Raw genomic sequence first — 72,089 nt, 5'->3', positions numbered from 1 at the left:
TATATGAGAATTCTACCACGTTGTTGATTTAGGGAGGTTTAATTTCCATGGTTCGGAAACCATGACTCATTTCACTCATGCTTGTTGATGTATATGAAATTATGTTGAGACGGAGTTATGTGTGTGTGTACACATGTGTAGATACGGTTCACAAAGCAACTCATTCTAAAAAATGTAGTATTCCAGACTTCAAGTTAGCACTTAACAGTGAAACAAGTCCACAACAATTAAATTGTAAACACTAAATTTGAAGAGAATCAAGTTAATGTAGCGTGTTACGAAGTTATGATATATGTTTTCTGTTGGGTGAATTTATTTGGTTCAAATATTGTTGTTACAAAAGATAGACCAATCTAACAATTCTATATGTGTTATGAAATCACAGTAATTAGCAGACAATGGGCTGCGTAAATCATGAATGCGCCATTTATAGGCTTAAGGTGTCATTAGATTGTTTCCCAGAAAAAAAAATGTTCGCACATGCAATGCCTAACGTGTTTGATCTTGATCCTAAGTCGTAGTTTAATTACCTCTAGCGGTGCTGCTCTTGCGTTGTTGATTTTGGTATTGAATCAACACATATGGATCCATCTTACCTGCCAATAATAGTCACAATAACAGAAATTATCAACAATCACAAATTCAGTCATTTATCGTCAATAAGTATATGGTTAAGAGTTGTCGGGTGTCAACAGAGTTTGCCAGAACAATGTAATTTTTTGAGTTTTAATCTTTTTGGGTTAGTTGTTGGGTGCAACCTGCAGAGTTTGAGTTTGCCAGAACAATGTAAGTTTTTGAGTTTTAATCTTTTTGGGTTAGTTGTTGGGTGCAACCTGCAGAGTTTAATCTTGCTCACACAATCACACGGAGAACAACCTCCCCAATCTAATACACGTACTGATGATGGGGAGAGATGGAATACTGATCTGATCTTTAACCACCTTCCCCCTTACATTGGTAATCAAATTGTGGATATGGTAATCAGGCCAATATATGCAAAAGTAGATAAACTTATCTGAATGCACAACAAAAGTGGGAAGATTAGTGTAAAATCAGTTTACAATTTTCTGTGCCAAAAATCATGGAATGAACATGCCTCGAGTTTTGATATTAACACCATCAGAAAGCTATGGAGACTAAAACTCCCAGCAAACCTATAATTTTGTGGAAAACCTATAATTTTGGGCTGGCCACTGGAGATAGTCTTGAGAGGAAACACATGGTAGGGGACTTCTCTTGTCCCTACTGTGAAAAAGAAATGGAAGAGCCAATGCACCTCTTCTTTGAATGCAATTGGGCAAGAAGCCTATGGTTTGCTGGTTTGGGAATCAGGGTGGATAAGATGCCATGTAATGACATCAGATCTTGGTTGAAGGAGTTTATTACATGGGAAAGCAGTAAGAAGAAAGAAGAAGTTGAAAGGGGGACTCTAGCCTTAACTTTATTGCATGCTTTGTGGGAAGATAGGAATGACATCAAAATTTGAAGAGTCTACTATGAACAGGACAAGAGTTATAAGGAGATGTCATACCCTCGCTCTTAAATATAGCAATGTGTTTAAGGAGCTAGGAGATATAGCTTCTTCCTCAGTCCATAATCATACGGACAACTCAAATTTTGATAGGATGTTTCCTGTCAGTAATCCATTATCTACCCATGTTAAATTCAATGCTTCTTATGACAGGGAGATAGGAAAAGCTGGGGCGGGAGCAATTGCTTGGGATCACGACGGCTCAACATTAGGAGCAACAGAGAGGAGTTTCAAAGCTAGGAGCCCAGATGAAGCAGAGATGCTCCCTGCAGAGGTGGCAGTATAACTAACATTGAAATTGGGAGGAGCAGCTTATACTTTCGAAGGAGATTGTCAGAAAGTAATAAAAGCTCTTTCTGACATCAATGCTGAATGTCACTAGAACCTCCAGCAAGTTAGGGACTTAATCTGTAGGACTACTTTTCTGAAATTATCCTTTTGTAAGTTTAGATGGACTCGTAGGATCTTTAATGGGGAGGTCCATGACCTGGCTAGATGGGCTAACCACAGGCAAGAGATGGTCCTCTTCCAAAGTGTATGCAGAATCTCAACATTGTTCCATTTAAGTTCTAATGGAAAGGTGAGTATGGGTTTAGCGGGAAAAAAAATTATACACGTACTAGTGTAGGTCCTTAGGTCCTTTTGAGAGTAAAGCATTTGTGATATGTAGGCTGTAGCTACTTAAATAACTCATAATCGTTTTTTAACATGTTCGTAATTTAAGGCCGGTCTACAGTGGACCACATGGCATGAGCCACCCATGACTTGTTTGGGCGTTGACAGTTCCCTCAAACGTGCTAATAAAGTCAAAGTATTCAAAATAGACAGGCTGATGCTGTTTCGCGAAATTGCAACCACCTTTGGTCGGAGGTCGCCGAAAACAAAAGGTGGTCGTAAACTCGAAAGTTTATTAACTAACATGATAAAACATGTAAACATACGAACATCTTATAAATAAGAGAGATCACATGATAGTCTTAAAATTGTAACAATATTTGAAGAAGAATATGGAAAAGAAGATAGGAGAATTTGTTTGAAGAAGATTACCTAAGAAGTCCGTGTTTCCCAAGCGTTGCGCACTAATTAGCATCACCTCTAAGACACCTCTCACCATATTTTTTTTTCTCTCCTGTGTCCTCTCTCTGTTCCTGGGTCTTGTGGTGTAATGTTCTAGGAACGTGGTTTATATCGAAACAACTTATATAAGACGTTAAGGTATGGTATCTGACTCTAAACAACAGCCTGGATTCGGTGAATCTTTTATTGAGAAAAGTACTCGGTCACGGAATATTTTGTTTATTTCCTAAGAAAATGCTCGTATGCAACCGAATTCTATTTCTTTTAATGCTAAATTTGTATAAAAAAAGGAAAAATTAAGGTTCTTGTTTTTAAGTAAGAGTGATATTAGACACACCCATAAAAACACTCCCATAATATAAGATAATATGGCCATATTCTAATTTTAAAATAAATAAATAAATTTTTTTTTAGACACATTTATATTTCTAAATTACCCTTTATTTATTAGGCGTACCCAAGACAAGACGAAACAAGTCATTTATATATGATGAAAACTTTTTGATGCTTCAACGAATATAATCATAGTTACACCATACAGGGGTTTATTTCCACTAATCCATTTTAAAGAATAATATCATAAACTCATGAACTAGTTTAAGCTATGAACTTCAGAGTAAAAATAAACCCAAGTCATAATATGACATTGTTTCGAACCAGTTTCTATACCGTGTTGCATTTCTACATTGCGAGACTGGGCAGATGATAAAGCTAAAGGTTGTAGTCTAGTCTGTTTATTTGAAATATGAAATGGTATGAACCCAAACCCTCCATAAGAAGATTACCGAAAAAAACGTCGTGTGTTGTTGTTGTTGTGTGTGTGTTTTTGTTTTTTTAAGAAATATCCCAAATTATATTTGGGAGATATTATTGGATTGAGGCGGTTATTGGGGTATGTCAAAAAATTTAGTCAGTTATGGAGTATGGGAGTGTTTTTATGGGTGTGTCCAAGATCACCCTTAAATAATTCTAAGGGGGGTTTTTTTTTCCTTCTAGTGTGGGTCGTGTACGGTGATGTGGTTATTTATTTATTTTTAATTTTTTGCTAAGGTTAATTTGTATTAAACAAAAAAATCGATTACCCAAAGAAAAAAATCATTAAAATGTTAATACTGGAAGCACTACTATGCAAATCTCCTCGTTACATTTTTAAGTCATGAATTAATCTAAAGTATGACACAAATCAAATCAAGTACTTAAGAAAATGATAAAGCAACAATGAAAACACAATGGTTTATTACTCAATTAAAGGCTTGAAACCAGAAACAATATTATGTTGAAGTAAAAATAAAAGACTAAGTTACAGACTATTTATTTATAACTGCAGACTCTCTACTCCTAGCAGAACTTTCCCCTAAAGATACTCAACTACTAAGGTTCCTTAGCAACAATACGAAGACTGCGTCAAACTCCTGAAATAACTCTAGACAACCAACTAAGAGACTTATTCAACTTTAGGGGACACGACAGTAGTCTGCACTAATTTAATTTGTAACACTCCCCCTCGGTGCAGACGTACGATAAACAATACCAAAAGCACTGCGAAACTTATCAAACTTAGCTTGAGGAAACACTTTTGTAAACACAAAAACAATCTCTTGATTTAACATTTTTTTCTTGAACAAAATGACGATTAATAATCTCTATGTGCTTTGTACGAGCATGAAACACCGGGTTGCCAGCTAATTTGATATTGTTTTCATTGTCACAACTGATAGGAATTTAATAATCCAAAGTAATCCCAATATCTTGAAGTAGTCGCTTAAGCCATATGCATTCCTGAGTAGCCATAGTTGCTGCCACATATTTAGCTTTTGTGCTTGAAAGAGCTACAGTTTGATGCTTCTTACTACACCAAGAGACTACAACAGAACCGGTATTGAAGAAATAGCCAGTTGTCGAGCGATGATCTATGACATCTCCAGCCCAATCAGCATATGCCAAACCATGTAATGAAACAAAAGGCTTGTTAGTTATTAATGGTGGCTTCTAAAGGGCGATTTGCTTTTTAGGGGCATAACTGACACTACTACAGAATGACACTTATACTACTGTTTTTAAGTGAGGTATAAATATATTTACCACTGTTATGCAATCGTGACAATAGGTGGTGTGGTATATAATAATAGCAAAACTGTGGTGTATATGTTTAACGGATACCACGGTTTTTTAAAGAACCGTGGTTTGTATGCCCATTATATACCACGGTTGTCAACAGAACCGTGGCATATAAGCTATTGAAACCGTGGTTTATATTAGTGTATGTGTTATAATACCGTGGTATATAGTTATATATATATAATAATAATAATAATAATAATAATAATAATAATAATAATGCTAGTAACAGTTTTCCACTTAAAAACCGAACCTGCATAACAAAATTTACACAGCCTGCCTACATACAACATTTCCATCTTCCCAACAAATTCCAAAATATACAATAAACTATCAAACATTGCAAAAAAAGATAATAATAATAAAAAAAAATTCCATTAATTTTTTGAGTGCACTAAGAAAACAAACTTCAAATTCCTTTTCATAAATTAAAAAGTAAGACTCATAAATTAAACCGGAGGGTCCGAACATAGCTAAAACTCATCCTCATTTGCTTCCTTTGAAACACCCCATTTTCTGGATGAACTGAATAATATCGAGTCGAACACCGTCAAGTTCATCTTACGTGTATGTCTCCTTCAGTTCTAAATTTGTCATCTGGATGAGTCAAAGCATAACATGTGGAGTTACTATATAAGAATAAGGTGAAGTCTTTGAGCCAAATAAAGTGTTTGTCAAAACTTTCGAATACCTTATTTTCAAATGATCCAGTTGAACAAGCTTCTACTATTTCCCTCATAAACTTCATTGTATAATACCCACACTCTGTGCCACCTGGTTGATATGGGCCCTAGCATATAGACTCACAACATATGTAAACATATACTTTTCAAAGAAAAAGACAATAATGTGTAGGATTTGTTTACCTTGATCTTGTCCCACTTCAACGGAACTCGTTTCCCATCAACCCTTTGTAATGTGAGGACCGCACTTCACAATAAGATAAATGCAAAACATTTAATTCACAATCGCTAGTGGGAAGTCTAATTGGAGACGTCTTTAGTACTTCATTTAATTTAATCTTTTATGTACCTTCACTATGGTAGTACCTCAAAATGTTAAGATATGTCAAAAAATATAGCTACGCTCACCTCCTAAAATATATTGCTATATCTGAGCTTGGTTCACCATGCTTCGAATCCAACCAAATGAAAGACATACGTGATAGATCAATGACAATAAAAATCCAATGGCCGCTATGAAAGAAAAGAAGGGGAAAAAAAAAGAATGGAAAACAATCAGTATAATTGATAGTTTTATCAATTTAAACAATACACTGTGATAGGATCGTTTATGTCCTTACCCTGGATTGTAAGGAATGAGAACAATTTTCTTTCCACTTGCATTCCGCAATGTTTCTACAATAATTTCAGTTTTCGCAGTTCCATCTGCTCTTGTAAAGGATAAAGGATTAACAAATCCAACGATGTCACGGCAGCAACTCACAAATTCACTGTAAATTAAGGATTCTAAAAGGAAAAAAATCACTGTCATAAATAAATTTAAATAACTAATATTTGATTAAAATCACCAATAATAAAACCTTCAAGATATGCTTACCTCATGTATGCAATTAAACAAACAACTTCTAAGCTATCCATATTACACACATCCAACAAATCACATTTCTCTATAACAAATTTTTCTGTATCTTCTCCAAACAACTTTTTTCCAACTGGAAAAAATACCACACCATGGGTTCTGGGAAGCATGATATTGAGCAGTCCCTTGAAAGAATCAATTGGACCTTGATGACGACTAACACTATTTTTACTTGTCTCTTCCTAAATTAATGAAAATTCAAACCAACCAGGCGTTAAAATCATAGCGAATCGGAAATTAAAAAATTGCATATAAAAGGCTATTTTACCTCAATGTCGTCCTTAAAAAGAACAAGGTCTTTTGGCCATGGAACTTGTGTGCCAACTGCATCTTCCACATGCACGAACTCGTAATTCACTTGTACAGGAAGATAGTAACGACCAGCATCCTTAGAAACAAGTGACTTAACCGCCACACGAAAATTCCCAGATCCCAAAAGATGACCGTGAACTTTATCGTTTAGTCCACACTCCTTGTAGACCAATCCTTTAGCAACAATATTTGTTCTAGAATTCACAGCTAAACTACACTCTTGCTCCTATAACCGGCCAAGCAAATCCTATTGGAACCAAAGCAAATTATTTCTATATTGCAAAAAGTTAATTAAAATTTACCTTCCCTAGACTAGATTTGGGACCCAAAGAAAGTGATTGGCCTGTTCCTTTCTTATTTACTCTATTTACATGATCAGATTTCAGCTTTGATGACAGTTGTGTTGTTTTGGCCTTGTCTTTGGCCTACATGTTAAAAAAAACAAATTATTATGCATGGAAAAATGAATAATTGCATATAAAAGGCTCTCTCAATTTACCTTAATGTCGTCCTTAAGAAGAACAAAGTCTTTTGGCCACGGAACTTGTGTGCTAACTGCATCTTCCACATACATGATCTCATCATTCACTTGTATAGGAAGATGGTAACGACCAGCATCCTTAGAAACAAGTGACTTAACCGCCACACGAAAATTCCCAGATCCCAAAAGATGACCGTGAATTTTATCGTTTGGTCCACACTCCTCATAGACCAATCCTTTAGCAACAATATTTGTTCTAGAATTCACAGCTAAACTACACTCTTGCTCCTGTAACCAGCCAAGCAAATCATATTGGAACCAAAGCAAATTATTTCTATATTACAAAAATTTAATTAAAATTTACCTTCCCTAGACCAGATTTGGGACCCAAAGAAGGTGATTGACCTGTTCCTTTCTTATCTATTCTCTTTACATGACTAGGTTTCAGCTTTGATGACGGTTGGGTTGTTTTGGCCTTGTCTTTGGACTACATGTCAAAAAAACAAATTATTACGCATGGAACAAAAAAGAAAGCTATGGATCATGATAAAAAAAAATACTTACTTGCTGAAATTTTCTCACTACTTTATGCCCTTGATGTTCAAGAGAAGAAGAGCCGCACCATATGATCTCTCTTCGACACTAGTAACGCTTTGTTGAAGAGATCTTTTTCGAGCCTCCATTCTCCAACCTTTGGACTCTTTCTAACACCATCCTTAATTCTTTTTTGAAGTCCCGTGGTTCGGTTTTGTTCGAACAAATTTTGGGTCTGTAATTCTTGTATTCTTTGTTGGTCCTCTTGAATTGTTGACTCAAGGTTAGCGATGTGTTTCCGTGAGCCACGTTTCATGAGGCTGAAGTATGTGGTGGGTATAACCACCTTCCCTGCAGATCTCACACCACCGAAATGTTCGGTGTGCCTAATGCTAAAGTTAAGACGCGTCTTTGCTTCCTTGAGTAGATACCTTCCCCTCGTAACTTGCTTTTTTTCAGCACATCCTTAATATATATTTTTCAAATAAAAAGGAATTGGAATATATTAGAACACAAGCATTGATAAGGACCATAAAAAGTATTGACAAAAAGTTAATAGGATCTTATGATCTTTTCATCTACTTCTTTAGCAGCATCGTCTTTGTATGTTCCTTTTTTCGTTTGGTGCGATCTTTTCCATATTATAGTCCTATCAGATGGATCAAAAGTTGGTCCCAACTCTTTTTTCTATGGTTAAGCAATAATCATGCAAACAACTTAGTCAGAACATATTTGCATGGTGTATACGTGTCTATGGAATCTAGACAAATGTTAACAATGCACGTACTAAATTTTCGCCAAGATTAGCCAAACTCATCTTTCTCGTCTGGTGGTTATATTTTTTTGCTGCCCGCCGCTGTGAATTGAGCTTGCTAATTTCCTGCAAAACAATTCTACACTTATTATCTCATTTGGGTGAGGACAGAAGCCTGCTAAAACTGACAATACAATCCCCACACGCAACTAGACTCGAATCATCTATCAGCAGTATCATCTAGATGGAAAAAATAAAACAGTAGAATAAGAGTGCTGAAATTATGCTACTCTAATGTGCTGAAATTATGCTACTCTTATGCTACTCTTAGCACTCTTATGCTACTCTAATGTGCTAACTACACTAAAATTATGCTAACTCTAATGTGCTGAAAAACAAACATGGACGAAACATAAGAGTGCTGAATTGATGCCTGATGTCCAATTTTATACCTAAACTGCTAATTTTGCAGTGGATATATGGCACTAGAGTATGCAATGAGAGGCTACCTGACTGATAAAGCAGATGTCTACAGTTTTGGAGTTGTTGCCTTGGAAATTGTTAGTGGGAAAAGCAATACGAGTTACAGACCGAAAGAAGAATGTATATATCTTCTTGATTGGGTAATGCAAATTTTTGGATTATTTCATATGCTTTTGTTACTTGTATTACAATATACAAATGGGGTCATAGCCATTGCATGAAATGTATAAAAAAAAACTCTTTTTTTTGTCACCTTTCCATGTTTTTAGGCACTGGTTCTACAAGAAAAAGGAGAACTGATGGAGTTAGTTGATCCGAGGTTGGAATCCAACTATATAAAGGAAGAGGTTTTGGGGATGATTAATGTGGCTCTCCTATGCACTAATTCATCTCCAACACTTAGGCCTATGATGTCTTCAGTGGTGAGCATGCTTGAAGGTTAAACTGCTGTTCAGAAGGTTGCTTAAGGTTCCGGTATTTCCAGTGATGATATGAAGTTTAAGGCCATCTGGAACTAGTACCAACAGATCCTAGATCCGAGCATGAATGATAGCCAGACCCAAAGTATGTCTATGGAAGCACCATGGACTGAGTCTTCAACATCTGCTTCTGATCTCTACCCAATTAATCCAGATTCTCAGTATTGGAAAGACAGAGAGTAAATTAAGCAGCAGGTCCCGCGATGTTTTAAGTTCTCCTTATATCTTGGATGAACAGTCAAGAGTATGTCAACTCTGTTTTATTTTTTCTTTTCCTATATGCCTCTAATGTTTCTTCACCTGTATAAATGCTTAGTACACTTGTGTAAAAACTATTGAGCATGAAATTAACACTTATCTAAATAAAGAAACAGTTTTGTTGTTTCTAAGATTTTTGACCTATTTTTGTTTTCTTTTTTGGCAAAAAGAAAAGGGTTAAGTAGTTTTCTAAGTTTTCTATGCTATCGTGCACTGAACAAAGTGAGAGTGAAGAACAAGTATCCTATCCTTTTGGTGGTAGATCTCTTCGACCGATTGTCCTAAGCCTCTTTCTTCGCAAAGCTGGACCTTCGTTCGGGTTATTGGAAAGTTAGAATTGCAGAAGGAGACGAGCCTAAAACCACTTACTTCTGTTACCAGATATGGCTTTACGAGTTCCTTGTCATGCTGATAAGAGGCCAGTTGATGAGGCTCTTGAACAAGTTCCTGGCGAAGTTAGCCCTATAAGCTAACCGCCTGCCATGTCTACCCCAAAGGTATCTTTGGTGATGTTATTCCTAAAAGTCTCTTCTTTCACTTTGTTTCCACACTTTCCCTGCTTTGTTGTTTCAGAATTGAGAGGCACAAGATAGCCCCCAAAAAAAGGCGAAATCCACGAGAAGGCCTCTTTGACTAAAGAGAATCGCTTTTTTCCACCTCCCTAATGGTCTGAAAGCGGAGAGAGGAAGACCTCGATCGGGGAAAGCCCTTGCTATTTTCAAGTTCAAGGTTTGATCAAAGGATCAAGGTACGAGCAGACCAAGAAGCGAGGACTTACGAGATGCTTTAGTAACAACCTGAAAGCGCTAAAACTGGTCATAGTTGCGATGTAGAGGAGAACATTCTCTACCAAAACAATACCAGAGATAGAGGAAATGGCACTAATAGTAAGTAGTAAGCCAGCTTTCTACTAATAACAAGACAGGGAAGCGATCTCTTCATGTCGAAAGGAGGATGGCCTTCGTTTTCCTCGGGTCTCCGCTGGGAATACTACTATAAAGATTGATCAGCACACACAAACCACAAAAGTCATTTATTTTTCTGTTTCGGCAAGTAGACTAAAGCTAGCATATAGCTGAATAACAGATGGTAACAAATACATACGTAAACAACACATTACGAGCAAGACTCAGATTCAATGGCTGATGGAAGGCTAGTAGAGAACTTTCCCTCTTTGATGATTCGGTTTGTTTTTTTTTTTTTTTTTTGGAAGAGGTAAACAATCAATATAGATATTAGCTTTATAACAGTGATAATTACTATATAGGATGAGATATCTTACTAAGAAATAAAAACAACGGACAATAACAAGAAAAAACAAAGACACAATAACAAATTAAGCATCTCGAATGATAGCTTCCCAAAAAAATGCAAAATACCCGAAGGGTATCTCCTTGAACTCCTTCCACAGCTTGCCCCAAAGGAAAAGCAATCCTTTGATGTTAAGAATCAAATGTGCAACGTCAAGGCTTCTATCCTTGAAGTGTCTCTTCACATTACAAGACATGAATAGTTAACCTGATTAATTGTATTCAGCTATCAGCTCTAGTTATATTTCATCATGGGACACGGGAATGGGTAGTAGGAAATAGGTTCAGAAGGAGGCAGGACAAGGGGGCAATTGAGTTCGCAAGGGGGGAGGGATGGATTCTGATGGAACAGGGCCAAAGAAGTTTCCAGGCGTTTCATACTCATGCTAAACTACATGACAAGTAACCTCTAGAAGAGGTCCTCAAAAGCAAAAACCCACAGACCCATGATACGTAATCCATATAGCATATTCTATAATATATTACAACTTTATAAAGAGAACTATCCAAGGTAGTGTCATATGCTACATGATTCCTCCAAGGATAGTACTTAGTGGTCATTAGCCAGCCATAAGGCTAGCCAAACTAAAAAGTATACATGGTGAGCATTCTAAGAATATAGAAAAATCTTAACAAACAAATATAAACAATATCCTGTTATTAGTAATAAATTAGTTTACGATTTTATATGGACTTCGAATCACTAATTCCAAGTTGAATATGACAGTTCAATGGACCATTTCTATACGGCTCTTTCAAGTTTCAAGTGGCTTCTTCCTCTGGATGGTTTCACAAAGCCAAACCAATCATCTTCTGTTTCTGGGATTCAACATGCCTAAACAAAACCATTCACTTTTTAATAGCTAGGGACATAGGCTATAATTTAACGAAGGCATATCTTTGCCTCAATCCAAACTTATTGTATGTAGATCAGTGGCCACCAGGGCTCTAGATATAATAATTGGCACGCTTTTTACCCTAGCTATGATCCTATACCCTTAGTCAAGTAGAAGCCCGCTCCGCTCTCGTTTTTGTAGCAAGCCAGACTTTCTTTGCTTTAGGACCGTTCAGTCCCCTTACCTAAGGGTACTCTATTGTTCTTTCTCTATTATATCAATCTGGAGGTTTTGTTTTCTTTGAATTGAATCTTCTTTTCTTACGTCAATTTGACTTTCACTTTAAGGTTGGAGGTTTCTCTTAGCTGCAAGAAGATCAACTGCATTGCCAAGCTCCAACTCTGCTTTTAGCTTTAGTTGGCTGAGCAAATCTCCTCCTGGAGTTCGGAATCGGCAAGAGATAAGAGGGACGTACTTAACAGCAAGGAAGTGGAATCAAACCCATTTGCTACAGGATTCTTTCGATCTGGTAAACCTACTAGAAAAAGTAAAATCTCAGTTTGAAACCCCAATACTTCAGCAGAGGCATCTTCTTGGCTTAGAAAAGATCCGCTAGAGATTCCCTCTTACTCCTAGTCAAGATCTTCTCTTTCTCCAATCCTGGTAGACGGGCGAGCATCTCCTAACCTTAAGAAGTGAATTTTCAAGAGAAGGAGTACTGCTCTTCAACTCCGCTCCGTTCCAGTGATTTTTAGCCACAATAGATACGTAGCTCGGGGCCTTCTTGCAGGTCTTATCGTACCACTTGCTCTCAATCCCATAATGCCCTTGTTATAGAAGCCTAGCACATTTTAAGTGCGAGCTAGTCGGCTTTCAAGCCTTTTATTTTAGTACCCTAACAATAAGGTAAGACCAAACTAAACTGATGTGACCCACGACGCCTTCCCCTTTCTTCGCCTTTCATTAGAAAGAAAGCCTGTAAGGTAAAGGCCAGCTGAACGAAGCCAACTAAGGAATAAGAGCTGGGGAAGAGCAGGAGAGCAAGACCCTCTGAAAGAAAAATCCCAGAGAGAAGCAGGTGCTATAGCTAATTGTCCACCCTTCCAAGTTTTCTATGTTACTATGTTTTCTGGCACAACTACAGCTGTCAGGGAACATTGCAGATCTTCTATGGGAATGCTGACTACAGAAACTAAAAGACTACGACTATAAGCCAGCTGGAAGCAAGTCGCTTCTATTCTCGTTGGGGCTGATCCTGCCCCAGTTAGACTTCCTAAGTAATACGTTCTAAAGCGCTTGACATTCCTTCCAGTTCAAAAGCCGACACCCCGCCTAGATCAAAAGCAGATAAGCCCATCATTTCTCTTCTATGACTTAAATGAAACAACTCATCCTAGCTTGAAGCAGAGCATCATATATTCTTATGTAGTGACTCCAATTTCCACACTCATATACAACCAAATGGTATTCATGCAAGTAGAGAAAGAAAGAAAAAAAAAAAAAAAAAAAAAAAAACTATAAGTAGAAATTCAGTGTTAAAATAGTATACCTGAAATTCATCAGTCAATCTCGATTTAACAAACTTGTCCCAATCTTCTTGGCTGATATATTTTTCATATATTTTGGGAGGTTTTCTAAGCAATTCGAGTTGGTCTTTAAATGGTGTGATGTAGAACCTGGTCAGCCTACTCTTGAATTCTCTCCATTTCTCACCGATATCTTGCAAAGTACCTTTCATTTCATGGTCTTCCAAGTTGAATTTCCCCTTAAACACATACAAGAGATTTTGAAACTAGCAAAGAATTAAGACTATCTAATTAAGTAATTTTATTTTTGAACTTTTTACCTTTATAAATTTCCATAATTTGTCTCTCGCTTCTCCTTTGACATCATGCCAATTGTCATAAGTAGCAATGGAAACTCGAGAAGCAGCCAGCAAACCTGAGTAGCTAGCCAAATCTTTCCCACCTTCACCAATACGTTGACCATTTTGATTGAATACAACATCCACACGTTCATTCTCTTTCATCTTTGTAAGACGTGAGCATACAACTGCTCCTCTACCTTTTCTTTTCTCTCCAGTACGTTGTGTCACATTTTCTTCCATGTTTGAGTCAGGAGTCTCGTCAACTTTCGTGTTAGAATTGAAGTTTTCTTCTGGATCCATGTCTGAGTCAAGGGTCTCGTCAACTTCCGTGTTAGGATTGAAGTTTTCTTCTGGATCCATGTTAAATTCCTGTAGAGTGTAGACATGAATAAAAGCACATGAAGCCAAATAAGATAACAACTATAATTTCTAAAATGATCACACAATTTTACTTAAGTAGAAGATAACAAATCAAAATAAATTTTATTGAGGAAAAAAATTAACGAAACAAACCTTAGTGATAAACTAAAATGAAAAAAATATCCAGTACAAGATAAACCAACTCCTTTGGAAGGAAAGAAAATATGTTTTAGGTCGAATCGACCCATATCCCCTCACAATTTGCATGAGCATAAGAACCCAAAGAGTCAACTTCTGGCAAACTTTTACTGTTTGTATGGTCAATAGAGCAACCAACGTTGATCTCATGCTCATTCTCCTCCTCATGGTAGTCTCTTTCAGGAGCCCTCAATGTTATTGTCCATCTTGGGTCGAGCTGGTCGGGTACATAAAATACTTGCTTGGCTTGGGAGGCCATAACAAAAGAGTCTGATTTATGGCCTATTCTACCAAGATCAACAGATGTGAAACCCAATTCATCCACTTTGACGCCATTTCTGTTGTCAACCCAATCACACTTGAATACTGGGACCTTAAGCGTCATATAGTCAAGCAACCATATTTCTTGAATAACACATCTCCGAAATGACTGGGTTTTTATCCTTGGCACTAGCAATTTGCACTGTTGAAGCCACTAAGCTTACACCACTATTCTGGTTTACTAGTGATGCTTCATGAGCCTTTGTATGAAAGCGAAACCCGCCAATAACATAGCCAGAGCATTTTATAACGTCTCGACGAGGTCCTTGAGCTACAACTTTCAAGATGTCTGAGAGATCGTTATCAGGAATCATTTCCTCTTCCTCAACCTGCTTATGAAAGTTTTGGGAACTTGTTAGTCACATTTATAATATGGTATTAAATGTGATGCAAGTTCACTCAGTATACCGTTTTACTAAGCCAGTAAATAAAGGTGCGGTGGTGCTCATCTTGTAGCCATTTCGCTGACCTAAGGAGATTACTACGTCTTAGGTGCTCCATATGCTTCCGATAAAGACATAATTAGGAAAATACAGTAACCATCAAACTGTCCAAATTAAGCAAGAAACTTTCATAGTTTCTTGTAGACGACATTGTTAGGTATAATTAATGCCGACTTACTCAATATAAAGTTGTACGTCATCTGTGTTTTGCAAAACACACTGATGTGCTTGCTCCCAAGAGTATTGTTCCACTCCAACAACCTTCGTACCACCAAGAGGCTTCCCGTTGGATATTGAATCTTTTTTTTCTTTGTTGTTGGTATCCATGTTTCTTCCTAAAAGAACTCCCACGGCTTGCAAACCTGATAAGTACTCAGTAAGAAACTCTACAGCTTCCTCAACAAGATAATTTTCTGCAATGCATCTTTCTGGACGATTTCGATTTCGAACGTATCCTTTCAATATCTTCATGAATCTAAAATTTAATATATATAAGAGTTAGAGAAAAAGGAGAGAGAGAGAGAGAGAGAGAGAGAGAGAGAGAGAGAGAGAGAGAGAGAGAGAGAGAGAGAGAGAGAGAGAGATACTTCCAATAAATGATGCTTCGTTGAATTATTGAAAAATATAAGAAATTAGCTTGTACTTGCCTCTCAAATGGATACATCCACCGGAAGAATACTTGACCACAAAGCTCGACCTCATGTACAAGATGAATTGTGAGATGCACCATAATGTCAAAAAATGACGGTGGAAAGTACATTTCCAGTAAACACAATGTAACCGCCAAATTGTCTTGGATTTCCTGCAACTTAGACACATCCACCACTTTGGCACAAAGAGAACTGAAGAAGAAACACAGCCTAATGATGGCATATCTCACATGCTTTGGCAACACTGATCATATAGCCACTGGAAGAAGCTGTTGCATCAATGTATGACAGTCATGAGACTTGAGACCGTACAATTTCAAATCTTGCACTGGCACGCGATGCCTGAAATTCGAACAATATCCATCTGGCACTTTCAGCTCAAGCAAAGTATTGCAGACTTTTGCTTTCTCCTCTCTAGTTAATGTATGGCATGCTGGTGGAAGGTAAGTTCGATTTCCTCTTGTTTCTGGTGCCAGTTCCTTCCTAATATTCATCTCAACAAGGTCAAGATGACTTTTAAGGTCATCCTTCGATTTATATTTCATGTTGAGGAGTGTGCCAATAATACTATCACAAACATTCTTCGCAATATGCATAACATCCAAATTGTACCGTACAAGCAGAAATTTCCAATATTCGAGCTCAAAAAATATGGACTTCTTCTTCCAACAAGTTCTACTTTCGCTTTCATTAGTCGGGGCAAGCCGCTTCCTCTTTCGTGTATCTGACTTTTCATTGGATGCCTTCGACTTCCTTTTTGATGCTTTTGGCTTCGGAATCACCAATTTTTTTTTTCCCCATTTGACTTGGATCCCCTTGACCTTTCCCAAAATCTTCTTCCCAGTTAGCAGCTCTGGACTTGATCGACATTCTTGCTGTCCATTAAACCCCTTTCTTTGCTTCCTAAACCGATGGTTTTTTGGAAGCCACTTTCGATGTGCTTGATATATGTTTTTATTCGAATGTTTCAATCTAATGGAATCTGTTTCTTCACTGCAAACTGGACAAGCAAAATACCCCTTGACGCTACAATCAGCTAAATTTCCTAATGCGGGAAAATCATTAATTGTCCACATTAGTACAACCCTCAATGTAAAAGATTGCTGCTTGTAGGCACCAAAAACCTCAACACCAGGACCTCACAGAGTCTGTAAATCTTCAATCAAAGGTCTGAGGTAAATGTCAATATCATTATCCGGCTGTCGTGGACCTGATATCAACATTGTCAACATCAAAAAAATTCTCTTCATACACAACCATGGTGGAAGATTGTAAGTGACCAACATAACGGGCCAACAACTATGCCTACTATTAAGGTTACTATATGGATTGATTCCATCTGTCGAAAGAGCTAGTCGTAGATTCCTTGGATCTGAAGCAAAAGTTGGCCATAACTTATCGATCTTTTTCCACGCAGGAGAATCAATAGGATGACGCATTTGACCATCAATTACTTTTCTCTCATTTGCATGCCATACCAAATCTTTTGCTGTCCGAGCCGATTGAAACATCTTTACAAATCTTGGGATAGGTGAAAAGTACCACAATACTTTTGCAGGTGCTTTACCCTTGTTTTCTTGGTATCTTGACGCTCCACAAGTCGGACAAGTAGTTCTAGACTTGTACTCCTTACCTCTATAAAGTATACAATCATTGGGACATGCATGTATTTTCTCAGATCGCATTCCAAACGTAGACAAAATATCTCTAGCGTTGGACATGGATTTTGGCAACTCATTAATTTCCGGAAGGGCTTTTCCGAACAACTTCAATAAAAGGCTAAAACTCTTGTCTGACCACCCGCTTCTTGCTTTCAAATTGAACATTTTGACAAGGAATGACAACTTTGTAAATGTTGTGCAACCTTTGTACAGAGGCTTCTCCGCATCTTTAAGCAACTTACAAAGCTTTTCAAGATCCCCAGTGAAATGATCATATGCATCCTCAACCATTCTAGTTGTGTCTGCAAAATTATCAGGGGTCTCAAAATCTTGAGAAAGAGGTTGACATGTACTACCACTTCGCGGCTGATCACTAGGAGAATCTTCCCCATGCAATATCCATGTTGTATAGGTTTCTTCAAAACCGTTTTCATATAGATGATTTTTTATCTCCACCAAAGTCTGGTGCCGATTATTCCCACAAACGAGCATGGGCATCTTATCCAATGAAGCATCTTCGGCCTACACTTTTTCAAAGACATTTAAGAAAGTACAAGACCCCTACTTGATTCATTCGTTACTCTATCCATAGTCATCCAGACCTATCCATTCTTATTCCTATTGCAAGTAAACAAAACCAAAACCCCATAAAGATAAGTCATTTTAAACACCGTAACCACAAAATAAAAACAAGCATGTAGCATACTACATGGAGCTACAAAAAAGTACAAAGAAAAGTTCAGAGAACTGAATGCAGAAAACAATACCTAGCAAGAATACTGGTTTCCACTCAAGTCCTTACACGTACTATTCTCAAGAACTCCAAAGCTTTCCCAAGAATCTGCAAGACAAAGGAAGAATGTTTACAATAACTCTCAAGTTACTTACTGCAATTACTACTTTGGCAATCTCAAATCAAGCTTATGACTTAAAGTGGTCTAACAGTAGAGTTCAGCTGCTTATAAGGTTCTCAAACGTCAAACCTAACCTGTATCCATGCCTTTCAACCTACTGTGATGACTAGTACCAGCTGAAAGTAGCCTTCATGCCAATCACTAGTTTCGCAGCATTAATTGCTTTGTTGTTGAAGGCATGGTCGAACACAAACAACAAACACACTAGCAAAAGGAAGTAGTTTCCATATGATCCTTCTGTAGGTTGAAGTGTTCCAAGTGGCCACACCAAGGACCAATCTTGCATCTTGAACCACCGCTCTTGTAGGTGGATAAAAAACTTCTATTAAACTCGTATTTTATCCTTATGTCAAATGGAACAATTAAATCGTCAGGAGTCAGCTGGTTCTATGAGTTTAGGTAGTTCAAGCTGCATAAGCTCCCAGTCTATTTTCTTAATTTTCTACTTGTTTGAAGTCCACATTTTCTTGATCCTTTTTAAGTCTGTTGGAAGTAGTAGGCAATGGATATCCATGGTGACTTCACATACAAATTAACACGTATTATATCTATCTGTGCATCACTCTAGACCATTCAGTTTTAGGAAGCATCTAGCTTATAGCTAAAATCCAAACGTCATTTATCAGTAGTGTTCTTGATCAAGCAACAGAGTGCAATACATTTTAGTTGTATTATTAACTTTTAAAACAATTTTAAAGAAGGGATCATTGCATAGAGGTGCAGAATATATTCTCTTGAATTACCCACAACGAACCAACAAGACAACTCAAGTCTCTGTCAAGCCCTACCACCCAATTGCCAGAGAACTAAATTTATTTCATTGCTCCGCAAATTGAACTCATGATTTCACAAATGTTATAAAGGAACACAACATGCTCCAAGAAGAAAGCAATAATATTCCCGAAGTTTCAAAATTCTGAATTTTAATCTGAAGCACCGGATAAGTTTGTTGTCTACCTCAACAAGAACAAAGACATTGATCAGTAGACACATTGATTCCGGCTCGAGTTAATTACTCAGTAGAATTAAAGGCATTTTAGGTTGGAGATCTAGACATTTCTTTTAGTTCGTATTAATTTATAATGTGTCTTTCCCTCTTGTATTCTTCATGTGCTCTTTTATTCATCAATAGAATAGTAACTTGTACTGTCGACCAAAAAAAACAAGAAAAGAAAAAGACGAAGACAAAGACAAAGAAGAATAGAGTGACTCCTACTGGGAAACTAGTGTCGTTACTATAGTGAATATAGCTTGTCTGAACTAGAGGGTATACAATCACATCTCATCGCAAAAAACAAATATATACATAAAAAAAAAATACCTGAAATAGAGACTGCCGGAATCCTTCGAACTTGGTTAGTTGGTCACCTTCAACAAAAACAAATGTGAAGAAGAAGATGTTAAAAGAAGCAAGTGAAGAAGACATGGTTAAAATCAGCAAAAAAAAAGTTACTATTTTTATGAGAATGGTTACCTCGAGTGATTGAATAGTGAGGACGATGACAAGTTGATGTAAAGAAGACGAGTTGAGTTGTAGTTTTATAGGCACGTAACAACCCCCACAACTAACTTTGAAATAATTCTCCCAAAATCTAATTCCCGTTTCTCACGAGATAAGGTGAGACTTCGAAGTCCCGTTGAGTGTGGGAGTCCAAGTCTGATGGCAATTCTAATTCTAGCAGTTTTTTTATCCAAATGGGCTGTGAGAATGGTAAAACCCACCAATTTCAGTTACGGTGGGTTTTCTCACTGTTGCGGGAATCCTAAGAGTCGTAGAACTGTAAAAGTTGTGGGGAGAGACCGAGAGAATAGCGGGAATCCAATTGAATGAGTTTCGTACGTGTATTTTTTTTTCCGTGTATTTGACTATTTGGCATAAACCACGATAGAAAGTGGAAAATTTATATACCACTATTTATGTTTAAGGTAGTGGGGATGTGGAGTACTCTCATGCTGGAAAAAAAACTAACCATGGTATATGGCCCAACTTATCCCACGGTTTTCATGTAACTGTGGCATATACTAGTAAACCAATGACCAAAGAAGTTTCCGCCGTGGTATATAAGTATTTCCTACAGTTTTTGGAAGAACCGTGGTATAAACGTTCTTATTGACCGTGGTATATGTGTCATTCTGTAGTAGTGTGACTTTTCACATAAAATTAGAAAAAGATGGAAAAAATACAATCGGTAGCTAGGGTTTTGAGTGAAGAGAAAGGAGGTACAACAATGAAGGAGGGTAATCTTAGTACACCTACTAGTGATTATGACGTGGATGAGTTAGAGGCTATGGTTATCAACAAGTATGGTGAAGGTTCTATTGAGAAACTTATGAGGAAAAGAATGTTGTGGATTCATGTGGAATTACAACAAGGTGAGTCAGGAGATGAGGTTATTAGTAATGCTAGCGATAAGCAAGCAGTACCAAGGCCATCAAAACCTCAGGTAGAGGAAAAAGCCAAAGACGGGTATGAGGAAAATAAAAAACCTAGATCCGAAAATTTAGGGAATCAAGGAAACCCTAAAAAATCATCGTGGGCTGACATTCTTGGCCGCAACTCAGTGGGAAAAAAGGACCTGAAATATATACCACCAACTATGGTGGATGGAAGGGCTGTGGTTCATGTGAAATCTAATCAGTTTGTGCATGCAAAAAAGAAGTACAAGAAGCTCATAGTCTGTAGTTTCGTGGGGAAGAAATCTGGTTTCATGTATGTAAAAGACATAGTAACTAGGGCATGGAGGTTGAAAAACAAATTCATCATGAAAACGTATGGAGATAACATGTTCACTGTTGAATTTGAATCTGAGGAAGATAGACTTGCTGTGTTAGATATAGGGAGCTTTCACATAGTGAGTCAGTTGTTTGTGGTGAGGCCTTGGAAGTTGTTCGTGGAAGTAGATTCGAGGGAGTTAACAACTATACCTATTTGGATAATAATGAAGAATTTTCCATTGGAGATGTGGGGGTCTGAGGGTTTCAGTCAGGTGGCAAGTGCGGTTGGGATGCCTATGTTTACCGATAAACCTACAAAGGATATGACAAGGACTACATACACGCAAATGTGTGTTGAAATTGATGTGGACTATAAATATCAAAGTAAGGTTCCAGTGGTGATAGATCTGGTGAGAGCAATCAAGATTCCTATTGAATATAACTGGAAGCCACCCCTTTGTTCGAGTTGCAAGGTATTTGGGCATAGCGATGCCAAGTGCCCAAAGGCAGTCAAGGAAAGTAAGGAGATAAGTCCGCAAGTGTGGCTGCGAAAGAAACAAGAGAAACAAAGCATTGAGAAGCCATTACAAGAGTAGAACTTGGAAGTCCAAGAAGTTGTGGTAGTTGATGCTTCATAAAAAGAAAATGAATGATGGGAACCACTGACCAGGAAGCATTCAATGAGAGCAAGACCTGAACATCGAATGGTGAGTTCATCACATCAAACTGAGGAAGAAGGTCATCAAATGGAGGTAAAAGTTTGAAATTGAATGGGTCTGACCTAAGTGTTAGTAAGGAACCCCTAACTAACAAGAATAAGCATATCGAAAACCCGAGAACTCAAGGTACTGGAGTGAAGGAGGGGATGAATAGTGGGACTCGTGGAGCAAATAAAAAAACCAAATTTCTGAACACTAGTTATGCATCTAAAAATAGTAATAAAGACCAATCAAGGTACAACACCTTAACTTCTCATAAACATAAATGATGAATACAACTTGTTGGAATATGAGAGGTTTGAATATGGAGTTTAAACAGTGTGAAGTGAAGGATATGATTAGAAAATTAGACATAAGCTTGTTTGGTCTTATAGAAACAAAGGTGAAACAGGAGAACATGGAGGCTATTATCAATAACATATGCCTAGGCTGGACGGCTATTCATAATTACAATATCTGTGATATGGAAAGGATTTGGGTTTACGTGGATCCTACAGTGTGTACAGTTATGAGGGTGCAAAAGGAGTTATAGTACATTAGTTTGGATTTGGCTATGCAAAATGGGAAAACACTTGTTGTAACAGTTATCTATGCAAGCACAAACTATAGAACAACAAGGCTTTGTGGAATAAACTTATTAATATGTCGAATGTTATATAGGTCCCTTGGCTTGTACTTGGTGACTTCAATTCAATAATGAATCCACAAGAGAAGAAGGGGGGAAGGCCTGTGAAACCTCATCATTTTGCGGATCTGTTAGAATGTACTTCTCTTGCAGGACTGGTAGATCTCAAATACAGAGATAACTATCTGACATGGAATAACAAGCAGGATGTCAGAGTTTGGTCTAAGTTAGATAGGGTAATGGTAAACGCTGAGTGGATAGATGAATGCAATGACTATGAGGCAGAGTTTCTCAATCTAGGGGCAGTATCTGATCACTTGGCAATGGTGGTGTATTCACTGGCATAGAAGCATAAAAGGAAAAAGTCATTTCAATACTTTAACTTCTGGGCAAAGGAAGATGGCTATATGGATAGAGTACAAAAGGCATGGTCTACTCCGGTGGTAGGTAACCCTATGTATAGGTTTATGAAGAGATTGAAGTATGTTAAGATAACTTTAATTGAATGGAATCGAGAAACAGTTGGTAATGTAACAATGAGACTTGAAAGAGAAAAAATGAGAATGAATTATGTACATAACCAATTGCAGCAGTAGCCATTAAATGGGTCTTGATTATAGAAGAAAGGAAGGCTATTTAGGAGTTTGTCAAAACAACATTGCATGAAGAATCCATGAGTAAACAGAAATCAAGAGACAAGGTGATAACACTCGGAGATGATAACACAACATATTTTTTCAAATCCATGCAAACAAGAAGGATGATGAACAAGATCACATGTTTGAGAGATGGGGCTAATACTATCATAGAGGAGTCAGATGACATTGGACGAGAATGTGTGGAATTTTATAAGAACTTGTATAGCCCTATGAACCTTAATACATTAGATTTCTCTATTTTCACAGATGTACATCCGAGGTATCAGTTGACTGATGGCATGAAAGAGAAGCTAGAAAGGGAGGTATCGAGAGATGAGATCATTGAAGCTCTGTCCTGTATTTGATAGTGACAAGGCCCCTGGTGGTGATGGCTTCAGCTCACATTTCTTTAAATCTACATGGAGAATTATTGGTGATGATTTTGTGAGAGCAATCCAGAATTTCTTTACTTCAGGTATGTTACTGAGGGAAGTGAACTCTACTTGTGTGACACTAGTACCTAAAACTCTAAGCCCAACTCCCCTTAATGATTATAGACCTATCTCATGCTGCGGTGTGGTTTATAAATGTATAACCAAGATCATGACCATTCGAATGAAAGAAATTATGCCCCTCATTGTACCCCCATACCAATCAGCCTTCATTTCGGGGAGGAGCATACAAGACAATATTTTATTATCACATGAGTTGTTGCATAATTACCATAGAGATGATTACCCTCCGAGAATGGCTGCAAAGATAGATTTGAAAAAAGCATATGATTCAGTGAGGTGGGAAACTGTTGAATTTGTTCTTAAAAGGGTGGGTTTTCCTATCTACTCCATTATGATCAATGGTTCACCATATGGATATTTTAAGGGGAAGAGGGGGATAAGACAAGGGGATCCCATGTCACCTTACCTATTTGTATTAGTCATGGAACTCTTCATTGATATTACGTTGCATAATGTTACAGAGGGGGATTATAAGCTTCATTATAGATGTCATGATTCAGTAATTACTCATCTTTCATTTGCCGATGATCTTATAGCTTTTATGCATGGGGATTTGGCTACAGTCAAGACTTTAAGGGCAAATTTGAATGGATTCAGGGAGTGCTCTGGGCTTGAGGTAAATGTGCAGAAGAGCCAGTTGTTTTTTTTTAGGGATGAATGAAAGGTTGTGTGATGAAGCAAGATAGTGTATTCAATTCTCTCAAGGATCATTGCCAGTTAAGTATTTGGGAATGCCTCTCATTACTACTAGACTGTCACACTCAAATTGTCTACCCTTACTTACTAAGGTAGCTAACATAATCCAGAGTTGGAGGGGTAAATTTCTTTCTTATGCAGGGAGACTACAACTACTCAAGTCAGTGCTTAACAACTTGAGTGTATATTGGCTATCTATATTCATAATTCCACAGAGGACCATTGATGAGATCAACAGACTCTGTAGGAACTTTCTATGGATGGACGAACAAGAAGGAGGGACCTCTCATGCGCTCATCAGCTGGGAAGATGTATGTGTACCTTTTGAGGAGGGAGTGCTTGGTATAAGAAATTAAGAAACAATGAACCATGCGGCCAATATGAGACATATATGGAACATCATTAACAACAATAACACAATATGGGTACAATGGATACAGAAAACCTTGATAAAAGGAAGGAATTTTTGGGATCTTGATATTCCGCAAAATTGCTCCTGGAGCTAGAGACAAATATTGAAAGATAGAAAAGAGGGAAAAGGTATCGCAATGCATCAAATTGGGGATGTCCAGAATACTAGCTTATGGTATGACCCATGGCACCCAACTGGAATACTTAAAGACAAATTCCCACCGGAATTGTTATATAGATCAAGCTGTGGCAGAAGTGCAAAGGTTGCGAGCTTGATAGAAGATGGGAAATGGCAGCTTCCGAACCAGTTTCGAAGGCATTGTCCTGAATTGGTAGCTGGCATAGAAGAGGAAGTGAAACTGTATTCAGGTGAGGATGAAGTTATATGGACATCTACCTTGTGTGGAGAATTTGAACTCAAAGAAACATATGAGTGCATGAGACCGATAAAGCAGAAAGTGAACTGGAAGAACTTGGTGTGGTTTTCTAATCGAATAATACGATTCTCTTTCATCAGCTGGTTATGCTTGAGAGATGGATTGAAGACATTGCAGAGGATGGAACAGTGGAAAAAAGTTGAGGATGACACGTGTATTTTATGCAATGGATGAGTAGAAACAGGAGAACACATGTTCTTTCAGTGTGCATTTGGCCAAAATATATGGAGAGAATTACTGAAGGCAGCGGTTATAATACAGCTCGAGATCAGACATGGCAACAAGAGGTGAAATGGATACAAGACAGATGCGAAGGAAAGGGTGGGTACCAAGATGCGTTGCGACTTCTCTTTACATGATTCATTTATTGGACATGGAGAGAGAGCGGAATACAAGGATTTTCAAACACAAACATTCGACAGCAACCCAAGTGAAAGAACTGTGAGACGGTTAGGTGGTGCTGTTTTGGTGGCGCTTGGTTGATGTGGTGTGGTGTTGCTGCGTGTGGCGGTACTAATATGTTAACGGTTCTTGATGATGCCTCTGTTTCTGTGTTGCTGTAGTGGAACAGTTTGCACTTCAAGACTTTTGTTGTCACGAATTTTGTTTTTGTGTTGCTCATGGAGATGGATATGGCGTGATATACGAACTGATGATTGGCAGTGGAGGCAAGCAGATCTGGTGTGTTTGTGTTTAAAAGCCCCTACTACTACTGTCTCGCTTCTGGTGTATTGTTGATTGCACTGGATTAGTGACTGCGCTCTGATAGTGTAGTTGTGCAAAAGCTGACAACGGTCCTACTTTCTGAGAGGGTTTACTGGAATTTAAAGTAGTGATGTCGGTTCCTTTTACTGCTTGATTGATATGATAGAGTGGTAACTGTGAGCTACTGCTTTCTGACTTGTGAGTGTTGTGTGAGTGTCGTGTTGAATACGTGATTAAAAGTCGGTGTAGGTAGTTGTTGACTTATAGTGAGTATTGACTCTGTGTTTAGTGAGATTGATGTGCCTCCCACCTAACCTAAGCAATTACTCTAACTGTAAGATTGTCGAATGTAATGAGTTGAGTCATGTTTGTGTGCACGCTGCCCGAGAGATGTGCGCACATACCACTATAAAAAAAATAAAATAAAAAAAGTAATACGTAAATAATAACTAAATAATAATTTTGTGTGTGTGCGTTTAGGACTTACACCTAACAATCGAAAGGATTTTGGACTAAATGATTTGGGGACTGCTCCTAATGCCTACTCCCACGCTTAATTGTGCCGAAAGCACAAGGATTGTTGCACGTTTGTCATGATTATTTGTAAAATTCGTTATCAATATCAATAAAATTTCTACTTAAAAAAATAAAAAATAATAATAATCTTAATTAATAAGTTAATAAATTAAGTGTTAAATATTTAGTTAGATTTTTTTTTTTTCTTATGTAAGTATTTTTATATTTGTGTAATCAATCAAAGCCTAAGAAGGCCCAAATTGTAACAGATTGGCCTTGTGCCCCATTTCGGCCTGGTTTGTGGGTTTTTATATGTATGCAATAATTTTCTGAATAACAAGTGAGTGGCATTGACCCCGAACTGTCAACAGGTCAATGACCCACTCAAGTCATCTTCGACCCCAAGTGTGTGTAAGCACAATTTGGGAAGGTACGTTTTCTTTTATCTCTCCCTTGAATCTCCTGTCAAAGGATTATATGCAATTTCCAAACATGATTGGGCTACTTAAACGAAAAATCAATCTTAGCCTTTTTGAAATGATATGATAGCATGTTTAGAATCGTGGTTTAACGTTAATGCATGTTTAGAACGTATGATTAGAATTCAAATTTTATGAATGCTTAATATTTTTGCAAATATGTTCAACTTTAAACATATGTTTTTATATCGGGTACTTGAAACATAATTTTAGGGAATCTACTACTACTACTACTAAAAAACAAAAAAAAAAAAAAAAAAAAAAACCATCATGATAAATAAATCAAAATGTAAACCAACTTAAGAGTAACGAACCTTTACCCTTTTACCCTGCATACAAGAGATAATTCAATCATTCCCGTAGTTGAGAACAATCTTTCAAGTGAACATCTTACAAATGCTAGTTGTCCTATTTTACATATCTAAGCCTCATGAAGGAAAACTTCTTATGCATTTTCATCTCGACATGAGTGTGTAAAAATACCATTTTTTGAGGGGTACTCGCTAAATCCCCCAAATCTTTCAACTATTACCTTATAGTTGATCGAGAAACATGCCACCTTGGTTTCATCCTGTTTGGGGGTGTGCATAGTCTAGGAGAATCTGACATAAAAAGACCTCGCGAACCTAGTCTCGGGAATCTGACTTAAAATGACCCAACATAAAGTCTTGAGTATCTGACTTTAAACGACTCATTTTTCATTGCATTCAAGTAATACCACAATAAGGTAACTGCGCCCTTCTATTTGGAGAGATAGTTGTAAGCGTCGGTTCCTTCGTCCAAATAACTCGTGTATTCCAATTTAGTACCTAATGGGTGGTAAAATAATATTTATCAAAGACGGGAGTTTATTTGTTCAACATATTAGCGAATAATCTGTATTTGCTAAATCATTCCACCATCTGGGTATGAATGCCAATGGTTTCTACAAACCCTTATGCTTGATAAAAGTCTTAGGAATCTAACTATAAACGACCTAAATTATTATGTCTATATATCTGTGTATTTTGGTTATTTTCTTTGATTGGTTTCATATTTTCAATTTTCTTGTTGCATGTTGTAATTTTTTCAGCCGAATTTTTGCTCACGTTTCTCAGGTAATTTCTTTCCCTATCTCTCTTGATACTGTAAAGCCCGTATTTAAAATATGTATTTATTAATTAATTAATTTAATTATTTATTTAAAATTTGCTGGATTTGGATTTGGGATATGTGGGCCTGATTTCTGGGCCCGAAGTTCAGGTTTTGGGCTTGGGTTTCAAACCCAAGTATATATTCATATTGTTATGGAGAATAGGGTTCTTAGATAATAAAATATAATAAAAATGGAGGCAGAGATAGAAGCTGGATTGCTAGAGTGTTAGAGCGCGACGATTCGAACTATGATGAATTTGTAGGAGCTGTTAATACAGGTGAGTAGTTAGTTTTTCTACTTCACCGTGATATCTGTAAAACAGCTTTTATTGGCCCAATGTTTTCACTCAATTTTTACTGTTCATTATTCGGCGTCCTGTCTGTCGTGTTGTTAAAACTCTGTTGAAATTTGTTGTGTTGTTAAAACTCGAAACTCTGAAATTTGAGATTGGAACTGTCGAACCTGGTTTGGGCCAGTTAATGGCGTCCCGAGCCCAAGATAAAGAAAACAACCTGCCGTTTGGTTTGACCTAATCTTTTGTTGTGGTTTTGAATGAGTTGTTTGAGGTTGGGGGTTATATGTTTGATGTTGGTTATTGGTGTTTGGGTGGGTGCTGTTGCAGGTGGAAGAAGGCGTTAATGGCGCCGATGGAGAGTTTTGGGGAAACTTGGTTGGGCTGTTTTTGGTTTAATTTGAGTTGTGGGGCTTGCATCTAGACTAAAATCAATGGGTTTATAGTTGATTGTAGGTGATGGGGTAGCTAGGGTATTATGTGTGGGGCTGTCGAATGGGGGTTGACAAAGCTCAGAGAGGTTGTTAATGGCGGTCGAGATCTTGATTGGGGAGAGATCTCGACAGTCGTTGAAAGGGGGTGGTGGGTTACTTAAAGTGGTTTGGTTTTTCAAAAGGAGTCAAACCGATGTGATGAAGTTGGAGGAGGAGGAGCTCATGGTGGCTAGTGATGGAAATAGATGCACTGGTGAGGAAGACAACCGAGAGCATGATCCGGTGCTCCCGGATGTATTTTAGATACACTAGATCGGTTTCAGTTATGGGCTTTGGGCCAATTTCTTTGGTTTGTTGGTTGGGTCGGACCACATTAGTTATTTTGGGCCAGTTCTATTTGTTTTGTTTGGGCCAGTTTGGTTTAAAGTTTTTGGGCCGGTTTCAGTTCAAATTTTTTGGGCCGGTTTAGTTTAAGTTGTTTGGGCCAAAACTAATTAGTTTTCTTTGGGCCGGTTTCTAATTTTATGCGGGTTGGTCCTTATGTCCCCAATTGGGTCAGGTTGAATAATAAGTTGGTTTAGACTTTTGGGTCGGGTTCTAAGGTTTGGGCTTGGCTAGTTGGGTCCGAACCATTACCTTAGTCATGAGCCCATGAGTCATGCACCTTTGACCTTAGCCATGAACCATGGCTATGACCATGAACTTGTTGAATATGGAAATGACGTGTTGACTTTTACTTTGACCGTTGACCATTGACTGTTGATCGTTGACTGTGGAATGTTGATTTTTCCAGTTTTTCACATATTTGAGAATATGGACAAATGTAGTAATAAAATATTGTCAGAAATTGTATAACTTTGTTTGTCATTATCTAATTAAGATTTCACGTAAGTAGTGTATAAAGCATATAAATATTGACACGTAACAAACGGGGAATTCTTATAAGACTTAGATATATACATTTTTATGAGAATTAAATTATATACAGACTTAGATTCATGGACTTTAGTATTGGGCTTTGATGGTGACTTGAGTTCACATAAATATATTGAACGAATACGTTACATGATTGATTACTATTATGAGTTGCTACTTAAATGAATTATAGTATTTATGAAGGCTTGATACCTTCCATACGGTGTAGTGCAATATATGATTGGCACGTGAAATAATAAGTTTTGAGATTTGATATAGAGATGCTTGGATATCGTGCAATGAATAGTATTGGCACGTGATAATGTGGATTGTATTATAACGAGAAACGTTGAGCTTCAGTACAATTAAGTATACTGGCATGGGATAGAATAAAAATTATTTTGAGATATATATGTCTGACACATGAATAAATTACGTAACGAAAATCCTAGAACCTAGCTACCACAACTCATGGGATTCGCATTGGTGATAGGCGTATGTGATATGATTGGCCCTTCGGGTGGTCAGTGAATCTGAATGGCCCTTCTGGCGTAAGTAATGTGATTGGCCCTTCTGGCATTTCAGTGAAGCTGAATGGCCCTTCTGGCATAGCTGAATGGTGGATTGATTATTCCGTTCGCAAAATTAGAACGAGATGCGTGATATTTTATGCCGAATAGTGGCAGTACTTACATAATGGCTTTCGTGTGAGGGTTACCTGGTGTGCGGCATCCCGCTCAGGGTAGTTACGCACGGAGTGGTTCATTATGTGAGGGGAGGCATGTGGATGTACATGTTTGGCGTTGGGAAGCGATTGTGGTAGCTAGGTGATAAACGAAAAAATACTAGTTTTACTAATTAATAAAGCGATGAAACTCTAAACGTAAGTAAAACTAAACGATATTACACGCCTAATTTATCAAAGATTTCTACTCTCAATCCTATTGAGATATAGTGGAGTAGATGATTCGTTCCACCCCTAGTTCTTTCGCAAAGTAATGTTCTCTACGTATAAATAATCTTAACTAAAGTCTAATGAGAGATTTACGAATTATAAGCTAGACTACGATGCAACTACCCACAAGATGCAACTAGTCAACTAAATAAACAGCTATGAAAATACTACGTCGATTCTATGATAAGGAATTAGGGGGATTGATTCCACCTTAAACTCAACTTAACTTAACTTACTAACGAATTTAATCGTCAGAATCCGAATTGAATCGCTACGCTAACAATTGGTTCTTCCTAATCCCTAATTACACATGACATTTCTACCAATTCATAACTAGCATGTGAACGATTAAACCCATTCTCATGGTGAACTAATCATTTCTAGAGTGGAATAGAAATTACGACTATCCTACGCTAACACAAATCAAGCTTTCATCAAGGCTTCTCAACCCCTCTAATGGAGGTTTAGCCGAGAATCATTACGCAATCATTTCCGATTAAATTAAAACTAAACATACTATAAAGAATTGAAATTTACTAATCTAAATTAAACAATAATAAAAATCTAATTAATAATTAAGAAATGATATCAACAAGAATTTAAACTAGATATATAAATGTAATGACAGAAAAACGAATTGAATAAGAATCTACTAATTTATTTATCTAATCAATGAAGATCAATGATTTAAGAGTTTAATCTAAAACAAGAATTGGATTAAAACTAAACTTAATTAAAAACAATTAAATCTAGATCTAGAAGCTATTCTAATGGCTACTTTATATTCTAAGCTACTTTTATTTTCTAACCTAACTATCCATCCACTACAAAGAGTCAAGCTTTTGTTTTTATACTTACAGATCCAAAAATCGTGCAGGGGCTTAAAGCCATGTTTTGAGCCGGAAAATCGGGCCCAAAACCCAATTCTTTCAGTCCGGAAAGGGCTCTTCAGCTAGATTTGGTTTCAATAGACTTTTCATCCACTTCTGCTCCTCTGATTGGGTCAAGGCTTGGACCATTGGAAAGCTCTTTCCGAGCCGGTCGTTTTGACATAAGGTAGGCCCAATTCCGAGGTCTGAGTCCAAAGATATGGTCTTCGGAAATTCTCACGACTTGTGCAATCAAGCTTTACCTGTGTTGACTTTTCAGCTTTTGACCGGCTTTACAAAGGCTTTGTCTCCTTGAATCTTGGCCTTTATTCACAGAACTCCTTAGCAACCGACCTTTTCTCCTTTATCTCGCTAAAGTGACACATTTCTGTACATAATGGACTTTGAAGCCTGAAATACATAAAAACACACGAATCGGATAACTCTTACTTATTATTCACATAATTGGTCTAAAAGTACGATTGTTAAGGGGTTAAAACTACAGTTTTAGGCTCTTATCAAACCACCCCCAAACAGCATTTTGCTTGTCTTCAAGCAAATATGAGAAATTAGAATAAGTGACAAAAAATGGAGTTCTAACTACTCTCGTTTCGCTGAGTGCGATTGCATTTACCATATGCAATAAGGCCTTAAACCACTAGGAATTCCCTAGTGGACGAGTTATAGCCTCGTGGGAGTTTTCTAGTGAAGGTACTCACAAACTTCATCTATACTACAACGACTAAGAAATAAAACTATTGTTTCCTTATTCATGCTCTAAATTAACTATACATCTCACTAGCAAATGAATAAGAATAACCAAGTAAAAAACCTAAGCTAATATATGCATAATAATCAATCATTTACAATAAACATATATACAATGAGTAATACTATGAAATGCAGTAATAGGTTCGTTTCTGAAAACTCGGAATAGCGACCTTAAGTAGGTTCTCACATATAAGTCAAGATACAAACACTCTGATTTTCCCTCTCAAGTTTCGTACTCCAGTGTGCAGTGGGCACACTTTACCTTACAATCTCAATGACACACAAGGAAGCCGGAGTCGATCAAACACATCTGCCACTTACTATCACACTAACCTATTCCTAATTGAGCTAGAGGTCTTTATTAGGTGTTGCGGGGATTAGGAGATGGTTTAAGAAGGAAGGAAATGGATATTCAAAAAGGACAAGTTTGAGATAATATAGTCTTCATATTATGTAACTAGAGAAAACCTTGTTATTTACTTTTGATTCTACACTTTGTTTCCATCCTTAGCCATATTTTTTTTTTTTTCTTTTTTTTTTGACTTTTTATTATATATATTTTATATATTATATTATATATATATATATATATTTTTTTTTTTTTTTTTTTTTTTTTATTTTATTTCTATTTCTATTTTTCTTTTCTTTTCTTTGGATGGAAACTTCTTTTCTTATTTTCTGAAGCAACTAACTAATTTTTGTTTACACAGGTTTTTCTCTTCTTCTTTCTTCCTCATTCTATTCTCAGACTTATTCTAAATTGGGTAAGTTGAATTTTTTATTTTGTTTTGTTTTTTTAACAGGGTAAATGAATTGTGGTTTATGGAAGGCTAAAGAAAGGCTCAGAGGGGCGACTAGCGGAAAATAATTCATAGGTTTGAATTTTTGGCTATATCGATCCAAAGAGGATCTAAATTCTCGCTTAGGATATGTCATAGTGATCAAGCAAGTGGATGTGTGATTTCTCTATCCGGATTTTACTTCTCCCTTGTGTCATTTCTCAAATGTTTCGCTTATATAAGGCTTTAGGCTATATTCTCACAGGATTTATAGAATAAGTACTCTAGCCTAGATTTCAGAAACTTACTGCTAACAATCAGAGATACTCGTGTAATATATTTATAGATAGATGCAAAGATTATTACCTACATATTAACCTAAGTTTCTAAAAATTATTCTAATGCAAAAGCTACGTGAGACTTCTAGATTATTAAGAGCATAGAAGGAAAACAATACCAATATTCCTAAGTGTATAGCATGAACTTATTTATTCATATTTTTGAATTTTTAAAATTTTAACTAGAAAACAAATGCATATTATACATATCTATATCCTAACAGATGCCTTAATTACACGTGTTTCTATGCCCCCCAAACAAGAAGCATGCTTTGTCCTCAAAGCATTTAAATAAAGAGGGTAGAAAAATACCATGAAAACGCGTGAAATTCTGGAACATATGTAAAACAAGGTTAGAACATAGTAATATAGAAAATAATAACTGATGCAACTTTGTAAGAGTTCTACCCATTATGGGGTTAACAAGAATAAAATTGCTTGGGACATAAGCAGACACTAACTGGAATTAAAAAACTGACCTTATCTCCCGCTTTTATTCTTCACCCTCCTCATCCTCTTCTTCTATAAAAAAGTGAGGTTCCTTCGCGTCCTGCCATGCCATGATAATTTGCCAGGCTTCCCACCATTTATCATCTATTATTGCTAACCTATTAAGCGCCACTTGGTCTGACGGGGTGTAGGGTGCAACCTGATGAGGTTGTATCCTCCACCCTTGTCATTGCACGGAAAGATCGAATAATACTATTGGTCGGTCGCACAATGTCGACCGTAATCCAATCCGTGAAACGTGTACAAAAAACAGGAAAGAAACATAGCATAATACGGGAAATTAGAACAGGCATAAGAAGGTACTTATGCCTCATGCTATGGACTCGAGCTAAACTAGACATCAAGGTTCTGGGAAGGTCATGGCACATACGTCCCGTGGCTAAAGCAAGGAAGATGCTGCAAGTGGCATCATTCACAGAAGAAAAATGCCATTCCCCTAAAATGTTTAGCATGATCCAAAACATAACAGTTCCTATGTTCATGGACAGGCTACAAAAGACGACGTTATATTCCTCTTGGTCCTCAATACGGAAAATGCCCGCACCATACGACTCATGCAAAAACTCGTAAGTGTAGACATACATATTATCGACCCAATAGCACCATGGGTCTTGTATTTCAGCGGGCATAGCCAGTCCAAGAACAAATGCTAGCAAGAACCTGGTAATTTCCATTGGTTCATTATCAATGTTGATGGAGAACACTTGTTCTCCATCTGGTCTTTCAAAGAAAATGCAGTTATCGTAAAAATAAGATGCTAGTGTTGGAGAATAAAGTGCATCAGGTCTTACCATAAGCGGCTCCCAACCAACGTATGTGATCGCCTTGCGAAACCAAGCACCATAAGTAGTGCTTTGGAACAAATCTTCGAAAGATCTGTTTCGTATCAATGTTGGAGATGTCATCTCAAACTTACGCTCTGGAATAGCTGCGAATGATCCGGATACTTCCCGCAGAAAACTGGAAATTTTTCTGTTCACGGAAATCGGGCGCGTGAGTGCGCTTTGAAGAAATTGAAATTTCCAGTGTTTGAGCCGGTCGCTGCCTTAGCTTTGCGGCGCCTCGACTCGAAAAAACTCAGAGAAAAAAAAAATATCAGAAGCGAAGTCGCTTCGAGTTGCCTTGAAACTTCGGAAAATGAGCCGAAACGTGGGAATCGTGGGAGTGAAAGGTGAGTGATGGAGCTTAGGTGTAGTGTGAGTTGTGAGTGTAGATTGTATGAAGTTTATATAGGTTTTAAGTTGCTAAAATGGATCGGAAGTTGCCAAAACTAATTCGGCAGTTCGCGAAAATCCTAAAATTTCCAAACCCAAAACGGAAACAACTCATTTCCTTGATTCTAATTCAAACCCAAAGATCTTTTAGGTTGATTTTATGATAGAATGTACCTATTTAATCTAGATTTCATCCTACCATGATACTTATTCATATATATGCCTAAAACAGCCCATATTTTCACCTTGACTCATCAATAAATTCTAACACGAGGGTTATATAAAACTCATGCTGGAATAGATAAAACCACCCCCAAACAAGTTGGGAAGGTGGGGTCAATATTAAACAACCACGCATAATGAAAATAACCCATTATATTAAAAATAATTCATTCGGAGTACATTTCACTACAAAATTCAAATTACGGAAATAAACTTACATAAAAATAAATGACAAGTAATGAAACTACAAATAAAACATAAAACATCAAACTATACTATCCCTAGCTACTCTGGGAACTGGGTAAGAGGGCACGGTCCGGAGATCGCTCTCCCGAGCTCCCGATGGACCAAAGACCATTCATCTTTCGGCGACGGCGCTCGTGTCTCGAGGGTGTATCCTCAGAAGGAGAATCCCCGTGAGGTGGGAATCGTGTTAGCATCTGTTCTCGAAACTGGCGCTGAGCTTCTAGCTCGGCCCTCATTTGTTCCCACCTCTCGTACTCTCTCTGGGTACGGACCTCGAAGTTATGATGAATCGTTGCCTGTCGAGTCCGGAGGTCTTCACAGATAGTGTTGAGTGAACGCATGCCACGATGAATCCGCGCCATGCGTTCTCATCGATCCCCAAACACCTCTCCAAGGCATCCGCGTCAAAACACGTCAAATCCTCCTCATCCTCCTCCGAGGCATTCTCCGATTTCCCCCAGCCTCCTCGGCATTCTCCTCTCCACCACCCTCTTCTTCTTCTTCTCTATCCTCAGCCAACCTCCAAACCCGTTGGACACACTCCTTATAGATCACGAGGGTTACGGTGGAGGGTGATGTATGTCCGATCGATCGCTGAGCTGCTCAACTTCAAAGATGATCTTTGTTATCAACACGGGAGAAGGGCAATGACTTCCTACTCCCCTAATCATGCTAAGCGAAAACTCCAAGATACGAACTTCGTGACTTCTGCTCCCGGAGTATCCATAAGATATGGAGGCGTTCAGGCCGATGTCGCCGACCTTCTCCTTCCCGGGGCGCCCACCAATCCACCGAAATTGCGGCCGGTGGTTGGTCCTAAAGGAAGCCCCCCTCGAACACAATCGCGATCTCGCGTTGTAGTCGCCTCCAATAACTATCTCGTGCATCAATGGCTCTACCCCATTATGTTGGGACTCTGCAGGGGTGACATCGGATGGATTCTAGGCGGGATGCCTAGAATCTCACCACCAACCCGTCGTCACTTCCTTCCACCTCTTCGCCACAACAACAAAAATCCTAGTCCCTTCCAACTCCCTCGTATCGTAGAACCGTCATACTAAGTCCTCGTGGTAATAGGCTTCAGTCGAGTACCACAAGCTATTCCAGTCGATCGATCATTTTAATCACCGTAAAAAAAGTCGCGAAGTGGTCGGCAGTAAAAGCTTGCTCCGGCAAAATTCGGCGTTGTTGAGCCATTGGAAGTTTGGAATGTAGTGGGGGTTTAAATGTGATGTGGTGGTGGGATCTTAATCAACCGACTGAAGCAACAGTGGTGGTGGTGGAGTGGTGGTGCGGCAGCACCAAAATTTGGAGTTTTCGGTGGTTTTTGGTGATGTAAATCGGTGGAGGTTGTGGTGGGAAGCTTTTATAGTCGATTTGGGTTGGGTTTTGATTGTGGGCGTGGGTTAATTTAGGTTTCCTTTTATTATTATTATTTTTTAGGTTTTGTTTTAAGCTTGTTAATGGCGGTTTGTAAAAAGAAAAACGATGAAGGGATGGTGAAGGTAAGGGCGCGGTCGCGCTGTCGGTGGGCGCGGGTTGGGCCCTAGCCCAAAATCGAAATTTGTGATTTTTTTTTTTTTTTTTTTTTTTTTCGCGAAACTTCAAATCAAAATTGCCGCTTCGTTATTGGTTCAATTTTTGCGAATAAGATATGGAAATGATCAGGAGGGAATTTCCAATCCAATGAACCAGAAAACACTCTATTCCGACCGTGGATGACATATAAGATAGTGGAAAATACCTCAAAGTGCGTGCATGACGTACGTTATGCGAACAATTGAACTCTAAATTCATGGATTATGTCAACCCGAATCGTAATACAATAAAACGGCCTAAGCAACTCTAATGAGACATAAAATATTTTAGTACGGAAACACGAACACCCCACCCCCAAACAAATTTTTACGACGAAGCTTAGAAAATTTGTTTTTAGCAGTGGGTCTTTTAAAGTCAGATTCCCGAGACTTCCTATATTACTATGTTTATTCTTTAATATATATATATATATATATATATATATATATATATATATTTTTTTTTTTTAATTTTAATTTTTTTTTTTTATTGTTTTTTAAAAAGAAAAACAATAGACAAGAAAGACATAATTCACCCCATAGAGAAACATGACTCAAAAATCCGAGAAAAACATGCAAGAGTGGAAAACGTGAATTATGTTTAAACGTGGACTCAGGATCCGGTACTTACAGCCACACACTCCATAGGGAGGGCCCGGTTACCTTAATGGTGCACTTACCAATATATGGAAATGAAAGGAAATGCACCAAACACAAAAGTTGAGTCGTTTATAGTCAGATACTCGAGACTTTATCTAAACATATGTATGAACATGCAGTTTATCATATATCAACAACCGAAATAATTGTGGATCATTCCATAAATAAATATCACAGAAAACATATCCAAACACAATCAAGCACCAAGATTTCCTATGACGCACCCTAGTGAAATGAAAGCGAAGTCGGATAACCCTATTACGTAACCTAGAGTGCACCTTCTTTTTCATTTTTGAATGAGTGGGTGTTCTAGTAAATAAGTGTGGTAAAGTGAATGGTTGTGGAGAATATGGTGGATATGGATAAGTTGTAGAAAGACAGCCTGTAAACAATGAGGATGTGATTTTAGCACAAAACTCATTCATTGTGTGTGTAGGGACTGTCTCAAGTCTGAAAATGAAGGTGTCCAATGGGTTGTCCTTCTGAAGTATTTGTTTACTAGGTGGATTTAAAAAATTATGGAGCACAGGAGAAACAAAGGATCGAAAGCAAACTTCGAGATTCCTTTCAAAGGGTGGAAGGAGGGAAGATAAGGGTGGATGTTGTGGAAAGTAGTTCTTGATAGGGTGAATTATCACTTGCTTTAAGAAACTCATCGTGGTTGCTCATCTAGATTGGTCATATCCTCGTTACTATGATAGTCCTCTACATCTTTGAAAAATCATCTATCTCATCCTCATCCGTAATATGTGCATCGACTAGTGTAGGGATGGAAATGTTGGAGTCCTAACTTCCAAAGGAAAGAAATTTGGGCATATGATTATCCGAACGTGTTGTTGAAATAATCTCGAGCAAAGCTCTCGATCATACTAACCTCTCCATCCATGATCCGGACGGGTAAATCGGTGTCTTTGTTTTAAAAACATTGACTTCAACAAAGATGGCCAAAGGACATGGACATTGAACCATCGCTGCAATTAATGAGCGCGTTGGCGGTTGCCGGGAAAGGGCGCCTAAAGATGATCGGACAGAGTCGTTAATCGACTTCTGTGTCGAGGATGACAAAATCAGCCGGATAGTAAAATCCTGAATTTTTACCGCAACATTTTCGACGACACCCCTTATGATACTTAATAGACCGATCGCCTAATTGCAACGCCATTTTAGTGGGTTGCATATCGTCTAGACCTATTTGTCTATACAAATAAAACGGGAGTAAGTTAACGCTTAGCCCCCAAGTCTAATAACGCGGCCGTCAGATAGAATCTTCTAAGGTGCATTGTGCGATGGGGCGACCGGTCCTTGTACTTAACAATTCCATTATGTTCAGATAAAGTTGGGAATTGTTCTGTTAAAAAGGCGTCTTTTGGTATATTGGTCTTACGCCTAGTAGTACACAATTCCTTAAGAAACTTAGCATGGTGTGGTAGCTTTTTAATAGCTTCGAGGAAGGGAAGGTTTATAGTTAGATTCTTGAAAACATCCCTAATTTCCTCATAATTTGTAGCCCTAGTTAACATGGCTAATTTTTGTGGAAACGGCGGTTTCTGTTTATATTTAGCAATGGTATCACCTGGATGTTTAACCGTGGCTTCCTGTTTCTTAGGTTGTGTTGTGGCGGGTACCTCTACGGTGGTAGGCTCTTCCGTTTCTATTTCGGTATCTAGTAAAATAGCGGTGTAGGGGACTCTTGGTGGGGTAACTATAGGCATAGTTACTTTGTTATTAACCACTTTGCCGCGAATCGGAGTGGTGATGGCCTTTAGCTCACCTACATTTTCATATTCATTACTAGTATTATTGGTTACCTCAAAGGCTGTATTTGTTGTTTTAGGATTAGGTATTTCGTGACTTGGAAACACACCTTTGGGTTGGGCTTTATTTTGAGCCAACCGTTGGGTTAAATTATTAACGGATTGTAGAAGCCGTTGGTTAGATTGAGCCATGGTTTGGAAAAGTTTTGGCTCACTTGTATGAAGGTGTCAAGACGATCCGGTTGTGTGGGTGTAGTAGTCACGGTGGTGTGGATCGAACTATTTCACGTGAATTATTTATGGGTGGATTTTGATAGTTATTATTTACCTAACGAACGATACCTCTATTAGCATTATAATTATTATAACTACCTTGACTTTGTGCTTGACCTTGTCGAGGTGGCGCTTGGTTGTTATAATTATTAAAATTCTCCGACCTATCCTTGTCGTAGTAGTGGGGCTTGGTTAAAGCCGCGTGCGTGAGCCTAACATATTGATTATTGTACCGCTTGAGGTGTGACGTTTTGGTTATTTCTCCAACCGAAGTTGGGATTTTGTCTCCAAGGGGCTTAGGTTCACTATTAATAGAACAAGCCTGTTCATAGGCAATAGGGACGATGTGTGAGTCGGGATGCTCGGGCTCCAAATGAAACTACATGGATTTGAATTTACATTCATGACGGAATTGGCTTTTGTTGTACGTAAATGGCCTCTACCTTTTTGTGAGGGATTTAATTAGAGTTTTAAGCTCAGGATCTGATTTAACCTCAAACATACTGGTAGCCTTAACTGTTGAAGAAGAACTAGCGGAGCGGGAGTAATCGTCACTACCCCCCCAATTATTATTACGCTTAGTCTGATCTTCAAAAAATTTATATGCCTCTGAGGCTCCTTTACTTAAGAAACTACCCCCATTCATTATGTCTAGGACTTCTTTATGGTGGTGTAGAAGTCCTTTGAAAAAGGCACGAACTAACGTGTCTTTCTCTAAATTATGATGTGGACACTCTATAAGGAGATCGGTGAAACGATTCCAAGCCTCTGAAAATGATTCATGAGGATTTTGTCGAAAGAAATGAATCTTGGAAAGCATCTCATCCGTCTTTAGGGGTGGGTAAAAATGTTCCATAAAAAGCTGAACAAGTTTAGCCCACGAGTCCACAGAATTAGGTGCTTGGGCAGTTAACCAAGACGCCGCCTTATCGGCCAAGGTAAAAGGGAATACCCTTAATTTAATTTGTTCCGTACCAACCGTAGGATGGTGGAATGTTGTTAAGACTTGTTCAATCCTACGCATGTGCTGATAGGGTTTTTCATGGTCTAATCCATGAAAACGGGTAACAAATTAAAAATTTTGGGGATTCGAAATCCCCAATCGGTCCGCTAGAACGATGCAAGATTTGGGGCTATCGCTCAAGGCTTTGTAGAAGTCAGAGAGAGGAGTCTCTCTTTCTTCAGCCATTATATCAGGTAGTGTGTGTGGAATAGTAGCTAGAGGTGTAGTGGTTGGTATACTAGATAGACTTGATTGTTGATGTTGTTGTGTATTTACGTTCGGTGTTTTTGTTCGGCCAGACCTTAACCTCATACAAGGCTAAGACCAAACTTAGCTAAACACGTCAACACTCCAAACAATTCTGATATACTAGTATAAACCTTTAACAGAGATGCGAGGTGTGGAAGAAAGGAATACCTGATTGCGCCCTTGCTTTCGCTTATGAATAGCGTCTTGTTTACGCGTGTTCGGTGTATATAAACAGTTAGAACACTGAAAAATATGAAAAATCAAAGTTCGAATAAAACCGCCGAAATTCGAAAAATTAACAAAGGGCTGCGCTCGGATAGGATAGCGCTGTCGCTCCCGGGTAATTTTCAAATTACACGTGTTTTTAGAGGCCGGTCGGCTCTTGCTCCAGTTATAGAGGCGAAGCGCTTACTAGGGCGCCGGTCGGCGCTCGTAATTTTTCCAGGAATTTTCCAACGTTGAATCGGATAACCACAATATGAATCAAACACGGGTGGGTGGGTGAAATGGGACTTTAAGAAAAGTACTAACACTACGAAAACAATGCGAAAGTGAAACTAAAATGGCAGCGGCGCCATTTGATAAACGTAAAAAGAATAGTTTTACTAATGAATAAAGCGATGAAACTCTAAACGTAAGTAAAACTAAACGATAGTTTACGTGCCTAATTTATCAAAGATTTCTACTCTCAATCCTATGAGATATAGTGGAGTAGAGTGATTCGTTCCACTCCTAGTCCTTCCGTATGTTAATGTTCTCTAAGTATAAGTATTCAACTCTTAAAGTCTAATGAGAGATTTACGAAAGGCAACTAGACTACGATGCAACTACCCACAAGATGCACTAGTCGACTATTAGAACAACTATGTGAATGCTACGTTGATTCTATGATAAGGAGTTAGAGGGGGATTGATTCCACCTCAACTCGACTTAATCATATTAACGACGAATCGTCGTAATTCGAATTGAACTGCTTCGCAGAACAATTGGTTCTTCCTAATCCCTAATTACACATGGCATTCCTACCAATTCATAACTAGCATGTGAACGATTAAACCCATTCTCATGGTGAACTAATCGTTTCTAGAGTGGAAAGGAAATTACGACGATTCTACGATAGTCTGAATCAAGCTTTCATCAAGGCTTCTCAACCCCCTCTAATGGAGGTTTAGCCGAGAATCATTACGCAATCATTTCCGATTAAATTTAAACTAAACATGATATAAATAATTGAAATTTACTAATATAAATTAAACAATAATTAAAATCTAATTAATAACTAAGAATGGAATAACAAGTAATAAATGAAATTAGATCTAACACAAATGTAAATGACAAGAATCGAAATTGACAAACTAGCTATTTTATTTATCAAACTAATTAAGAACAATGATTCTAAGAATTTAATCTAAAACAAGAGTTGGATTTGAAATTAAACTTAATTAAAAACAATTAAATAAAAACTAGATCTAGAAGCTACTTTAATGGCTACTTTTTACTCTAACCTATCTACCATTAACTATCTACTATATTCTCCCAAAAAATCCACCATTAACAAAGAGCTAAGCTTTGGTTTTTATACTTTCAGATCCAAAAATCGTGCATGGGCTTGGAGCCATGTTTTGGGCCAGAGAATCAGGCCCAAAACCCAATTCTTTCAGTCCAAAAAGGCCTCTTCAGCTGCAGTTGGCTTCAACAGACTTTTCGTCCACTTCTGCTCCTCTGATTGGATAGAGGCTTAGACCATTGGAAAGCTCTTTCCGAGCCGGTCGTTTTGACATAAGGTAGGCCCCATTCTGAGGTCTGAGTCCAAAGATACGGCTTTTAAGTTCTCAGCGACTTTGATTGTCTTTGTTTTACGCCCAGCGTCGACTTTTCAGCTTTTGACTGGGCTTTAGAAAGGCTTTGTTTTCTTGAATCTTGGCCTTGAATCACGGAACTCCTTAGTAACCGACTTTTGCTCCTTTATCTCACTAAAGTGGCACATTTCTACACATAATGGACTTTGAAGCCTGAAATGCATAAAGACACGTGATCAGTGTTAACTCTTAATTATTACTCACATAATTGGTCTAAAAGTATGACTGTTAAAGGGTTAAAACTACAGTTTTGGGCTCTTATCAGGCGCAGGTGCGCTCCGTGCACTACTAAAAGAAGGGCTTTTTGTGTCACTTATTTTTTTTGTCTTGTGTCACTTACTAGAAAAAAGTGAGACACAGAGTTTTGATGTGTCACTTTTTTATAGAACGAGGGCTGATGTGTTACTTCTAGGAAAAGTGACACAAGTAATTTTATTTTTTGTGTCCCATTATTTGAAAGTGACACTAGTGGTTTGCCTTGATGTGTCACTTCTGGGTGTAAAAATATCGAAAACAAACGAAAACAAAAATTAACAAATTATCAAAATAAATAAGCGACACGAGTACGAATACGAATACGAATAATTACTTCGTATGCCATGAAACTCAAAGTTTTGATTTTGGACGCGCGGCTATATTTTTAACTTCCCTCCCAAAATCAACTAAACCTAAAAGGAAAAGGAATAGAAAGGGAATAGAAATAGAAACTGAAGGTCGTTTAAATCCCTTCATACTCATCACTTAGGTTAAAAAAGAAAAATACCAAAAAAAAAAAAACAGAAAAGAAAAACTCGCGTCTCAAATAACCTTTTCTTCCTCCCAACTTCTCACCGGGCGCTTTATTGCACCATCGCGCCTCTCCTCACCCATCTCTCGCCTGGTGTCGTTCTCCTGTTTAACTTTCCAACTCTCTCTCTCTCTCTCTCTCGCCATGAAAGCAAGAAAATAAAAGGTAATATTTTTTTTCATTTTTATTTAATTGTCTATGTTTTGGATGCTATTGAAAATTAATCTGATCAAAGTTTTGTTTTTGAGTCTATTATAGCACTCTGTATTTGTTGTTGTCGAATCTTTGAGTCTATACAGGAAACAAAACGTAAATTTTGATAAAAAACGAAATCGTAAACTTTGATAAATAAATTTGAGATTGAATGAAAGGGAATTGGTCAAGAAACTGATTTAAGTACCATTATAAGTTTATAACCATAGCTTGCATTCAATCTGAACACTAGATAATATTGTTGTCAGGTTCTGCTACACAGTGTAATTTAGAGTATCTGGATTTTATAATTAAATTTTAATTTCTGATACGCGGGGGACACGCCGGGGACACGCCAAAATAGTAATTTCCGATACACTGGGGATAGCCCCTCCTCACACGTAATTGGCGGCTCGTTGTTCGACGCCAGGTCGTTTCCTATGGACCGCCCATCGGCGTCTGGCTCGATATATAGGTTTGATATGTTTACCAATGACTGGGTGTGTTTATCGCCTATGTTATCGGCTCGGGGGAGTTTTGCGTGTGCGGCGGTCAATGGGGGGATTATTGTGGCTGGTGGGGGTCTAGACATGCTATGTTTGGGGCAGCTGGAAGTAGGATGAGTTCATTGGAGAGATATGATGTGGAGAAAAAAATGAGTGGGTGGAGATGGATGGGTTACCGAGGTTTTTAATGGGTGTGTTGGGTTTTAGTTGGGAATGGTGAGGAGATGGAGTTTTGGGTTATGGGTTGGTATGGTGAGTCGAGGGGCAGTTTTGGGGTTTTTCCAAAGGGATGAGTATTATAGAGATGGTGTGGTTTTGGAGTTGAAGAGTGGTGGGAAGTGGAGAGAGATTGAGAATATGTGGGAAGAAGGAGAGAGGAGGAGATTGAGTAATGTAGTTGTTCTTGATGGGGAAGACGCGGTGAGGAGCCCGAATTTTTATGCTTCATGGTGCCGATATTTTCGTGTAACTCCTTGAAAATTGTGCTTGTTAAATGTCACAAATGATCTAATAACCGTGGTCGCTTTGAAATCCCTCTCGCTGTCATTTGTTTAGTTATTTGGTTTTCCTATGAATGCTAGTTACATTATGGATTGATTTATTTGACGGAAGTAATTATACTTTGCTAAATGTCAAAGTTTATTGGATACTTGTTTTGTTTTTAGAGATTAATTAGATGTCGTGATTGCTTTGAGATTTCTATCTTTGGTTATGTTTATGATGCATATATGTCTATACCAAAGTTGTCAAACTTGATGAACTTTTTGAAAAATTATTTTGTTTATCAATCTCATATGTTTTATAGCCCAATTTATGCTAGTTAAGTCAAGGACTAATCCATTTGACTTTAAGCATAGAACAGAAAATTCTAAGTTGTTTATATAGCAGCTGCTCCATTGTACTGCTTGGTCTGCATGAGAAAAAGTTGCACACCTTTTGTCACCTTTGTTGAACAGCTTAGTCATCTTATGGGCCATCTATTCTTACATTTGACTTATGGATGTCTCTATACGGTTTTAGCTATAAAACTCAAACACATATCATTCATTTCTTTTCAGTTTACAATTATATTGTATTATTTTAGGAAGGAATCTTATAGTTCTCACTTCATAGTTGGTTGACATAGTTTATAGTTATATAGTTATACGACATACTCTATCTTATAAACTTGGTAAAACAGGAATTTCATAGATACTGGTTAAAACTGTCTTACTGCATTCCCCAATGTTCAAAGGAGTTCAAGCTGAAACCAGAGTTTCATAAGTCCTAATACACCATGAGGTCCTTGAAGCGAAGGGACTCAATGCATGATACTTAGGTTTATACTTAGTATATCGTGATCCACCCTCAATTACTGATCTTTAAAGATTTGGTGATCCTTGAGTCGAGTTCATATAATAGTTATAAGACGCCATTATCTATTTGCCTTTGCTTAATGGTGATTTTGTTTGTACTGTATCGATCTTTAAAGATGTGCTGATCTTTATTGAGTCCGCTTATTATAACAATTTTATGATGCCAAATCATCTATATATCGTTGCTTAGTAGTGACTTTGTTTGGACTGTGTGCTTTTGCATTAATGTGTGGTAGCTAATGTCTTGATAAGATAAAGTTTAAGGAAATAGTAATCAATTTATCCATCTGGTTTAGTTTTATAATGTCACATGATAGGTTTTTTCCCTGGATGGACGGGCTTGCACCTCTGCCTCCGTGAGGCATACGCCTCGCTTCGTTTTATAGTAAACCGTCGCTAAATAGAACTTTTAGATAATGGCTTTGATGAACATATGCATGTTAGGTATTAAACATTTTTAAAATTATGGACCTTTTCCTTTTGTTGTTGGGTTAATATATATATATATATATATATATATATATATATTATTCAAACGTGTCCAAGACGAATCCGTTTCCTATATTTTTGAAAAATGCCGTGTCCGCGTATCTGTGTCATGTCGTATCCGTGTCGCGTGTCGGTATCCGTGCTTCTTAGCTTCTATTTGGTTATTGAGAGTAGCCTAAATTGGTTACTTAGATTTCCACTGTAATTTGATTTTGCATAATACAATTATCATATCATCTTAGACTTACTTAATGTTTTTCCTACTAATGTGTCATGTGTTGATATCATCTTGCCATGATACTTTATTTTTGAATGTGTGGTCTTTGTACTTGATTTTTTTTTTTTTGACTCTGTTTTTTTCTTTAAGAGATTGGTTTGTTGCATTTTGCTACGATATGGATAAGTCTTGGATGTCCAAGGACCGGTTAACAAGCGAATATATTCAAGGAGTTGAAAGGTTAATTAGTGTTGGAAAGGAAGAAGGAAGTTTCATACGTTGTCCATGTAGAGATTGTTCAAATATCAACGAGTTAACTAAGACTGAGGTCAGAAATCATCTTTTCGAACGTGGTATTAGCCAAGGTTACACTATTTGGCGGTTTCATGGCTTAAAGCTCTCTATTTTCGAGACCCGACTAGTTTTACAGAACAAGACACTTTTGGACATTATGATGAGGTTGAGACTTCTGAAGATGTTAGACATTATGATGAGACTGAGACTCCTGAAGATGTTGGATATTATGATGAGATTGAGACTCCTGAAGATGTTGAACGGATGAGAGAAATGGCGAAGGCTGCAGAGGACCATTATACGACTGATCCCGAGAAATTTAAGGAATTGCTTGAAGATGCCGAAACGCCTTTGTACGAGGGTTGCTTAAAATTCACAAAGCTATCAATAGTTATCATTTTATTTAATCTGAAAGCAAATAGTGGGTGGTCTGACACAAGTTTTTCGAAGTTATTGAAGCTATTGGGACAGATGCTGTAACGCCCGTATTTAAAATACATATTTATTTTATTTATTTATTAATTAATTAAATTATTTATTTAAAAATCGGTTGGATTGGATTTGGATATGTGGGCCTGGTTTCTGGGCCCGAGTCTGTGTTGGGCTTGGGTTTCAGACCCAAATATATAAACACATTGTTCTAGAGAATAGGGTTCTTGGAGAATAAAAATATTAAAAATGGAGGCAGAGCTAGAAACTTGTTTGCTAGAGCGTTGGAGTCGCGACGACTCGGACTCGGAGGATTCGTCGAGCTGTTCATACAGGTGAGTAGCTATTTTGCTATTTCACCGGAATACAGAAACCGTTTTATTGTCCTATGTTTTCACTAAATTTTACTGTTCATTACTCGGCGTACTGTCGTGTTGTTAAAACTCGAACTCCGAAAATTTAGATTTAACTGTCCAAGCTTGATGGGCGTTAAGGGCAGTTAAAGTTCAATAGAGAAATCGTCATTTTTCCTTGTTTTCTCTGTTTGCACTTTTTGATTTACTGTGGTTTGGGTTTGGTGATTGAACTGTCGAGGTATTGGTGATGGTTGAAATCGTTGGATTTAATCCCGGATTGGGGTGGACTGTCGAAGTTATGAACAGGCGTTCATGGAGGCACAGCCCATGAAACGCACTGCCCTTTGATTAGGTTGTTTTGTTTTTTTGTGGGTTCGGTTGTGGGTTTAGTGCGATTGCCATTGGTGGTGATTGGAGGTCGTCATGGGCGCTGGTGAAGCTTGGAAGGGAGGCGCGAGCCCCCATCCCTCCTCCCCTGAGGAAAAACTGCCATTACTAGGCTACTGAAGGTTTTGATATTTGTGTTTATTTGTTTGGGTTTGAACTGTGTTTTTGTATGGTGGTGGCCGGCGTTTTGGTGCCTGGTGGAGGAAAATTGGAGAAGATGAACAGTAACCCATTTCGGGCTTGGGCTTGGTTCTTTGGGTCCGGTTTTAGTTGTGATTAGTTGGGCCTTATTTGGTTTGTTTTGGGCCGAATTTAACCTTTTGTTTTGGGCCCGATTATGTTCTAAATTGTTGGACCAGTTCTAATATTAGTCTATGGGCCAGTTCATTTGTTGTTGGGCCCGATTCTATTTTAGTTTTGGTTGGGGCCTAGCTTGTTTAGTTGGTTGGGCCGAAATCCAATTTTCTGTTTTGGGCCGATATTAATCTTTTGAGTTGGGCCGGTTCTATTTCTTGTTGGGGGCCAGTTTTAATTGCTTTTCTTTGGACTAGTTCCAAGTTAGTTTTGGGGCCGGTCCATATAATTTAAAATAGATTTAATTGGGTCTTTAAATGTTTAGACTTTCGGGTTCTAAGGTTTGGGCTCGGCTAGTTGGGTCCGAACCGTTTCCGTAGTCATGAGCCTATGAGCCATGCACATTGACCTTAGCCATGAACCATGGCTATGACTCTAAACTTGTCGAACATGGAAATGCCAGTTTGACTTTGACCATGACGTGTAGACTTTGACTTTGACCGTTGACTTTGACCTTTGACCTTTGACTTTGGAATGTTGACTTTTTCCCGTTTTTCACATATTTAAGAATATGGACAAATATAATAATAAAATATTATCGAACATCATATAACGTTGTTTGTCATTATCGAATTAAGATTTGACGTGAGTAGTGTGTAAAGCTTATATATATTGGGCTTTGATTGTGGATCGGATCGCTTTAATTGTCTTTGCATTATATGTTGTAAATTGTATGGACAAATCAAATGCTAAAATGCTGTGGAAGCTTGTATAAATTTGGTGGTCATTATCTAATTAAGATTTGACGTTGATATTGTGACATTATATAATATGTTGGGATATATATATAATGCAATATGTTTGGGAGAAATAAATGTATAAACACTCCATTATTATATATGTGAGATGCTACTATGAGGTAGTATATGATTGGTGAATATTTGCCTACGGGATTGTGGCTTAGTGCAATAATATATTGGCACGTGAAAGAATGAAAATGGTTATGAGATATATTCGAGACATTTCTAAATATTGTGGCTTAGTGCAATAATGTATTTGACATGCACGTGATATAGTGAAATGTTTATGAGTCATAAATGTATGACACCTGAATAAATTACGTAACGAAAATCCTAGAACCTGACTACCACAACTCATGTGATTGGCCCTTCTGGCGTTTCAGTGAATCTGAATGGCCTTCGGGCGTATGTGATATGATTGGCCCTTCTGGCGTTTCAGTGAAAGCTGAATGGCCTTCGGGCGTAAGTAATGTGATTGGCCCTTCTGGCGTTTCAGTAAAGCTGAATGGCCCTTCTGGCGTAGCCGAATAGTGGCTTGATTTTTCCGTTCGCAAAATAGAACGAGATGTGCAATATTTTATGCCGAATAGTGACATTACTTACATAATGGCTTCCGTGTGAGGATTTACCTGGTGTGCGGCATCCTGCTCAGGGTAGTTACGCACGGAGTGGTACATTATGTAAGGGGAGGCATGTGGATGTACATGTTCAGCGTTGGGTAGCGATTGTGGTAGCCAGGGAAACTAGGTAAGACATAGATACGACGTGAATTTTAGGGACACACAAAGAAAGTCTGAAATTATCGTAATATGTTGGTAAATGATATATCTCTAGATAGATGATTGTATATGTTTGGCTGGTTAGTAGTTTAGTTAGAACCTAAGGCGCCTCATGGAGGAACTAAATGCCTTTTTATTATGCGTATGGTATGTTGTATTAGTTGTTGGAAGTTAAAGGCCTCGATTGGAGGAACTACCCGCCTAGATTATTGTACTTAAGGATGTTGTATTAGTTGTTGAAAGTTACGGCGCCTCGGTGGAGGAACTAACTGCCGTATGGTTTGTGTATATATTGGTATAAGTATATGTTGTATTTTAGAGCTACTCACACCAGCATTTTTATAATGCTGACCCGATTTGCATGTTTGCTTATCGGGTGTGTTCATTAAATGAACACAGTTGATAAGTTTTGACAGGTTTAGTGTGGAAGAAGATTGGTTGCTGCTCGTGGTTTGCGTTAGCGTCGCATTTCAAGATAGGCTTTGTTTTCCTTTGAGGTGATATAGTTTTTCAGTTGAGACAAAGTTATTTGTATTTTCATTTGTTAATTTTATAATGAAGATGACTTTTGTTTAAGTTAAAAATTTTATTGGTTTTTATTTATCCGCATATTTAAACTGTTTATGAGTTTTTGGGAGTTGAGAGTGCGTCACACCTCGGAGATCGAAGAGTCGGGAACAAATAATGTTTTTCCGAATTCTGTCGAAATTCGGGGTGTGACAGATGCTTCCTCAACCAAATCTCTTGCCGAAATCCTTGAATGGAGTCAAGAAGACATTATCTGTTTATGGGATGAAGTACGAGAAAATACATGCATGTCCAAATGATTGTATACTCTATAGGGGTGATAAATACAAAGATGAAACTATGTGCCCTATTTGTGGAGTCTCAAGATATAAAGAGAACAAGAGAGTGACCAACAAATCAGGTGGAGTACCAGCAAAAGTTTTGTGGTATTTTCCACCAATTCCAAGATTCAAGAAGATGTTTCAATCTGCCCAAACATCAAAGTCAATGACATGGCATGCCGATGAAAGGGTGGTTGATGGTAAGATGCGCCACCCAGCAGACTCTCCAGCATATATGGAAGTTGGTTGACGAAAAATATCCAGAATTTGCAGCAGAATCCAGAAATCTTCGCCTAGCACTTTCAGCCGATGGAGTCAATCCACACCGTACTCTTAGTACTAAGTATAGTTTATGGCCTGTTATGCTGGTCACATACAACCTCCCACCGTGGCTATGCATGAAAAGAAAGTATATGATGCTTACGATGTTGATATCAGGTCCAAATCAACCTGGAAACAATATCGACGTCTACTTGGCACCCTTGGTTGACGACTTACATGTTTTGTGGGAGATAGGGGTGGAGGCTTATGATGTGTACCGTCATGAATCATTTATACTTAAAGTTGTTTTGTTATGGACAATCAATGATCTTCCTACGTATAGCAATCTTTCTGGGTGCACTGTGAAAGGTTATTTTGCTTGTCCTATTTATGGGCGAGGGCACGCCCTCAACCAGGCTTAAGCACTCGGGGAAGAACGTTATACACGACCAATAGAAGATTTCTTCCACGCTATCATCCATATCGAAGACAAAAAAAAGCCTTCAATGGTAAAACAGAGCTGCGGGAGGCACCTGAACCCTTAATTGGTTTGAAAGTACTAGAAGAAGTTGAAAGGATCAAAGTCATATGGGGAACAAAGGGAACCATTACGGGTGCTACCAATTGTTTTAAGAAGAAATCAGTTTTTTTAGCTTCCATAATCGAGATATCTAGAACTCGACATAATGTGGATTTTATGCACACGGAGAAAAAATGTATGTGACAAAGATTGTTAGGACCCTACTTAACATTCCACGTAAAAATAAAGACACCATTAAATCTCGTCTTGACCTCCAAGAAATGGGTCTAAGGACAGACGAATTGGCTCCAACAATTGGGGAAAAGCGATCGTTCTTGCCTCCGGCTTGTCACACACTATCTAGAGATGAGAAAAAAAGACTATGCAAAACTTTGCATGAGTTAAAAGTCCCAAGTGGATACTCTTCGAATTTTAGGCCTCTTGTCTCGATGCAAGATCTAAAACTGCAAAATATGAAGTCGCACGACTGTCATGTTTTGATGCAGCAACTTCTTCCGGTTGCAATAAGAACAATTTTGCCAAAGAATGTGAGATGTGCAATTATTAGGTTATGTTCTTTTTTAAGGCTATTTGCTCGAAAGTAATAGATAAGGAAAAATTGCCTCAAATTCAGGAAGACATTGTGCTCACAGTATGTTTGCTAGAAAAGTATTTTCCGCCATCATTTTTCAACGTTATGATTCATCTAACAGTGCACCTTGTCAGAGAAGTTGATCTTTGTGGTCCTGTATTCTACCGATGGATGTATGCATTTGAGAGGTACAATGAATTATATATTACCCTTCAATATTTCTTAATGCGCTTTTCTTTATAAACATTACTATTGTTCAATCTCTTAGGTACATGACCGTGTTAAAGGGCTTTATACGCAATCGAAATCGACCGGAAGCTTGTATTGCTGAGAATTACATTGCAGAGGAAGCAATTGAATTTTGTAGCGAATTCTTACCTGACTTAGATGCAATTGGGATTCCTCTCCGTAAAGATAACACTACCACAGATTTGATATCATCTGGAAATCTTCTCCGAGGAAGTACCCATAGTCAAGTAGATAGAAAAACATTGGACCAGGCACATCTCTATGTGTTGCAAAACACAAGAGATGTTCAAATTTTAATCGGGTAAGGGTTCCTTTAGTTGTTCACTTTAAAAGTCTATTTTAGTTCCTTGGTTTCGGATTTCGATAGCTAACTAGTTTATTTTGTGGCCTAACATGATAGAGAACATATGAACTATCTGAAGGAACAACAACTTCGTAAATAAAAAACCCACATGGTTGCATCTTTGAACACAATCGCTCATTTAGTGATTGGCTTAGAGACAAGGTATATTATAAATTGGTCTTTTTTTTTTTTGTTATTTTTGTATGTTAATTTAACTTAGATTAGGACTAAAATGTTTACACAACAATGCAATGTGTTTTGCTTTCGAGGGGAAATCGACAACAAGGTGTCAAACACCTTGAAGTGGGTATCGAAGGGCCATTGGCACATGTTTACAAATATTCTACCTATGTCACTAATGGTTATCGTTTTGCCAATGCGAACGGCAAGACGCTTTATGAGTAAATCAAAATAGTGGCGTGAGTTTGACAGCAACAACACCACAGGTTTCAAGCGCAAAGGATCAAAACCCAATTTTTTCGAACATGTCTTTCTACGGTGTTATTGTTGAAATATGGTTGCTTGATTATACAAATTTCAAGATTCCAATGTTCAAGTGTGACTGGGTTGATAGCAAGAATGCAATTAGGAAGGATGACATGGGTTTCACTTTAGTGGATCTTGGTAGAGTTGGCTATAAATCTGATTCCTTCATCCTAGCTTCTCAGGCCGAGCAAGTTTTCTATGTACCTGATCAACTTGACCCAACGTGGTCAGTTGTTGTAGAATCTTCTCAAAGATGCTTTCACGAATACGACGACGATAACGATGATGAGCTCGTTGATGCTCATGTAAGAGATGACAATTTTGTTGAATTGCCAAATGTTGACTCATTGGATGTTAATGACGAATCTCAGTCAGTTTATGTCCGTGAAGATTACGAGGGCACTTGGGTTGATCATAAAGAAACTTCTTGATTTATTAGTTTTCATTGTTTTTTGTGGTGGAATCGATATTTGGTTTGTTAATAAGAGATTGTGACCAACTTTTGTCATTTATGTATTGTCCTTAAGATTATTTTGGTTCTGTTCAAATTATGATATCAAGTTTTTGCCATAGACATGCTTATTGCTACTGATCATGTCATCTTCTAATGATTTTCCTATTCTATAGTTTTTTTGTAAGGTTTAGTTAGATATGGATCCAAAACAAGTGCCAAATCATCTCGAGAAAAAAGGAAGCATCCAATCGAGGAAGGTGACAATATTATAAGTGTTAGTGGTCAAGCTAAAAAAAGCTTTCACTCACTAAGCATTTTAAAGGTAAGCTTGTGGTGGAGTTTAATCTGAAAGGAAAAGATCAAAGGTGCATTTATTGAGCGAGTTTAGTTTAGTATTGGGTTGGCACACTAGTTAAAAATATGGTTCCACTAGCTGAGTACCCAAACTAAACAAAAGTTGACAAGCAAATAAAAGATGATGTATGGGATTCAGTGCTGGTAAGTGGTTTTTTTTCCTATTATACTGATTTTGAATTATTATTGTTGTCTTTATAGAAGTGTAGACTCATCTCTGCCTTGGTTATTTGTAGGAAAAATTTGAGGCAGATCCTAAGTTTAAGAAAAAAAGGATTGCAAAGAATGTGGTAAGATATGGCGAAATTTAAGAATTATTGCACAAAATATTTTGTCATACCTTACATAGATGACCCCGATCTAATGAATCCACCAAAAATCTATCCGAATGTTAAGAAGCAAGATTGGGAGAAATTTGTAAAAATAAGGTTATCGGAAGAGTTCCAGGTATATATCTGTCATTTCCTTTGAATTTTCATTTTTAATAAATTTATAATTTTGTTAAGGTGTGATAAACTAATATACTATTTTCATTTGGGCTGTTAGGAACTAAGCAAGATTCAATTGGAAAGAAGAAACTTGAACAAGTATAACCATCGACTAAGCAAATTAGGTTATGATGGCCTTGTCGATAAGATGGTAAGTAGATATTATATTTAAGTTTGTTAGATAAAACCAACGTAGGTAATCTAATATTACTTGATTGGTTTGGTTATTTGTAATTGATAATAGATAGAAGCTGGGATACCTATTGATGAAGATGATAGATCTCTTTTGTGGCGTTTAGCTCGACAAGACAAAAGTGGTGAATATGCTGATGATGCCACAAAGGAGGTAGTTCAAAAGATTGTAAGTATCAAGCTCATCATTGTATGTGTGTTTGCGAAGCATATTTGATATTGTGTAGGATACCTAGCTTGATATATTGATGTATTTTTGTACTGATCTAGATGATGTGGTTCCCTATCTAGCTTGATCTAGCTTCGATTTATGATTTTTTTTTTTTACTGAACTAGCAAGCATAACGATGAACGCTCCGACCTGAGATTGAATGTAGTCTAGTAGTAGGCACTTCTAGGCACCTTTCCATCAGGGTTCGGTTCCAAACCCCTTTTGAGAGATAGCTTTCAAAGCTTCTACGGGCATGGCTTTTCACAGCCTTTGCTTGCTACCTTTGACTTCGCCGCTTATCCCTCCAAGGCTTCCTTTCTTGAAAGCTTCCTCTCCTTTTTAAGTGGAGTGATCTTTAAACTTCCTCGACGATACGGAAATAAAGATCAGGGTATCCCCTATTGAGTAAGCCATAGCAAGCAACTGTCCCTAATCAATACAATAAGGTCGATCCTGTGGGAAATAGCCCAAAGCCACTATCTGCCTGACTGCCTCACTCGCTCCGGCCCTCGGCTACCATAAATTGTCGATGAGATCTGATCTGGCCTTGTATTTTGCTCCATGAATGGATATAACTTAGAGCTGTAATAGTACTCTGTTTCTGTTAGTACTCTGATAGTACCGCTGTAATAGTACTATGTAACTTAGAGCTGTAATAGTACTCTGATAGTACTCTGTTTACGGTAGGGTCATTTTTTTGACGGGTAAAAAGCCAGTTCCATTATTCTCACAAATAGTAGTTGAGTATCTGAGTATCAGAGTTTCATAGTACTATCATCTTTAGACCTCCATCCCTAGTCCTTAATTCCATGAAATGATGGCAAGACAGCAAGAAGAGGGTCTCCGTGCCCCTTCTGTGACGTATCTGTAAATCCGGTTCGTGGGGATTAAGGGGCTCCGTACTCATTAACCCATCCCTTTAATATATTCTTTCAGGTCTTACTTCTTATAGGCTGGGACGCTGGGTTTTACATAATATCCCTATTGAAGGGGATTGTGTGGAATGTGCTGTCCTATCTCCATCATAGCCAAAACTTAACTTACAAAATTTGAACCACATCAATTACTGTTTAATACATTTGTTTACTGGTCATACTGGTGAACTTTATGCGGTTGCGACCAGTCCACCGAGCCACACTATTGGCAAAGGGAGGTGGAGATGACAAGGGATTTATGTGGAAGATTGGTCATGGGGATTGGGCTAAAGAGCTCCCAGGGCATAGAGACTCCGTTACTTGTTTAGCCTTTAGTTATGACGGGAAGCTCCTCGCTTCTGGAGGGTTTGATGGACTTATTCAAGTGTGGGACATCACTTCAGGTAGTCTCAAGTGTACACTTGAAGGTCCAGGAGGGGGTATTGAGTGGGTTAGGTGGCATCCAAGAGGATATGTGGTCTTAGCTGGTTTAGAGGATTCCATAGCATGGATGTGGAATGGTGACAAGAATGTCTTTTTGAATATGTTTTCTAGTCATAGTAGCACTGTCACTTGTGGTGATTTTACCCCTGATGGTAAAATGGTTTGTACTGGTTCAGAGGATGCATCATTGAGGATCTGGAATCCCATAAATGGAGAGTGTGTGCATGTTGTTAGAGATCATCCATATCATACGGAGGGACTGACATGTTGAATTGATAATAGATTGTCATCCGTGATAAGTTCAGATATTATAATAATTAGCACCATTTTCCATATCGCAGTTTAGGTTGTAACGAAATTGAAATATTTATAGTGAGCAGTTGGCTTGTTTTACACTATTTGAAACTTGTACTGAAGTTTTGTTTATAAGCTTAAAATTGAGAGGAATTACTGTACACAGAGACCTTTGACGCACAAAGACACGTTGATTATTAGATAAAATTTATGCCAGTTACATTATAATACCTGCTATAGGAAAGCTAACAAAGTGAAAACTTATTCCCTTAACAAGGTTTCGATCTTCATCCATTGTTTGCTCAGGCTACTTAGAATTACAATTTGACATAAGTGGGGGTGTGTGGGGAGGACTGGATATTAGACTAGACTCCTCTTTGGTTTTCTTCTTAGTTCTTAGACCGCACGACCTGAAACGGAAACCACGAATGCCTTAGACTTTCAATTCTATATTTTATTAGTTTGTTAGCAATAAGTTGGCTGTGGCAAATGTCAGAAATGGCTATATTTTATTAGTTTGTTAGCAATAGGATCTGGAATCCCAGAAATGGAGAGTGTGTGCATGTTGTTAGAGATCATCCATATCATACGGAGGGACTGTGCATGTTGAATTGATAATAGATTGTCATCCGTGATAAGTTCAGATATTATAATAATTAGCACCATTTTCCGTATCGCAGTTTAGGCTGTAACGAAATTGAAATATTTATAGTGAGCAGTTGGCTTGTTTTACACTGTTTGAAACTTGTACTGAAGTTTTGTTTATAAGCTTAAAATTGAGAGGAATTACTGTACACAGAGACCTTTGACGCACAAAGACACGTTGATTATTAGATAAAATTTACGCCAGTTACATTATAATACCTGCTATGGGAAAGCTAACAAAGTGAAAACTGATTCCCTTAACAAGGTTTCGATCTTCATCCATTGTTTGCTCAGGCTACTTAGAATTACAATTTGACATAAGTGGGGGTGTGTGGGGAGGACTGGATATTAGACTAGACTCCTTTTTGGTTTTCTTCTTAGTTCTTAGACCGCACGACCTGAAACGGAAACCACGAATGTCTTAGACTTTCAATTCTATATTTTATTAGTTTGTTAGCAATAAGTTGGCTGTGGCAAATGTCCCTTACGTGAAGTATAAATTTATGTGTTGGTGTTGTAGCCCCTTGGTGTGTTACATCTGTAACATTCTCCTCTGTTTGCAAAGTTGTGCTCATTGCAGTCAGACCTGTTTAAGACCATTAAGAGAATATTTTTAGTTAAGTAAAGGTTCTTGCAGTTATCATCATCTAATGCTCAAGAGTATGTCAGCTGTGACTAAGAAAATGTGCAAGATTTTAATCATTGCTTCTGCTATATGAATGTCAACATCCATCTAAAGATGTAGGTTATGTAAATCCAGTCACCCGATCTCCAACCCGAGCGGTCTATGTAATCTACAGAACATGGCATGGCGTTTTGATACACGATGTCGATTCATTCCTAAGGGCACCACACTTAAAAGCGAGATCATACGGCTTGCAAAGTTGTGAACACCACGTTCCTTCCAGGTCGCGGCACCGGTCGCTGAAGTATGGCAGGTCCACACAATCCAGTTGAACCATAACTTTCACCAGATCTCGAGTCACCACACGCTTGACACGTATCTCGCCAACTGAAGTTGAGGTGTTGGCAAGATCTGCAATTCCAATATATCGATATCTACTCATCTTCTCTGTCTGAAGAAAGATAAGAATAATCCGATCATAAATTAGCTTAATTATTTACATATCGATATTATCTCCTACACATTGACTAAGTTTTCTATGATGGTTTTAACGATATACTACTCTTGCGTAAAACGAATGACAATCTTGAAAATCCGCCGTCTTCGCCTCTTCTTAGAACAGCCTGTGGTCGCCATTCGTTGATTTTGAATTTTATATCTATTTTTGCAGGAGGAGCTGAAAAATAAGGTAGAGGAGGGGGTTTTGGCAACGGAAGGAAAGAATGACATACTTACTATGGCATTGGGAACTCCGAGCCTATGGTCGAAGTTAGAGGCGGGTGGACAATATCGACTCCCATTATGTACTTCAATCTTCCTAATAAAAGATCAAAGAAATATCACGAGGATTTGGAAGTGAAGTTGAAAGAGAAAGAAGCTCAAAAACGAAAGTTGAAAATTTTGGTGCTACATGTGCTTAAAGAACAAGGTGAGACTAATTCACCAACCGACGACATTTAAATCGTTGGCGAAGTTGCTCAAGCAAGGACCAAAACTCGTCAACTTGTTGCCATTAGAAAATGTGGAATCCAATAGTGCCAAAAGTGATAATAGGCATAAGGTGATTAGCAAGTCTAAGCAGGTAAGTTTTTTGGCTTTTAAATTTGTATTTTTGATTTTCTACATATTTCGAGTGTTCTCTTTAACTTAAGTCAAAAAATGTATAGAGAAAAGATGGTGGTCAACAAAAAAAAGATGGTGGTCAACAAAAATGACAACAAAAATTCTACATACTTAAGTCATATTTAATGTATAGAGAAAAGATGGTGGTCAACAAAAAAAAGGTGTGACTCATTCTTAAGTCAAAAAATGTACAGGTAAGCTCATTCTATAGTTGCCTTAACCATGTTATATTCATTGTGGTATAATAAATGCAGGGAATGATACATAGCTTTTTTCATTCCTTTATTCCAAGTGCTTCACATATACTAACTTGATGTACACTTCGTCATATAGTCAAAAATAGACAACGGAAAGAGCATTGTGGATTCCGAAAAACTTAAAGCTAAAGATGGGAAGGTAAAAAAATATTTTCTTAATTAAAAAAGGTTGATTAAATGTTTGTGTCAAATTTGTTACTAGATAATGTTGTTTTTGTTTTGCTTATTTGTTATAGGAGTAAATGCAGGGAATGATACGTAGTTTTTTTTCATTCTTTTATTCCAAGTGCTTCACATATACTAACTTGATGTACACTTTGTCGTATAGTCAAAAATAGACAACAGAAAGAGCATTGTGGATTCCGAAAAACTTAAAGCTAAATATGGGAAGGTAAAAAAAATATTTTCTTAATTAAAAAGGTTGATTAAATGTTTGTGTCAAATTTGTTACTAGATAATGCTTGTCTTTGTTTTGCTTATTTGTTATAGGACCAAGATTGTAGATTGGCATTGGGATATAAAGACAACATTGTTGTCGGCTATCGTGTTTTTAGCAAGGAAGGGGCCAGAGGATACCGTTCACAACATGCCTTTGGGAGAGTCATATATGAAGGTCTCAATAAATAAAGCATTGTGTGGTGATGCCTTTCTCCCAGTTCGAAACGGCGATGAACATGTATTTGTTAAAGATGCAAGAAACTTCGTTTGTGGCATGGCCTAAGGAACTTGTGATACTTAAAAGTGACGAGGTAGTATAAGGATATAGATATTTGTATGGTAATTTATTTAATTTTGTTATATAAACATCAATTTTGTTCATCAACTTTTTGTTAGGTAGAGAAGCGTATTCCTTCTTCGGGGCAGATTCAATATAAGATCGAAAGTTTGTGGATTGTGTCGACAAAATAGTGAAAGAAAAAACGCTTTTATAGAAGTTCCAATGGTTGGAACTCTTTTCCATGATGAGATGGAGGAAGTAATGAAGTTTCAAAAAGATGAGTTGATGGATGTGTGTGAGAAGAGAATGTTAAATGGTAGCTGCATTATCTCCTACATGAGGTATGAATAATTTGGTGAACTTATTTGTGTTAGTTATAATTTAACTTTTCATATCACGACGACTTAACAGAATGTATATATATGTTGTAGATATTTATATCCGACTTTTGGAATTGCTTTCGAGCAAAGTATGCATTTGGTAACCCGAAAAGTTTTACTATTTATACAAAAGATGATGAGAAGGCTCGATATATTCAGAAGTTGGTCAAGAACACGGTGATCGTGTGCTTTTAATTCCTTTCAACACAGGGGTAACTGTGTTTATACATTTGTAGTACATATACATTATTTTCATATAATTAAAATTATTTTATTTTTATTTTTATTTATTTTTTCCGATTGGTTATATAATTAAAAGTACTTAATTGAATTTGTATCCACATAACTGGGTCATGTAGAGGGCATTGGGTCTTAATGGTTCTTGACATACCATCAATGGAAGTGTCTTGGTTGGATTCTTTAAAAAGATTTTTCGAGGGGGCACGGATCCAAATTTTTTAAATTATTAGTAAACACGTGAGTTTAGTCTTTATTTATTGTATTTTTCATTGTATATTTGATTCTATCTTGAAAATAATGAGAATGAAACAAATGCATTTTCATTTTCAGTGAGATCAAGACATCAAATATGTCCAAAGGAAAGAGAAAGATGAATCCAAATCCAAATTGGAACTATGTGACAGTAAGCTTAGTTTCTTTGGAATACAATACAAAGTATCTTTCAATTTGTGTATGTGTTAATGCAAGTATTAATTATGTATAGTGCCCACAACAACAAGGGGGATTGTATCTGGATATTATGTATTATGCTTTTATGCGAGATTTAGTAGAGGATCCTGATCCACTGATAAAAAAGAAGGTGACTGCAAAGTAGCATTATTTTTCATATAGTCTTAGCTAGCTTATAAATTGGTGCATTTGTAAATATGGTAGGCAATGCATTGCCTACATCATTTATTTTCATAATATTTATAATATATTTTTCGTCGAACAGGTATTGGAGTTCTCTAGCAAGAAGAGTTACACCAATGAAATAGATGAACTTCGTCTTGAATTCATCGACTTTATCCAACAATTTATCGAGTAGTTAATTTGGGTAAGTGGGTTTCCATATTTTCCCTTTGTTTATGTATATATACTTTTCTTATCGTTTTTTTTTTTTTCTTACTTGTATAATATACCCTTCTTGATTCACTTGCTTTTTAATTTTATATACTAGTCATAGTGGAATGACGACTTCATGATATGATGCAGGTGTCATGGATCGATTAACAGATGAATAGATGAGCTAGGTTTTTGGTGTTGGAAGTGCGCACAACAAGCTAAGATATTGCTAGGATAGTATTGGCGTTATGTTTTTTTTTTTTAATTATGATTCTTTTGGTATTGGAATGACTTCTTTTGTTGGGAGTCAAACTAGATGAAAAATACTTGGTTTGATCGATGAAATCAATAGATATTAATTGTTTTGAATGTTGTTTCTTTCTTCTCGAGTGGATGTTGTTTCCGTATCATAAAAGCGAGTTAAAGTGATTTTGGTTGTGATGTTTTGATAAATGTATGTGGATGTTGTTTATGTCATAAAGCAGGTTAATGGGATTTTGGTTATGACGTATAGGATGCAGGTTGAGAAATGAATACGATCGAATACTAAAATGAGAAAATGTTTTTAAAAAAATTATTTTCATTTGTCTCACTTTTGAAAAAAGTGACATAATATCTATTCAAAGTGACACAACTGACCACTCTTATGTGTCGTTTTCTTTTTCATACGAGTTATATGGAGTTGATTCCCAAAAGTGACACAAGAAGTAAGGGGCTTTTGTGTCACTTTTTGACGATTCTTGTGTCTCACTCGGTTTCAAAGTGACACAACTAATATACTTAATGTGTCACTTTTGACGTACTTATGTCTCACTTCGGTCCAAAAGTGACACAACTAGTATACTTAATGTGTCACTTTTTGACGCATTTATGTCTCTCTAGTCCAAAAGTGACACAACTAGTATACTTAATGTGTCACTTTTGACGTACTTATGTCTCACTCTGGTCCAAAAGTGACACAACTAGTATATTTAATGTGTCACTTTTGACGTACTTATGTCTCACTCTGGTCTAAAAGTGACACAACTAGTATACTTAATATGTCACTTTTGATGTACTTATGTCTCACTCTGGTCCAAAAGTGACACAACTAGTATACTTAATGTGTCACTTTTGACGTACTTATGTCTCACTCTGGTCCAAAAGTGACACAACTAGTATACTTAATGTGTCATTTTTAACGAAATTATGTCCCACTCTAGTTCTAAACGGATACAACTAGTGTCACTTTTGACAAGCACTGTGACACTCTTTCTTAAAAGTGACAAGAGGTTATTCTTAAGTGTCACTTTTATTAACAAAAAATGACACATTTAGTAAGGCTTTTGTGTCACTTTTGGTAGAACTTTATGTGTCTGGGGCTTATAGGTCACTCCAGAATTAGTTTCAAAAGTGACACAAGTGACTTCTTGTGTCACTTAAAAAGTGACACAAAAAGCCCTTCTTTTAGTAGTGGTGTAAGTTCAAGTTACAGTGTTTGAGCGCGGGTCGCGCTCAACTTCCAGTACTTTAGCGCAGGTCGCGCTCCTTTGGGGCGCAGGTGCGCTCTGTGCAATTTTTTTGCTAGGAAGTTTAATGCTGAAAAAGACAACCACAATTAGAATCGAACAAGGGTGGGTGGGTGAAATGGGACTTTAAGAAGAGTACTTATACTACGAAAACAATGCGAAAGTGAAACTAAGGTCACAGCAGCGCCATTTGATAAACGAAAAAATACTAGTTTTACTAATTAATAAAGCGATGAAACTCTAAACGTAAGTAAAACTAAACGATATTACACGCCTAATTTATCAAAGATTTCTACTCTCAATCCTATTGAGATATAGTGGAGTAGATGATTCGTTCCACCCCTAGTTCTTTTGCAAAGTAATGTTCTCTACGTATAAATAATCTTAACTAAAGTCTAATGAGAGATTTACGAATTATAAGCTAGACTACGATGCAACTACCCACAAGATGCAACTAGTCAACTAAATAAACAGCTATGAAAATACTACGTCGATTCTATGATAAGGAATTAGGGGAGGATTGATTCCATCTTAACTCAACTTAACTTACTAACGACGAATCGTCGTAATCCGAATTGAAATGCTACGCAGAACAATTGGTTCTTCCTAATCCCTAATTACACATGGCATTTCTACCAATTCATAACTAGCATGTGAACGCGATTAAACCCATTCTCATGGTGAACTAATCGTTTCTAGAGTGGAATAGAAATTACAACTATCCTACGCTAACACAAATCAAGCTTTCATCAAGGCTTCTCAACCCCCCTCTAATGGTGGTTTAGCCGAGAATCATTACGCAATCATTTCCGATTAAATTAAAACTAAACATACTATAAAGAATTGAAATTTACTAATCTAAATTAAACAATAATAAAAATCTAATTAATAATTAAGAAATGATATCAACAAGAATTTAAACTAGATATATAAATGTAATGACAGAAAAACGAATTGAATAAGAATCTACTAATTTATTTATCTAATTAATGAAAATCAATGATTTACGAGTTTAATCTAAAACAAGAATTGGATTAAAACTAAACTTAATTAAAAACAATTAAATCTATATCTATAAGCTATTCTAATGGCTACTTTCTATTCTAAGCTACTTTTATTTTCTAACCTAACTATCCATCCACTACAAAGAGTTAAGCTTTTGTTTTTATACTTTCATATCCAAAAATCGTGCAGGGGCTTGGAGGCATGTTTTGGGCCGGAAAATCGGGCCCAAAACCCAATTCTTTCAGTCCGAAAAGGGCTATTCAGCTGGATTTGGCTTCAATAGACTTTTTGTCCACTTCTGCTCCTCTGATTAGGTGAAGGCTTGGAATATTGGAAAGCTCTTTCCGAGCCGGTCGTTTTGACATAAGGTAGGCCCAATTTCGAGGTCTGAGTCCAAAGATATGGTCTTCGGAAATTCTGCTGACTTGTGCACTATTTCTGCCCGTGTTGACTTTTCAGCTTTTGACCGGCTTTACAAAGGCTTTGTCTCCTTGAATCTTGGCCTTTATTCACAGAACTCCTTAGCAACCGACCTTTTTTCCTTTATCTCGCTAAAGTGGCACATTTCTGCACATAATGGACTTTGAAGCCTGAAATGCATAAAAACACGTAATCAGTATTAACTCTTACTTATTATTCACATAATTGGTCTAAAAGTACGATTGTTAAGGAGTTAAAACTACAGTTTTAGGCTCTTATCACCAGGGAAACTAGGTAAGACATAGTTACGACGTGATTTTAGGGACACACAAAGAAAGCCTTAATTAATATAATTATAGTAATATGTTGGTTAATGATATATCTTTAGATAGATGATTGTATATGGTTTTGCAGAAGGGTGGGTCAAACTAATTATTTGTACAGTGATGACCCACTCTGTAATTGAGCATGAAATGCGGTAAGTATAGAATATGCTTGGCTGGTTATTAATTTAGTTAGAACCTAAGGCGTCTCGTGGAGGAACTAAATGCCTTTTTATTATGCGTATGGTTTGTTGTGTGGTTAGTGGGAAGTTAAGGCTCCTCGGTGGAGGAACTACCTGCCTTACTTATTGTAGTTAAGAATGTTGTATTAGTTGTTGGAAGTTAAGGCGCCTCGGTGGAGGAACTAACTGCCTTATGGATTGTGTATGTATATGTATAAATATATGTTGTATTTTAGAGCTACTCACACCAAAGATTTTTATAATGTCTTGACCCGATTTGCATGTTTGCTTATCGGGTGTGTTCATTAAATGAACATAGTTGATAAGTCTTGACAGGTTTAGTGTTGAAGAAGATTGGTTGCTGCTTTTGGTTTGCATTAGCGTTGCATTTCAGGATATGTTTTGTTTTCCCTTGAGGTGGTATAGATTTTCAGTTGAGACAAGATTATTTGTATTTTCATTTGTAAATTTAAATAAAGAGTTATTGAAAAGAGATTTGTAACCTAATCTTATTTGTAAATTTTTGTAATGAAGATGACTTTTGTTTAAATTAAAATTTTTATTGGTTTTTAATTATCCGTATATTTAAACTGTTTATGGGTTTTTGGGAGTTGAGAATGCGTCACACCTCGAAGATCGAAGAGTCGGGAACAAATATTGTTTTTCCGAATTCTGTCGAAATTCGAGGTGTGACAGATACTTTGAGGACAAAGCACCCATCTGTTTGGGGGTGTGAGAGAAACATTTTGCAAAAATTAGGCACTGTTAGGTTATTTATTTTTCTTTATAAAAAAAAATTCAAAAATTCAAAAATTAGTTAGTCGTATTTAGTAATAAAGGTCTTGTTTCCTTTTATATGATGAAAATTGTCTAGAAATCTCACATTAACATTAGAATTATAATTTGTTCTTAGAAACTTATATTAATACGTACGCAATAGTTTTTACATCTTTTCATGAATATTCATGCAATGAGTGTCATTGATTGTACATAACAGTAAGTTTATGGGACCCATGGTTAGAATACTTAACTTCCAAATCCAGTGAGAATCTAGCCAAAAAGCCTCAACATAAGTGTATATGAGTAATGACCCAAGGATGAAGCAATTCCAAGTAGAAATAAATCACTCATCCACTTGCTTGATCACTATACCATATATCCTATGCGAGAATATAGGCATTCTTTGGACCAATATAGCCAAATAAAAAAATATATATACAAACCAAAAAATATATATATTTCTCCTAGTTTTCCCCGTTGAGCCTTTATATTAGCCATTTCATTTTTCAACCATTATTTCCTTACCCATATCCAAATCTGATGAGTATGAGAAATATGATGAATAACATAAAAGAAAAGAGAAAGACCTATACAAATACGAAAATTCGTTCTATCAGTTGGCGCCAATTGATGAATTCAGTTAGTTGTGTCAAAACCAAGAAAAAGTAAATTCCATGAAAAAAAAAATCAAAGTTATAAACTCCAAAAATAAAATCAAATAGAGTAGAAAAGCCAAAAAGGGCGAAGTATAGAACAATTTTGAAACAGAAGAACACTAGGTTTTCTCTAGTAATTATATATTTGAAGACCATATTTTCTCTAACTCATTATTTTGTTATCATTTCCCTTCCTTCTAAACCACTTCCTAAGCCCCGTAATACCTAATAAAAGTCCTCTAGCTCAATTAGGATAGGTTAGTGTGATAGTAAGTGGTAGATGTGATTGATCGACCTTGGCTTCCTTGGATGTCATTAAGAATGTGAGGAAACGTGTGCCCAATGCACACTGGAGTAAGCAAAACCTGAGTGGTAAAAATTATGAGAGAATTTGTGTTTCGACACATACCTCTGAGAACCTACTTAAGGATGCTCTCCGTAGGATCTAGAAACGGCCCTGCTTGTAAAGTTCACTGCATACATATTCATATGTAGATGTTTTGATTATTGTACATTTATTAACGTAGGTTTCAAAGAAATTAATCCTCGTTCCCCGCTACTGAGATATACAGATAGCTAATATCTAATTTAGGGAACAAGCCTTTGTTACTGAGTCGTAGTATAGGTGAAGTTTGTTGGTATCTTCTCTGGAAAACTCTCACGAGGCTAAAACTCGTCCACTAGGGAATTCCTAGTGGTTTAAGGTCTTGTTGCATATGGTCATGCAATCGCACTCTGCGAAACAAGAATTAGCTTAGGACTACACATTTTTGGCAACTTATCTGTTTTAGTGTCTCTTCTTTGCTTGAGGACAAGCAAAGTGTTGTTTGGGGGTGGTTGATAAGTACCAAAAACTGTGTTTTAAACCCCGTAGAGACATTACATTTGGGTCAATTATGTGTTTAATAAATGTAAATTAATTGCATTTTCATGTTTTCACAGATTTCAAAAGACAACAATAAAAATACACACAAAACCTGCGTTTTAGCAAGAAATACAGCTAAATAAAGCTTGGACTTGAAATCTTCAGTATCAGGTCATTTAAAGCTCCAAACTGCCAGCAAAGCTCATGAACTCAGAGAACCATGAAACAAGTTGAAGAATCCAAACTTGAGTCCCTAAGCCAGCTGATAAGAGCCCAAAACTGTAGTTTTAACCCTTTAACAGTCATACTTTTGGACCAATTATGTGAGTAATAATTAAGAGTTAACACTGATTACGTGTTTTTATGCATTTCAGGCTTCAAAGTCCATTATGTGCAGAAATGTGCCACTTTAGTGAGATAAAGGAGAAAAGATCGGTTACTAAGGAGTTCCGTGATTAAAGGCCAAGATTCAAGAAGATAAAGCCTTCCTAAAGCCCGGTCAAAAGCTGAAAAGTCGACACGGGCTGAAACAGCACACAAGTCAGCAGAATTTCCGAAAGCCATATCTTTGGACTCAGACCTCAGAATTAGGCCTACCTTATGTCAAAACGACCGGCTCGGAAAGAGCTTTCTAATGGTCTAAGCCTTGACCCAATTAGAGGAGCAGAAGTAGACGAAAAGTCTGTGGAAGCCAACTGCAGCTGAAGAGGCCTTTTTGGACTGAAAGAATTGGGTTTTGGGCCTGATTCTCTGGCCCAAAACATGGCTCCAAGCCCATGCACGATTTTTGGATCTGAAAGTATAAAAACCAAAGTTTAGCTCTTTGTTAATGGTAGCTAGCTAGTTAGTTCCATTTTCAATTCTTGTTTTAGATTAAGTCTTTAAATCATTGTTCTTGATTGATTAGATAAGTAAAATAGTTGTTTTCTCAATTTCGAATTGTGTTATTTCAATTTATAGATCTGATTTTAATTCTTGTTGATTATCATTCCGTAGTTTAAATAGATTGAACCATTGTTAGTTAATTTAGTTAAGTTAGAATTTTAATATGATGTGTAGTTATAATGAAATGGGAAATGATGGTTTGATGACTCAAGGCTAAAACCTCCATTAGAGGGGTTGATGAAGCCTTGATGAAAACTTAGTGGTATAGTGTAGAAACATTGTAGAATCTATTCCAATCTAGAAGGTCGTGATTCGCCATGAGAATGGGTGGACGACCTTACATGCTAGTTAGTACTCGGTAGAAATGCCATGAACACTAGGGATTAGAACTCGAATTTCTTGCCGTAAGAACGTAAGAATCGAGATACAAGAATCTATGTTAGGCTATTAAGTTGGATTCGAGGTGGATTCAATTCCCCTCTAATCCTTTATCTAGATTCAAGCACAATCATATTTCCATAGCATTCGTAGTTAAAGTCATGTAATCAAATTCAGTAAGTATCGTAGTATATCACCTTCGTAAAGCTCTCATTGACTTAAGACCGACTAATTAGATTAGAAAACATTCCATGCTAGAGCACTAGGAGTGGAACGAACTTCCTACTCCACTATATCTCAAGGGATTGAGAGTAGAGAAATCTTTGATAAATATAAGCATCATATTGATAGTTTTAGTTTACTTACGTTTTGAGTTTCATCGTTCATTTCGTAGGTAGACTATTCAATTTTAGTTTTATCAAATGGCGCCGCTTCCATCTTAGTTGCACTTTAGCATTGTTTTCATAGTAGAATTAGTCATTTGTAAGTCCCATTAAACCCACCCACCCTTGTTTGATTCATACTGTGGTTATTCGTTTCAGCGTTGAAAAATTCCGGGACAGAATTACACGGAGCGCGATCGCGCCTATAAGGAGCGCGCCCAGCCTATAAGTCGGACTTCGAAAGCGACCATCACTTTATCGGACTTCGAGCGACCACGCTCCACTTATCGACAAGGGAGCCGACCGCTCCCTATGCAAGCGACGGCCCTAAGAAAAATTTTGCGGATTTCTACAGTTTGTTTCAACTTCGATTTTTAAGTTTTTCGTTGTTCTAACTTGTTATTTACACTAAACACGCCAGTAAACAAGACGCTATTCATAAGCGAAGCAAGGACGCTTATCGGTATTCCTTTCTTCCATACCTCGCATCTCCGCCAGAGGTTCATACTAATATATCAAGATTGTTTGGGTTGTTTTCGTTTTAGACTTAGACTTGCATGAGATTAAGGTTTGGTCGGAGAAAACACCCGAACGTAATTAACCGTCAACAAACAAACATATCGAGTATACCAACCATAACACCTCTAACTACTATTCCACCAACCATACCCGACATAATGGGTGAAGAAAGAGAGACTCCTCTCCGACTTCTACAAAGCTTTGAGCGATAGCCCTAAATCTTGCATCGTTCTAGCGGACCCGATGGGGGATTTTCAATCCCCAAACATATTTAATTTGTTACCCGCTTTCCATGGTTTAGGCCATGAAAAACCTTACCAACACATCGTCGGATTGAACAAGTCCTTACAACATTCCATCATCCTACGGTTGGTGCGGAACAAATTAAATTGAGGGTATTTCCCTTCACCTTAGCCAATAAGGCAAATTTCTTGGTTAACTGCCCCAAGCCCTAACTCTCAGGACTCGTGGGCTAAACTTGTTCAGCTATTTATGGAACATTTTTACCCACCCCCTAAAGACGGATGAAATGCTTTCCAGATTCATTTCTTCCGGAGTAACCCTCATGAATCATTTTCGAGGCTTGGAATCGCTTCACCGATTTGCTAATAGAGTGTCCACACCATAACCTAGCAAAAGACATGTTAGTTCGTGCCTTTTTCAAAGGACTTCAACATCACTATAAAGAAGTCCTTGACATAATGAATGGGGGTAGTTTCCTAAGTAAAGGAGCCTCGGAGGCTTATAAATTTTAGAAGAACAAACTAAACGCAATAACAATTGGGGAGGATGATATATCCCCCGCCTCGCTAGTTCGTCTTCAACAGTTAAGGCCGCCGGTATGTTTGAGATGAAACCCGATCCAGAACTTAAAAATTTAATCGAATCTCTAACTAAAAAAGTAGAGGCTATTTCTATTCAACAAAAGCCTATTCCCGTCATGAATGTCAACTCCAACCCATGTAATTTCTGTTTGAGTCCTGAGCACCCTGACTCCTATTGTCCTCTCGCCTATGAACAACAACAATTAGAGCAAGATAATGTTTGCTCCATTAATAACTATCCTATTCCTAATGCCCCATGGAGACAACATCCCAACTTTAGTTGGCAAAACAATCAACAAGTTACAACTCCAGGGTTTAATAACCAAAATGTTAGGCAAACAAACAACTATAATCAAGCTCCACCTAGGCAAGGACAGGGACAAGGTCAGGGAAATTATAATAATTATAACAACCAAGCGCAACCACGACAACACAAGGTCAGAATATTTATAATAATTATAATACCAATAGAGGTATCGTTCCGGTTAACAATAGTAACTATCAAAACCCACCCATAAATAATCAACGTGAGATAGTTCCAGTCGCACCACCTGTGACTACTACACCTACACAACCGGACCGTATCGACGCCTTTATACAGGTTACCCAACAACTTTTCCAATCAATGACTCAATCAAACCAACAGATATTACAATCCATAAATCAGGGCATACAACAGTTAGCCCAAGAGAAAGCCCAACCAAAAGGCGTGTTTCCAGGACAAGCGATACCAAACCCTAAAACAACAAACACAAAATTTAAAGGTAAACGGTAATACTAGTACGGAAACGACAATAGTAGGTGACCTAAATGCCATCAACACTCTCCGCTCTGGAAAAGTGGTTGATAACAAAGTAACTATGCCTATAGTTACCCCATCAGTCCTCCCAATACCGGATATCGAACTAGATACTGAAATAGAAACTGAAGAACCTACCACTGTAGAGGTACCAGTTAAACCACAACCTAAGAAACAGTAAAGCCAAGGTTACACATCAAGTCGAGCCATACGCTAAATATAGAGCTTAAACCACCATTCCCTCAAAAATTAGCCATGCTAACCAGGATACCAACTTCGAGGAGATTAGGAATGTTTTCAAAAATCTAATGATAAACCTTCCTTTTCTCGAAGCTATTAAAAGCTATCTAATCACGCTTAAGTTTCTTAAAGAGTTGTGCACTACTAGGCGTAAGACCAACATACCGAAAAGACGCTTTTTAACCTGAACAATTCCCAACTTTATCCGAAAAATAATAGAATTGTTAAGTACAAGGACCCCGGTCGCCCCATCAGAAAATGCACCTTAGAGATTCCCACACGACGACCGCTTTATTAGACACGAGGCGAGTGTTAACTTACTCCCGTGATACTTGTATAAACAAATAGGTCTACGTGAAAATGCAACCTACAAAAATAACGTTGCAATTAGCGATGTGTCTATTAAGTATCCTAAGGGTGTAGTGGAAAACGTGCTTGTTAAGGTTCAGATTTCTACTATCCTCGCTGATTTTGTTCTCCTCGATACGTAAGTCGCTAATGACTCAGACCGATCATCTTAGGGCCCCTTTTAGCAACCGCCAACGACTTATTAATTGTCGCGATGGTAAGATGTCCTTATCTTTTGGCCATCTCACGGTTGAGGTAAATGTTTTAAAATGATGAAACCGTTACCAGATTCGCTCTATAGATGGGGAGGTTAGCATGATCGAGAGCTTAGCTCAAGATTATTTTAACAACACGCTTTCCTGAAAACAATATGTACAAATTCCTTTATTTTGAAAAGTCAGATTTTGTAAATGACTCCTACTTAGAGGAAGTCAACACCATCCTTGAGTCCACACCAATTGTAGACACTTCGTTGCTCCACATATTGAGTATGAAGACTTGCTACCTAAGCAAGTATTCATTATGCAAAATGAGGACCCCGACGAAACATCTATTGATTTTCCCCCACCCCAGTGCTTAAACCCTTCCCCAGAGTTAAAATATATTCAACTCGTCCGATGGTAGTCATCCGGTAATTATATCTTCTTTGTTATCTATGGATGAAGAGACACGCTTAATCCGGAGATTAGGGAACATCGGTTCGCGATTGGTTGGTCCCTAGCTGACATTAAGGGAATTGACCCTAATGTTTGCACTCATCGTATCCATTTGGAGGATAACGCCAAGACTTCTCGCTAACCTCAGCCGCTTGAACCCCGCCATGAAAGAGGTGGTTAGGGAAGAAGTCTTACGATTACTTCGATCATGGGTATCATATACCCCATCTCGATAGCGAATGGGTAAGTCCCATTCATGTAGTTCCTAAGA

At 37.5% G+C, this 72,089-nt stretch overlaps 2 protein-coding genes, 1 long non-coding RNA gene and 2 pseudogenes across 3 annotated transcripts in view; 2 read left to right on the top strand and 3 right to left on the bottom strand.

The window, feature by feature from the left end:
• Positions 1–2,937, bottom strand: part of LOC147488993 (16 kDa phloem protein 1-like) — a 4,318-nt gene extending 1,381 nt beyond the window's left edge. The window contains exons 1-2 of the mRNA XM_086572783.1: positions 2,579–2,937; positions 531–596 (exon numbers count right to left, since the gene is read on the bottom strand). Coding sequence (XP_086428909.1) covers positions 531–596; positions 2,579–2,645 — 133 coding nt within the window. The 5' untranslated portion in view covers positions 2,646–2,937. The remainder of the gene's footprint in view (positions 1–530; positions 597–2,578) is intronic.
• A 2,301-nt stretch (positions 2,938–5,238) lies between these two features.
• LOC147488992 (uncharacterized) lies at positions 5,239–5,832 on the bottom strand. The gene is made up of 3 exons (XR_015203270.1): positions 5,593–5,832; positions 5,418–5,516; positions 5,239–5,323 (listed from the first exon to the last, which is right to left on the bottom strand). It is a non-coding gene; the product is annotated as an uncharacterized LOC147488992 (long non-coding RNA).
• Positions 5,833–14,589: 8,757 nt separating this feature from the next.
• LOC147488991 (uncharacterized) lies at positions 14,590–16,900 on the bottom strand (annotated as a pseudogene).
• Positions 16,901–24,645: 7,745 nt separating this feature from the next.
• LOC147488990 (uncharacterized) lies at positions 24,646–25,119 on the top strand. The gene has a single exon (XM_086574538.1). The coding sequence runs from the start codon at positions 24,646–24,648 to the stop codon at positions 25,117–25,119; it is 474 nt and encodes a 157-aa protein (XP_086430664.1).
• A 30,281-nt stretch (positions 25,120–55,400) lies between these two features.
• LOC147488989 (uncharacterized) lies at positions 55,401–56,212 on the top strand (annotated as a pseudogene).
• The last annotated feature ends 15,877 nt before the right edge of the window (positions 56,213–72,089 follow it).

This window comes from Coptis chinensis, chromosome 7, assembly GCF_015680905.1.
Source record: "Coptis chinensis isolate HL-2020 chromosome 7, ASM1568090v1, whole genome shotgun sequence".
In the NCBI taxonomy this organism is placed as follows: domain Eukaryota; kingdom Viridiplantae; phylum Streptophyta; class Magnoliopsida; order Ranunculales; family Ranunculaceae; genus Coptis; species Coptis chinensis.
The sequence above is the reverse complement of the archived record's forward strand: the minus strand, read 5'-3'. Positions and strand labels throughout refer to the sequence as shown.

Coding starts and splice junctions, on each gene's coding strand:
- LOC147488990 (XM_086574538.1), top strand. CDS start 24,646: ATGCATCAAATTGGGGATGTCCAGAATACTAGCTTATGGTATGACCCA.